We start from the raw sequence: 61041 nt of genomic DNA, 5'->3' as shown, positions 1-61041 counted from the left end.
AGCAAGAGAAGCTCTTGCCTTCCCTTGAGGCAACTGAAAGCTGACCCTAATTTCAGTGGAGGAGCAGATGGAAGATTCATTTTCCGAGAAACAAAGAGAAAAAAGAGCGATGCCTCAATTTGGATGGCTGCAGAATACCTAAAGTAGTATTTGAATGTTTCTCTCCTTTGCCCTTTAAAGCCTTGCTCCATTTTATATCAGAATGAGCTCCGTCCCATTATGGTTCAGATATATTCTTCTGCTTGTACTTTGCAAAAGAGTACCCAATATCGTTTCTGGTATTGAGAAGTGTGTTGTGGTTTTTGTTTTTCTTGGTTCTTGAACATCAAAAAAGATGACGTGTTAACACTCCTAAAATATGTACGTGCCATATGCTTACCAGTGATTTGTACCATGCAGTGCATGCCCATCCGTGCTTTTTCAGAAGTAAGTTCAGTATATTTGCAGAGACTTTGTCCAAGATATGTATATAAAGGAAGGCAAGTGTACAGCATTTCAAACACAAGAAATAGAATGGTTGTAGAATTAAAAAAATAGTTGAGGCTCCCCAATCCTGTATTTCTACTTCTGATGTATTGCAGCAAATGTTCCATAGTATAGTTGATTTTGTTTTAAATTGAAAGGGGCAAATCATCTTAGTCTTGTTTGCAATACGTTAATTAGATTGATGTTGATGAGGAAAGGAAAATTGGAGGGTGCATCATATAATAGCGACATAAAATATGTATTTAATCCCTTGAGTAAATTGTACCAGGATATGGTGAATTGTATCAAATATATGATGTATGGGTCAGAATTCAAACCATCTTCCATTGGTCTTATATTTCCTGCAACACAATTTTGAATCTCACTCTTTGGATACACCAGTTCCTAACTTTTTCCAAAACAAAGTATGCTTTTAATGATTAATTCAAGCACTAGTTAGGAGAATTCTGTAAAAGCCTCATAAGGTGGATTTTGTACTTAATAATCATTCAAAGTACTTGAAATAACTAGTCAAGCACAGTGTTAGAAAAGTTCACTTAATGTACTGTATTATAATCTATTTTTGCATTGTTTGCCACTTCTACAGAATAACGAAGGAGTTCAAAGGGAATGGAAATTTAAATGGAGGCCCATATGGTAAATGTACATAGCAAATATTATCATTTTTGTACTACATAAAGAAGGTTATCACACTGTGCTATACTTTATCCTGGTTTAAAGCTGAACACAGAAATCAAGCTACTGTTTAAAATTCACATATGCACACTGCTTTAATTCTGATAAATATCTATGGAGATTCAGGTCATGGCTGTCCCAAAGGTGCTTTTTCAAAAGGCAACTGGACTTCCTTTGTTCTTCCCTGAAGACGTTTCACTTCTCATCCAAGAAGCATCTTCAGTTCTGACTGAATGGTGGAGAATGGAAGGATTTATATTCTTTACAATCATCTGGTGGTTAGCACTCTTTTGGAGAGTTGTTGAGGCCACTTGGGAAATTTATCTATTCAGGGTCACCTGAATAGGGCAAATGGGTGTGGAACCTTCTTGGAACTGGTATGATTTAATTCTGATACCAGTTTTGCCTACAAATATCAAAGGCAGGATATTGCATTTTTTCCCCTTCCTCCTTTGAAAATATACGGAGGATGGAATACTCAGCATTAAAATTGGACGTACAGTATAGTATACTGAATGGCTGGGTCCGCACAACTTTGTTAGACTAGGGCAGTGATGGTGAACCTTTTAGAGACCAAGTGCCCAAACTGCAGCCCAAAACCCACTTATGTATTGTCGGGTGCTGGGTGGGTGTGGCCCATTGGGTGGGTGTGGCCCATTGGGTGGGCATGGCCCATTGGGTGGGTGTGGCTGCAGTGGTAATGGCAGACTGGGTGGGACTAAAAAGTTCAATCAATCAATTCCAACATTGCGAGATCTTTTTTTTTCCCGCTAGAAGTTGAAATTGATTGATTGAACCTTTTTTTTTTTGGCACACGGTGATGGAGGCCCAAAGCGAAAAGGTTTTATAAAACCCAGCTGAAGGCCTAGGACTGGGGCAACAGTGAGCGTGCCCACAGAGGGCTCCGCGTGCCACCTGTGGCACGCGTGCCATAGGTTCGCCACCACGGAATTAGGATATAATAGTTGAGGGGAATTTATGATTCAGCCTCTTGTAGAAATCCAGACACAGTCTTAACTTCCTATGAACTACACTACCACTTTAAACAATATGTGATTTTTTAAAAAACTTGTTGGGCATTGATTGTTATGTGAACACAGCAAATGTATTTTTAATTCAGTTTTAAAGTACTGCATTGAGCCATTGTATATACCAGACTTCATTCTGATAGTTCACTGATCAAGCTAATTCATCTACCCAAAACTGCTTAAAGTGTTATGAAATGTTTAAAAAAATAAAAAAAATTACAAACTAGCAGAATGCCAAATCAACTGTCCCTGAAAGGCCCTTCTTTCAATAAATTTTCTGTAATGCTGTTTTTATATTTTCAAGCACTATTTCTGTTCAGAAAAGCAGATTATACGAAAGCTGTGCCAGAGGCGGGAGCATCAGCTAAGTGAAATGAGTTATTACTTCATTTCCCTTGAAGCAAATTCAGACAATATGTCCAGAGGCCGAAGTGAACTAGCCATATGAGTGAAAACATAAACTTCAGAACATTCTTGCTCAGAAGTTAAGCCTCAGTTGGAAAACATTTAAAGCTCTAACAAGCTTGCCTTAGAATAAACCTTGGTCAGTTCTTATTTATCTTTATTATCTTCAAAAGTATCTTACGGAAGGATGCATAGCTCACCTCCTACTTTATCTTCACAATTATCCTGTAAATTAGATTAGATTGAGAAATAGTAACTATAAGCTTTGTAATGAAGAGTAATTTAAATTTCTGGTTCACAAAACATACTAAATCACTCAGGCTGGTAACCAGGAAAATTCATACAACTACATCTTTGTCTTATTTCATGCAAGTCTTTAATTATGCTCAGTGATTTCCACATAACTGTACATACATGAACCTATAGAGATTTCCTATTAATACTCGCCTGAATTTGGAAGTGACAATCGATCTTTCAGATCCTGTGAAGCAAAATTGGCAGCTGCCCGAAATTGTGTTACAGGTACAGTATGGAAAACTATCAACCACAATTAAGGAGCTATTCCAAGATGGAGATAAAGAGGTAGCACATTCATTCCCATTAATCAAGCTAAGTAGCTTTGCATTTCATGTGAATAACCATTCCACCTCCTTAACTGAAGCCTAATTACTGTAATTAATGTATTATATTGTCTCTCTGTTTATCACGTTCTGGATTTTATCTCTTGGAAAAGATTTGGCTCCAATGCTGCTCTGAGATGAAAACACTGACATGTAACACAGGGTGTATAAATGTTTGAGAGATATGGAGTGGGACATGCTCTCCTGAGCTTGCACAGGCTGCAGCAGACCATCCAGAGATATTGCCCAACAGGGATAGTAGCATCTTGGGAGAGGACATTTGTAGAAGATGTTGGAGCAGAAAAGTACACCATTTCCCATTGAAACCGCTGACAAGCAGACCCAATTCCTGTATTTGCAGGCTAATTTAGGGGTGACAGAGGAGTGAACAGCAGAATCTGGCAGTAGAATCTCAGAGCAATGAACTGCCTCTGGATTTTGGCTATGGGTTTTCTATACGCACACTAGCACCTTCTGACCATTCTTAAGAAGACAGCACTACTACGGTAGGTGTTTCTGCTAACTGGTGGATATGAGCAAGGTAAGATACTGCTGTATCCTAATTCCTACCCTGTTGTTGTAAAATATTCTATTCTTCACTTTTTTTCCAGTTTAGTGTTTAAAGTACTGGGTTAGAAACCAGGAGACTATGAGTTCCAGTCCCAATTTAGGCATGAAAGCCAGCTAGGTGACTTTGGGACAATCACTCTCAGTTCATACTTGGTTGATCAAAAAAAAAAAAAAAAAAAGTGGAACCTGCACTGGTAGGAAAAAAAACCCCTAATATTGTCTGACAACAGGAAGAAACTAAAAATTGACAGCTTTTCTCCCAGTTGTAGTATAGTGGTGAAAAGTATAGTATACTATAGATGACATAATAACAAGGATAATTCAAAGGATTTAGAAAGATGACCGTATTTGTCCATGCTGAGTTAATGTATTTTATTGACTCGCACATCATACAGAACCAGTGGGGTTTGCACAACTTACACAGCTCCTACCTCCCAAATATATAATAAAAATAAATAATAAATTGCGGTTGGTATATAATGGTTAAGGTGCTGGACTAGAAAGCAGGAGAGTGTGAATTATAGTCCACTCTTAGCCATGGAAGGCAGCCGGAGAATTTGGGCCAATTATATCTTTCAGCCCAACCACCTTTACCCACAACACCGATTGTTGTGTGAAAATTAGAAGCTAGGCACATTGGGTAGGCATGCTGCTTTGAGCTGATCAAAAATAGAGATTGGATAAAAAAAAGCATAACAATAATTAGGTAATGTAACACAACCAAAGTTCATTTTCTACCTAATATTACTCCTTTATATTCAGATTGAAGGTTGGATTTCTTAGCCAAGCAGATGTCTTCACCAACTCCACCCCCGTTCCCCGTGTCCCACATAAAAGTTACTCAAGACTCCAGTCCAGCATGGCATGGTAGGAAATTAAGCAATCCCAAACCATACTGCTTCTTAATAGCTCACTGATCCTGTTATAGCAACTTCTCTTACTCTCCAGCTTCAATGCTCCATTCTTTCTTCCTAGTATTTTCTTGATCTTTCCCTGTTGTTTTGCCATCACTGAATGCTGAATTCAGTTTGATCTCCAAATGAGCTGTTAACTGGCCAGTAGTGCAGTACAATAATAACTCAGCTATTTCGTGAGCCCTTAGCACAGCAATTCATAGCACGTAAACCCACTAAGAACCCAACACACAAGTACTTGTAGTTTTCTAGGACATCTCCCCACTGACTGAAAATTACAGGTTTTCAGATCTCAATATTTGTACACAAGAGTAAACATTAGTACATTCTGCACACAGCTGCGTATATTATTTGAGACATCAGATATTCCACCTGTTTTTCAATTCAGCCTGTATTTAGTCATCTCAAGAATTTCTTGAACTTTCCATATTTATAACCTAATTCTCATTCCACTTGGCTTTCTGCTTCTAGGAATACTGTCAACTAGCACTAGATCGAGAAGCTGTTCGAATACCATTTTAACTTTTATGAGAAGTTAAAGCATAATATAATTGTGTATGATAATAATCTAAATAAATATCATGTTAATATATAACCTAATATAAACCTTATAGCACATATGATTAATATAATTACCTTCCTAGCACAGGCTATGAAAATCACAGAGTAAGAATATTATTGCCAAAGAGAACAAGTACTGATAGTGCAGATAGTAGCAAGTTGTACTCAATAGCAGCCTTGCTTGCTTTTATTAGATGTATACCCCGACCTAATATCTGATGATTTTTGAGCTGGATTCTACTATAAAATCACGCATCAGTAGAATTTTAAACATTAGTCATTTTTACTCTTCTGGCCAAATTAAATTCAAGTTTGAGAGAATACCAAAGTAAACAAGCAAGTATTTAGCCTTTTTAAAAAAAAAAATCCGAGGGGTCATCTTTCCAAAGGTCTGGTGCTGCTGTGGAAAAGACCCATTAATGCCTGTACAGCCTCTTGCAAGGTACAGCCATAGTTCCGGTTGCTTCACCCAATACTGGCTATTTTGTAATCTCTCAGATATTGGTATCCAGAACCAGTTAGGGTTTTTATAAGCAGGTAATCAGTATTTAGGACTGTTATTGTAAGGACAATCTGCCCATCTTAAAGATTTGGTTTGAATCTATTCGCGATTTAATCTGCTGACCTGCTTTTCTACATCTATAGATATTAAATAAGATGGGATTAGATCCTTTGGATCTGCAGTTTAATACTGCAGGGACAGTATTGTCCAGAACTACTTTTGGGGAATAGCTGCACAGAAAAGGAATGGAAGCAATACAACACCACATGGCCACTTAATAAAATGCCACGGTCAATTGTATCAAAAGTTGCTGAGAAGTTTGAAAATGCTTAAGTCTCTTCATTCTAATTCCAATATTCTGAAATAGATTTTCGGGATATTTTCAGGCAGATGGAAAATGAAATGCAGTGGTTGTCTTTCAAAATAAGTAACAGAATATGGAATCCATAAAATAATGATTAGACACTCCCCAAATTGCATCAAAGAACTACAGTTGGTGAGCTAATAGGAAAGCAAAGGTTGTTAACTAAGAGATTCATTGCTTAACTGATCACGAAATGTGATGTTAGAAGCAGATTAAATATATATATATATATATATATATATATATATATATATATATATATATATATATATATGCTGTATATTCAGAAATGTTTCACAATCTGCAAAGGTCAAAGACCTGTATGTTCAAGTGCAGCAATAAAAATCTTTGTGGAACAAACTGATCAAAGAACTGTGATGCTCAATCTCCCGTGATGCAAGCTGATGCAGAACATGGAGGCTGATGGAAAGTCAGTATTAAAATAGCAGAACAGGGGAAGGTCAAAACATTGAAGAAATCTAGGAAGGACATTGTAACAAAATGTAAATTGCATACATTTTGCTGTTTGTTCATTTTGCCTTCAGAAGTTGTGGATCCATCACTGGAGATTTTTAAGAGATTGGACAACCATTTATCTGAAACAGTATAGGATCTCCTGCTTAAGCAGGGGATTAGATAAGACATTCCACCCTTCCAACTGTTATTCTATTATCTTGGTAGCTTGAACAAAAATACATGCTTCAATTGACTAATTGCAAGCCAACTGACAAAGTAGTTCAAAAGTTCAACTTCTGCAATTTACAGTTATTACTTATTCTACTAACTTCATCACTCACTACTACATTTCCTTCTACTGGACAATCCAAAGCCCGCTTATGAAGCATCCATCTATTTGGTGTGCTTTTCCTGTCTATGTGAGATGATGCAATAATTGCCTTTTATAGTAGCTTTCCCTCAGTAGTCTTACGCAACTTAGCTACCTCTTTGACGTTATGTGTCATTCTGTCCTCGAGCTGGTTCTTAGTTTTACACAATTTCCACTGGGCTGAATAGAAATTCCGCTTGACAAAAACACTTCCAAGTCGCGGTCGAATTTCCCAGCCATGCTTTGCGCAAGAGTCTAACTTCTAGATTCTTTTAGCCCCTTTTCATGCATTTAAGAGCTTTCCCAGTCCAAGCTAGGAGGAATTGGGCACGGCAGCCTCTTCCTTCCTGCCCAGAAGGACATTATACGCTCTGAACCCCATCTCCCTTACGCCCACCCCCACGGGCCGCCCATCTAGGGCTTCTCCTCTTCCTCCGCCCCGATCACACCTGGGAGGGTGGAGCGAGGAGAGCCGTCGCCCTTCCATTGGCTTGTTTCCTGTGGGGTGAGTGGGGTGGATCTCCCCGCCAGGCTAAGCGGGGAGCATCGTTGCTTCGCCAGACGGGAAATGGCAGGCTAGACGGTCTTCTTTGGACCGTCGCGCTACTACGCTTCCCTGCATGCTTCTGGCCCGCCGAACGCTGGGGGAAGGGGATGGAATCGCTCGGTGCACTCTGGGAGTTGTAGGAGCGGCAAACAGAGCCCTGCTCACTTCCCATCGGCCCTTGCGCCCTGCTGCCTGGGGCGGAGGCGGAGGAGGGAGGAGGGGGAGGAGGCGGAGGCGCAGAGAGGTGGCGTTGCGGCATCCAGCGGCAGACGTCGGCCGGGGTTACTCGGAGCCGCGGATTTACTCAGCCTGAGGCCCTTCCCGCCGCTGTCGATGTGAGCAAGGCGGCCCTCAGGGAAGGACAGGGAGGGCGGGCGGGGCCGTGTGTGGGTGGGGCCGGCTCGGTGGGGATCCTGCCTTCTTCCCGCTCGGCTCCAGAGGAACGGCGCGACTGAAAGCGCTGCTTCTCGGAGAGTAAGGTGTTGCGTCAACGGTACCGCCGGCCTCTACCCAGCCTGGCCCGACCTGGGCTGCCGCCGCCTCCTCCTCCTCCCTCCGCTCCCAGCGCCTCTCCTTGAGCCGTTGCTGTCAGGCCGGCGCGCACGCGCGCCATCTCAGCCGCCTGCCGGCACGCGCCGAAACCACAAGCAGCGAAGCCGGCGCGCCCGCAACTTTAGCCCGGAGCCTCCTCTCTCCTCCTCCTCGAGTAACATCGAGACGCGAAAGCCTGCGCCCGAGCGAAGTTACCCACGCAAAGGCAACTGCGGAGATATGAAGATCAAAGATGCCAAAAAACCATGTAAGATCCTTTCTCTCTTTTGGAGACGCCTTGCCTTTTTGCCTTTTGCTTTTAAAAAGCAATGGGTATCTCTGTACTGTAGTAAATGTTGGATGTTTTCAGGTAGCTTCTATATAGGGTTTTTTTGCTTCTATTTGTATTAGAAATGTCTGGAGTGTGTGTTTGTGTGTGTGTGTAGCATAGGCATAGGCATTTACTAGTAGTTAAGCAAAAGTGCACCAAGTGCATATCGGCATTCTTGAAAGTAAGCCCCACTGATTCTGTTTAATTTAGTACTGAGAAAAAATGTTTTTATAGTCAAAGCATAAGTAAGCTGTGCCCTCCGATCCTCCAATTTGGAGAAAAATCAGTATTTTCTTTTGACTAGTTGCATGGATGTAGGAAACTAAATTCCTGAGGGAGAGGAATTGATTATATATGTTACAAATGTTTACAATAGCAAGGGCATTTAGGCTTATATACTGCCCCACAGTATACAGCACTCAGTGCCAGAATTGCAGCTATGATCAAGGGGAAATACAATTTCCTAAATAAAACTTTGCTTTTTCAGAACATCTATAAAAATGACATATCTCTTGCTGTTTGTCTTGGCATGGAAATATTTATACAAGACTACTTAAGCTGAACTAAAACAAAGTATTGCATTTGGTAACTTAATAAGAATATGCCCTATCTCTAAACATTTTTTTAAAATTTGAAAATATACTAGTATTTTTTTATTTCTATAGATGGAAACTATCAAAAAAAGAGAAGTAAATAATTTAATACTTTAACATTTGTAGATTATATATGTGTAATTGTATTCCTCAGTTTGGGATGCAGTGCAGTATATTCTTGTCATATTTGCATGGATAAAATACTTTCTGATTTGTTGGAACTATGTGTACAAGATGATTGAAAAACCTGCTGTACATGCATAATCTGTTTTAACAAGACAGCTTTTGTATTAAAATATACCTCAGCATATTGTGAAATAGTACTCTTTGGTTACACAGTGCCATCTCTATCTGAGGTCTGGGAACAAAATGTTGATGGCCACCTTCAAGGTTACTGCTTTCCCTTCCTAATGATTAAAATGCAGGACTGTGAAAGAAATAATGTGTATCTGAAATTGTGTTAATGAAAATTCTGCTTCCATAAAAACAAAAAGATACTGTGGAAGATTTAAGACCTTCAAATGAAAATGTACCTAAAGAAAGTTTTCTGAAACTAAAAGAGCTAACTTGCTTCTATAATCACATTTAGAATCATTCAAACTCATGTTTCCCAACAAATTCATAAAATCTAACTTCAAATATGTGGTTGTTCGTTATTTTAATGCTGAAAATTATTACTGCTCTGTTGGCAGAAAAAATGTTCTAAGTTTTCATAGCTCATTTAACTTTATTGCAGAATAATAAAAAGTTATAAACGGGTGACTTATGTTCCAGTATTTGCTTCAAACACGAATTGTAACATCTTGATTATAATTTATGGAGCATGTAAAAAGGTTTAAAGCAGGAATACCACTCCTCCCCTGAAAATTAATACACTAAACTAAACATAAATGAATTAGAGAAGGGTGAATTTGTTGTAACAATATGCAACTAAAAGATGCTTTACATCTCTCTTTGTCTCTATTTCCACTTCCCCAAGAGAGGTACATCTTACAATTTGAGAATCCCTGTTTTACTGCCTCTTCAAATGAATCATCCTATTGTAAAGTACTATTTTAAAACAATATCAAATCTGTACCCAAACATTTTCATCTAATGTATTCAAGTGCTTTAAACTGTTCTGAAAGTATTGTGGCTGACAGCTCACTGATGCTTGAGTAATTTAAATAGCTGCTTTTGAAAACACAAATGAAGCATTCATAAGTGCTTTTGTTCTTAGTATGTTCAAGTATGCATACTTGAACATGCTATTGGAGATAATAGAATTTAAACAAAGCTGTCGCATATTATATATTATGTAACAAAATCCTTATTATATATGGAATCAGTGGAAACACATAGAAGTGAACTTGCCCTCTGCTCTTATGAGAGCTTTTAATAACACCAAACAATTTTCATTAATTGTTTAACAAAATAAAGAGGCCTCGCAAATAAAATAATATTTGGTATTTCTAACAATAAAGCTTTCTTTCTCTCCCTCTTTCTCTCTCCACAGCTTTTCCATGGTTTGGAATGGATATTGGTGGAACGCTAGTGAAACTTGCATATTTTGAACCTATAGATATTACTGCAGAAGAAGAGCAGGAAGAGGTTGAAAGTCTGAAGAGTATTCGCAAATATTTAACATCAAATGTGGCCTATGGGTCCACTGGTATTCGAGATGTCCACCTTGAACTTAAAGACTTGACACTGTTTGGACGAAAGGGAAATTTGCACTTTATCAGATTCCCAACGCATGACTTGCCTACTTTTATTCAAATGGGAAGAAATAAAAACTTTTCCACACTACATACGGTGCTTTGTGCCACTGGTGGTGGTGCTTATAAATTTGAAGAAGATTTTCGCACAGTAGGTAGTTTAGTTGCATGTTTTCATTCTGATTGACAGAATATATATATACTGATTGTGGCGATAAATTCAACCTGTGTGGCAATTAGCATTTAGGCTTATATACCGTCCCATATAGCTTTACAGTGCACTCTGGGCGGTTTCAATGTCATCATTATTTGCATATCATTCCCAACAATCTGGGTCCTCATTTTACCTCTGAAGGATAGAAAGTTGAGTGAACCTTGAGCCCTGTCAGGGTCGAATTCCAGACTATGGGCAGAGTTTCCCTGCAATATTGCCCTTTAACCACTGTGCCACCAGGGCAATTGTCTCTTTTTCATAAGACAAGAATCTGATAAGGGCAAAGAGATCTCTGGTTTTGTACTTTGGAATTTGACTGCTGAAGAATCACTGCATTGTACTAATTGTATGTAGGAAGGAATAACTTCCTAAATAACTACTTGTTTTCTTTGCAATCCTGCACAAAAGAGCTGGCAAGATTTCTCCTGATTGTTCTTTTAAGTCTTACAGCAAATATATATATATATTAAGATATGGTGACATAGATGGGATTTGTAGTATGCGGGTATATTGGGCCTTGCCTTGTTCACAACCCTTTTGACATTTTCTTTGTTTAGCAGCCAGCAATTCCAATTATTGCGTGCAAAGAAGGAAGGCAATCAGATAAATTTAGATATTTGCTGGACATGTGAACTGAGTGGCACATATATCTTACCAATTGTCATGAGCTACATATTATGTCTACAATAACCTCTGCTCCAGTATGTTGTAATATAACACTTTCATCAGTTTCAGCTATCTAAAGTCTTTTTATTTTAACAAAAGAAAAAATATTCTAACATTTTTATAAAAGGGTTAGGTGTGGTCAGGATAGTATTACTGACACAGTGGAAATGAAACTATGGGGCTCTCTAATATATCAATATATCAAATCTATCAATCAGGCTGTCCAAATTTTTTTTTAAAATGTTTTCATCCTATCTTTATTTTTATAAATACCTCAAGGCAATGAAAATAAACAATACTCCTTCCTCCTACCTATTTTCTCCACAACAAAGTTGGCCCAAAGCTCCTCAGTTGTCCTTCATGCCTAAGGTGGGACTAGAATTTATAGTCGCCTAGTTTTTAGGCCAGCACCTTAAACACTAGCCCAAACTGGCTCCTGAATTATAACTTCCAGTATAGCTATAGCTCCATCAAATTTTACAACAATGCTAGAAAGATGGTCTAGAATGAAAGATCAGATGCCTGTAGCCTCTTAACGTTTTGTTCAGGAACATGTTATGCTAATCAATATTTCTCTTCTTTTTGGAGATTGGAGATCTTCAGCTGCACAAATTGGATGAACTTGATTGTCTCGTCAAAGGCTTGTTGTATATAGATTCTGTCAGTTTTAATGGCCAGGCAGAATGCTACTATTTTGAAAATGCATCAGAACCTGAAAGATGCCAAAAGATGCCTTTTAACTTAGATGATCCATACCCTTTGCTGGTTGTAAACATTGGCTCAGGAGTCAGTATTTTAGCAGTTCATTCCAAAGACAACTACAAGAGAGTGACCGGAACAAGGTACACATATAAATGCATGCCAAGTTTATAATATTGTGCTTGCTCAGCCATCTTTCAGATAATATGTCAGTTCAGAACTATGTCTTTTTCAAAATATCTTTTGATTTTACAGCATGGGTTTTTATGTTTATGTATTTATGAAATATGTTGAATGGCCATCTCAGGTTTATTTTTGAGAACGTTATGGCCTGATAATTATTAGATCAATGATTTTGAAATCATAATTGGTTAAAAAAAACAAAGGAAAGAAAGCCATCAAGATTAAGAAAGTCCCAATTGCTGATGATTAGTCCTTTGGTCATAGTAATTTATTTGTGGTGTGAGTTGACTGCCTTTAGTCAAACATAGACAAGCATCTTAAAAGACTTGCAGTGAATTGGTTTCCAGATAGACATCTTAACTGGAACAGTTACATTCAGAATAATGTTCATAAAGTACCTTGTGAAGGGGCAGACTGTAATAGAAATTGAAGTATTTATTATATGGTGATTCATTAAATACACTTTCTGTTTTATATCTTTACAAATACTTTCCTCGATTCTCAGTTGATCATATTATATCTCTTTCCTAATTTTAAATAGGTAAGACATCATCATCATTGCATTAGTTAAGAGGTATAATTTTACAAATATTTCATGTTCAGTCTAGGTGGCGGGACCTTTCTTGGTTTGTGCAGTTTACTGACCGGATGTGAAAGTTTTGAAGAAGCTCTAGAAATGGCATCCAAAGGCAACAGCACGCAAGCTGACAAGCTGGTCCGGGATATTTATGGGGGAGACTATGAACGGTTTGGCTTACCAGGATGGGCAGTGGCATCTAGGTAGGCATGGCAAAGTAACACAGATCATGAATTCCTGACGTGATGTATTAATAATATAGCCATTATATTACATTATATTATTAATTTATAAATAGCTGAGAAATATAGAACACTAATACATTTTTGAAATGGAAAGTATGTTGGTGGCATGGAAAGACTTAGCTTTAATAATACTCTCCACCCATTAGATTATATATTATCTTTTAATATTTTCCCTTAATAAAAATTTATAGAGCAAATTTGGATAAGACATTTAGGTGAAATTTACTTCCCCATAATTTTTGAGAAAAATATTAATGCTGGGAAAGGGGGAAGGAAAGAGAAGAAAAGGACAATCAGTAGCAAGGTTCTTTAGTAGCAAGCAGAAGTGGTCAGCGTATTCTCCAAAGCACCTAAAGGCAACCCAAGAAACAACGTATGGAAAATTATTAAGGAGTGATCCAACCTAGAACTATGGAGAAGTTTTCTGACAGTTAGCATAATCAATCAGTGGAAAAGCTGGCCTCCAGAAGTTGTGGGTTCTCCATCACTAGAGGCTTTTAAAAAGAGGTGGGACTGCTATTTTTCCAGAATTGTATAGAATTGTACAGGACAGTGATGGCAAACCTTTTAGAGACCAAGTGCCCAAACTGCAACCCAAAACCCACTTATGTATCATCGGATGCTGATTGGGCGTGGCCCATTGGGTGGGTGTGGCCCATTGAGTAGGCGTGGCCCATTGGATGGGCATGGCTGCAGTGGGACTAAAAAGTTCAATCAATCAATTCCAACTTTGCAAGATCTTTTTTTTTTCCCGCGAGAAGTTAAAATTGATTGATTGATTGAACCTTTTTTTTTTCACATGACGGTGAAGGCCTAAAGCGAAAAGGTTTTATAAAACCCAGCTGAAGGCCTAGGACTGGGCAATGGCACGCATGCCCACAGAGAGGGCTCTGCATGCCATCTGTGGCACGCGTGCCGTAGGTTCACCACCACAGGTATAGGATCTGCTTGAGCAAGGGATTGGACTAGAAGCCTCCCATGTCCCTTCCAACTCTGTTATTCTGTTAAGGTGGATAGTGATTACAGTGATGAAAAATGCACCATTGGAAGACTTGTAACAGGTTAGGAGCTGATCATCAGGGAGAAAATTTGTCTATTGGTAAGGTGAAAAAGAACTTGATGGCACATATCAAATCATACCCCATAGTTATCTGATTAAAATTCTAATTAACTGCCTAGAACCAATTGTTCTATTAAAGTCTTGTAAACTGTCTTCTATCATCAAACCCGCAAATAGTCCTTGCCCACTGAAATTAATTCAAATATGCACTTCAGCTGAAGATTCCATAGAATAATGTCTGGTAAACAATAAAATATATATGTCTTGGTATCTTGTAATACCTTTGTAATCATAGCCATAATAATATGATTGAAGAGGTTTTCAGCTGTGTTTGCTTAGAAAACAACAGAAGATTGATTTATAGTTTTGGTGCTTAACAAACTTAAGACTTTGTTACTCAGAATAATTCTTGTTCTTTTCCATTGACAGTTAAGATTGGTTTCCATTCCTAATGTCTACTTTATAAATCTATTTTTTCCTTGACAAAAAAAGTACAAAATTAGCATATTTATGCTGTATTAGGTTTTTCTTTAGATAACAGTGATAGGTAGATGACTGCTTGGCAGTAAATAGAAGAATCATACAGTTGAAAGACATGTTGCCAGATCATCAATTAATTGCTTCAGTGTCCACGGATGCAATTAATCTGGTCCTGAAGAATTAAACTCAAAGAACTATTTCCTCTTCATGTTTCTACTACTTAAGCTTCAGTACTGCCTGATGAACATGCCTTTCACAATTTCCGAAACACACAAATTTTTGGTTTCAGAAGATTCAATAGCTCTTCCTTTATTTGATATATGGTAACATTTTTCTTCTTCACAGAGTATTTAACAGAGTAGTTAAGTTTAAAATATATATTTGACTGCACTCAGTTGTTCTTTCTCTAAAAATCAAGAATGCCTGCTTACATTCACTGTCATTCATTTTCCTGCTATTTCCAGAGGGGAAAAACAAAACTAGGTAGAACATTAAATTGATTCATCAATAAAGGTGATTTGAAAATCTTGGCACAAAATAAAGTCTGCTATTTTTATCTAAATACTATGAAGCATTTAATGACTCTGGGATGTGTCCAGCCTTTCCCATCCTACCATCTTTTGATAGGCTAGACTTAGATATTGTCATTCTGACAATATTCTTGATCTCCCAAACGACAAATCATTTCTACAGGTACATAGTTGTAACTCAGTGGTTCTCAACCTTTTTAATGCCGCGACCCCCAACCGGTCATAAGTCGAGGACTACTCAACCGGTCGTAAGTCAAGGACTACTCAACTGTTGCAGCACCCGTTTGCAGAATGGGACTTTTGGCGGGCTCAGCAGGACAGAGACAGCCTGGACAATTCCTATTGGCTTTTGAAAGCCAATAGAATTAGACTCTATTCAAGAGAGTCTATTCTATTGGCTTTCAAAAGCCAATAGAATAAAAGGGAGGAGTACAGCTAAGGAAAAGGGGGGGGGGAAATGATGGACTGCGTTGTTTGGCGACCCCCGTGAAATGGTCGTTCGACCCCAAATGGGGTCCCGAACCACTGTTGTAACTGGAAGAATATAGATCAGTATTAGTTCTAATTGGGGAATTTTGCAAGTTTATTTTTATAAGTACAAAGGTGTTTTCTGTTGCCTAATTAATTGAATATGTGCCAACTCTTAGTGACTTCATAGATATTTTTTTCCTTGAAAATCTGGCCCTAACCAGTTTTTTCAGGTTTTCACAAAAGCTTCCATCCATCAAAAGAGATAATGATCTCTGTCAGTGCACCATCTAGCTTAACTGTATTGAGCCTCAAGTTCCAAGATTGTTGAGCAGTTATTGTTTATTACTTATAGCATGACATGAGCCCTTTCAAGCTTTGTAAGCAGCTTTTATAAAGAAGTATATCTTATCACAGGCAGGGAGAGATATTATTGTATATCTTTTGATGAACATCAACATTGCAAATTTTTTCTAGCTTTGGGAATATGATCTACAAAGAGAAACGGGAGTCTGTCAGCAAAGAAGACCTGGCTAGAGCAACCTTGGTTACTATCACCAACAACATCGGATCTATAGCACGAATGTGTGCTGTAAATGAGGTAAACTGTGTTAAGGGAAGGATGCGGAAACTTTGTGATGTCCTAAATGTAAATTGGAACAATTCTTTTGCTAAGGACAAGCAAGTTCTTTCTCATTAGAATTTCCTTTTTTTTTTTTCATTGAATTTAAATACTCCAGAGCCATCCTAAAGTTGATTAGGACTTAAATTTATCGTAACCTACATGCCTGCCTGCCTGCCTGTCTGTCATACAATTTAGAGACTGTCCAACTTCAAATGACTCTGGTGGCTTAATCAATTTTTTTTTAATTCTTAATGTCCAGAAGGCAAACATTCTGTAACAGAAAAATGTCCTACAAAGAGCAACCACAACTCTTTCCATAGCTTTGAAGAAAGCCAAATTTTCAATGACTTCCTGAATGTTACCCAGATGGGAGCCGCACAAACCTCTGGGTGGATGCTCTTCCCTTGAGCAGGTCCAGCATCAAGGGAAGGGATGCTTCTTGGGTCCTGATAGATGACACTTTTATTCAAGAACCAGGAATGTCTCCATTCTGCCTGATCTCACCAGTGGAAAGAAATAATTAAGATAGGCATTAAGTCAGCCAGTCCCTATGCCATTAAGGATTTTATAGGTGATAATACCTTCAGAAGCTGATTGATAGCCTGTGCATCTTGTAGAGCATGCCATCATTGCCTGTTCCACCTCACTCTGGACTGTTGTAGCTTTCAAATGGTTTTCAAGGGCAGCCCCTTGTACAGCTTATTGCAATAGTCCATTCAACTATATATTAATTATGATGTTTGGTCTAGTGCTTGGGGAGAAAGGTACCTTTGTTTTAAACTATGTTTTATGTATTCTTGTGAGCCACCTAGAGTCATTGTATGTGATAGATAGCCATATAAGTCCCGTAATGTAAATCAATAATTTTTATCCAGTGTACATTTCTTCAGGAAGTGTAGTGAACACACTTCTTTGTTTGTTGCTTTCTGAAGTGCTGCTTTCTGAATTTCTGCATCTGTTCTTTATGCATAGAAAACTTTAACATAACCAATTGTGTCCCAATAGGAGAAAGAATTAGTTGCTAGTTGGGAATATTTCTTGCTGTCTTTGGCTTCTTTACAGTGCTGCCTTGTTGCATATGGATCAAGCAGCATTGTACAGGGCTATGAAGACATTAAGTACTGCTTCACTGTAAACAGTGGTTGAATTGTATTACACTTAATACATAAGAATTTGAAAAATGATGCATAGTGTTTTTATATATGCAGAATTAAGATTATAGGGATATGTAAAAAGCATCTGATGCCATTGCCCAAAGTTTACTTTGATTTTCCATTTTTGGTATAGTTAACATTTAATAAAATGCAACTAACATTTATAAAACAATTTCAAATTAAAAATGACTCAATGCATTACTCAGGGGCCTGAGCAAATTAAAATGTTTGCTGCATGAAGAAAGCAAGAAATCTGGATATCAAATAAACTTGCCTGGAAATACGATCAGATCTCTTTTTCTGGACAAATTCCAGAACAATTTAAGTAGGAAGCAGAATTTCTGTCATATTGATACTGATTCAAATTGGATCCAAACTGTATTTTTACCAAGAGCAGCATTCCCTAAGCTGAGTTCTAGTCAGAGAGTATATTAAAATGCCAAAAGATTTACATAGTTCAGCTTCCCTGCAACCCATTATATAACTGCAGATCTATTGTGGAGATTTGGGAGCACTTCTAGAAGAATGTAGGATCTGGTCTGGGACTATAGAGAGATGGAGAATAGGCAGAAATCTCAATTTCTCTCGACTGAATCAGAAGACTTCTGAGAAGGAAAATACTGCTTTTATTCAAATAAGAAAATGTCTGTGTCCAACTCATTGACAGGTCTGCATAGTGCTTTAAATAGGTGTTTATGTGTATAAATTGATAAATTAGTACAATTAAATAAAATATAGGCTGTCCTGGAACAACACCTGACAAAGGGCAATACATAATTCTAGTATGTAAAGTAAAATAATTCTACTGAACGTAACTTACATAAATACTGGGACTGTGCTTCTATGCACATTTATCTAGGGATAATTACAGAGAGAACGGCTGTTGAAAAATGTAGTTTTAATTTTTTTTCCCCACTTCACAGAGAAAACTTGAATCGCTTTTGATTATAATCAAGAATAGAAATATCTATTGCTTTTTTCCCCTTTAGAAAATAAACCGTGTTGTCTTTGTTGGTAACTTTCTACGTGTGAATACTTTATCAATGAAGCTTTTGGCATATGCACTGGATTACTGGTCCAAAGGCCAGCTGAAAGCTTTGTTCCTTGAACATGAGGTATGTATGTGTCAGTCATATCCTTTACATATCTTTCCCTACCTATCAATGTTCAGCGTTCTATAGTTATTTTTATTCTTGATTTGATATAAATATAAGTGTAAATGATGTGTTTGTACTTCAATTATCAGAGACAAATTTAAATGCTGGATTTTATGCATTACTATTATTGGGGGAAAGACTCTTCTGAATTGAACAGTAGGGTTCATTCTAAAGCTTTAATAAGCTTCTCTATTAGCAATATGTTTGGGAACCTGTTTTTGTTTATTTGATAGATTTATTTCCCATCTTTTCTTCAGGAGCTCACGTCTTACACCCTCCAATTCCCCCCCCCCACACACACACACACATACAACAACAACCATTTAAGAGAAATTGAGCCAAGTGACGATTCAAAGTTAACCAGTGAGCCTAGGATCTGGATCTCCCAAGTGCCAATCCAAAACCCTCACCACTGTACTATATTAGCTTTTGGGGGCCGTGCCCTTCAAAATCTTGTCATAGTTAAACCATTTATTTATTTATCACTCTTTTATGCTCGCCCTTCTCTCAAAAAGCAACTCTGGGCAATGTGCAACAATCAAATAACGCAACAAATACATAAAAACAGATGCCAAAAAACATAAAACATCATTATTAAAAATGAAAATATTATTAGCATTTTAAAATATGCAGACCCAGATTAAAAATATTCACCACCACCACCACAGAATCATCTAAGAATGTCTCTAATTCCCTGGAGGCCCTGGTGACACTACCAGGTTTTGAAGGACGTCCAGAATGATAACCTTAATAGTATTCAAAGTGATTGGCTTATATTCAGATGTTTCAGTTGCTTGAAAAAAAAATATAGGTTGAAAAGAAAAGGCTCCGGGACTGTCTTCTAGTGCCTTCTTTCAAAACGAAAACAGAGTGGATGCAACCTTATAAGCCCTGTAAAACACAATATCACATAGTGAAATAGTGCGCACAGATTAGATTGGCACATAGTCTTATGTGCAATTTCTTAAATTGATGGAGAAGCTAGCAGTAAACTGAGCTCAGTCACCATATGATAATCTCTAAACTATATCCAAACAGGCTGGAAAGAATTCAGAGTTGACAGGAAGGAGGTTTCCAGACAGAATTCCTTGCGTAGCCCATCAAGGTAGTCATGGGCAATTTTTTATTTTTCTTCCCTTAAGAAATTATCTCTTGGTGCTCTCATACAGTTCTTTAAATCAGGCAGGTTAATTAAGATATTTTTAAGACTTAATATTTGTAATCTTGACAGAAAAAATAGTGTTCAGAGAATAGAGAAGTCACAACTGTCCCAAATTACTTATACAAGGGAAAGGAAAAAAGATTTTGACCCATACTTCTGCATATTATTTCAGAATTACCAAATGTAATATGTCACCAAAAACTGAATTGTGCAAAATCTTCTTTTAAATGCAGGGGTACTTTGGAGCAGTTGGTGCCCTCCTTGGATTGCCAAATTTCAGCTGAAGCTCAAAGTACCACAATACTGAATTGTTCTCTACCTTTCTGGCATTATTACATAATTGTTTTTATATCAACTGGAAGAGCGGAAGGGCTGCAGTCTTTCTATAAATGTCTTTAACAGAAGGATAAAACTATCTCATTGTTGACATCTGGGTGCTCCTATAAGAAGCACTTGGTAGTGGAGTTGAATCTCTAATCCATTTCATCAACATTCTCCAACTTGATACCCCTTCTAATTTCTCAGCTAGTATAGCGGTTAAGTATGTTGGTTGCGATACATAAATAAAGGATATCAAGCTGGGGAATGCCGTAATAGACATTTAATACTCAGCATATGTCTTAAACTCAAAGACATAATCTTAACTGTCTAGACCCTTCAATACTAATCCTGTTTTGCTTCAAAACTATTCTTAAGCAATTGGATTGCATGTAATTGGACAAGGTTTGACATAGCCTTGTGCTCAGAGTTCATTTAGATTTCCAGTCAACTCCAAAACTTCATGATTGTAGCCATGAATGAAGAAAGGATCTTTGATGCAAGGTATTGTGTTTCAATGCAAGTAAGTTACAGCATGTTGAAATACTTATTCAGGCATCAGTGTTAAGTTTCCAAACATTAAACGTAAAAACATCAGCAACGGTTTTGTACAATTGATTTAATGAATTAAACAATCAAGCACGTGTGTGTAACTACCAAGGGTATAAACCAGACGTTACTTTCAGCAGTTTCAAAAAGTGACAGTAAAAAAATATCCATATATCTCAGAATTACTTCTGTAAACAGTGCCAGCAGATACGACTGAAATCAAAGCAGCAGTGGTGTGGCAAAGGCTGGAAAGACAGATCTAATAAGACGTCTTTGGTGTGACTTCCCAACTCCAAGAAAGTGAGTTGATCTCATTGAACCTTTATTGACTAAGAATATTAAGTTGGGACTAGGTTGTGTCCTTAAACCATTATGGCAGCTATAGAGGTTGAACTGCAGAGTCAACAGTTCCAGTCTTTTCATTGTACCCAAGTAAACTGTTCCAGTGGTGCAACAGTGTGGCCTTGAGATAAACTCCTATACTTACTTTATGCCATTTGAGATCCAGTTGTGAAGTTTACAATAGTGGCGTATTTAATAGACTGCTGCAACAAAGCTTACTGTAAGACCTCAGCAAAAAAGAATAATCTCAGAAAAGAAACTTTCTATGCACAAGGATGTAATTATTGTATCCTGGAGGAATATGCAGTTACCCAATCCATGAATTAAATTTTCTAGAAGGGAATCTACCCCTGTCTGGAATTCACCTGAGTTTTAGGTACTGCTTATTTTACTTGTTAAGATGATATACTATTTTGACACATGAATATTTCATACAGCAATATCTATATGAAAATAACTCCAGCATTCTTGGAATTTTGGTTGGTTTAGGTGTTTTTTTAAAAAAATCATTTGTCTATAATTATATTTCAATGCTTAGGATTAGTAATTGGCTTGTAGTATGTAGCAATCACTTAAAAATATTTTCTGCTTTTAGAATTTTGAAATGAATTATCTCTTTATAGCACAGGGCAACATCCAGAGATTGTATGTATCTCACTGGTTTGAGGAAATCAGAAAATACAACTTCAGTAAAACAAAACAAAAAAAATCTCATCATAGAAACATTATACTTGATTATTTTAACCCCAGCCCATTTCACAAAGTATAACGATTAATTCCAAATTCATACCAGGAAATTAAAAAAATATTGTTTTTTTCATTTTGAGTTTTGAAACAACAGAAGTGAACAGTTATTGTCTGCCTTTCCTGTTGTGAAGAGATATTTTTGGCACTACTAAAACTACTATATATCATAGTTCAACAGATTTAGATCATGGTAACATCGTAGTTTGGAATAAGCCCCATAAATGAATGCATTGGCAATTTTTATGTTAGACAATTTCTATTTTTATTTTTGCATTATATAATTGCATTTATAAGAACAGCACTTTTACAAAAACGCCATTGCAATGCTACAAAATTCTGTCATTGTTTATGTGAATTCATGCTGTTAGCAAGCTCATCTAGCACTGTTGTAAGAAGCTTTTTTGGTTTGGGAGTAGCAGAGATTTTTCCCGAAAAGGTAAAGGAGCACTCAGCTTTTTGGGGAGAGGAGAAAATGTTTGGTAAGCCAGGAGGGGGACTTCTTTTTTCCTTTCCTTCAGAGGTTCCGAGTGTGGCGCCTCTTTAGTCCCAACAGTTAACACGAGTGCCTTAAGGTTCCTTTTGGCGGTTTCAGTGACATACTGAGCTTTTTCTGATTCTGAATATTGGCAGCTTTCAAACAAAATTCGCCCATGATATTGCATTTTTTCTCCCCCCCCCCCCCAATTTTATTTTCAGTTTTAGTCCTAAAGTCCTTTCTGGTAATTACAATGTTCTACCTCTGGGCTTAGGGGATGTATGGATAGATTGATAAACACAATCTCTCAAAATAAGAGCACGCTGGCTGCTAAGGAGACAGTTTTTATTTCTTAAGACAGATCATGTGCTGTTGGAGCTAATAAAATTTTCAGGAGTGATTCCATTAAGGCAGTGGTTCTCAACCTTTCTAATGCCGCGACCCCATAATACAGTTCCCCATGTTGTGGTGACCCCCAACCACTTATACATCACCGGGTGCCAGGGGCGTGGCCAAAGAAAAGGGGGAAAAAATGGCGGACAGCCTTGTCTGGCGACCCCCGTGAAATGGTCGTTCGACCCCAAATGGGGTCCCGACCCACAGGTTGAGAACCACTGCATTAAGGTATAGTTGGATAAGGTGTCTCATATGACCGTCCCTTATTAACTACTGAATTTGAGCATTAATGGACCAGTCTTTTCCTCCCCTACATTCCTTGATTTAGTTCTCATTTTTATATTGCTTTTTTAAGCATTCCATGAAAAACACAAGATGGTATAAAAACCAGATCACTCCTTTTATCCATTTCAGAATATAACAAGAGTGGTCCTGTTGATTTGTTATAAGGCTGCAGTGTGGATTGATTGCACAGTCTTTTTGAATCTCACTGATAAAATGGATTGAGAGTAGCGTGTTGGCTCTTTTCACTCTACTGCTCCTTATATCTTCAATAGTCAGATTGTATTGTGACCGATTGCAAATTCTGTTTACTGTTTTGCCAACCCCAAGCATTATAAAATCTTACAATTTGATAGAATGCATATAAAACCAAACTGCATTTGATCAGTGTTCCTTACGTATTTTGGATTTGGTTTGTTGGCTGCAATGGAAATGTTTCAGGTTTAGCACGATGTAGTTTAAGATGATCATCTCCAAAATACGCATCAAAACATTGTTAGCTGTGGGGTGGTTTTTGCTTTTTTTGTTTTGTTTTGTTTTGTTTTGCAATATGCTTTCATGGAATAGATGTGAACCAGCAACATGCTGAATTTTAATGTATATGTACTTCTATGACACCGTTGATTTTTAAAGTTAGGTCTTTGGATTAAAAAAAATGATTTTACTTAGAGCCAGTTGAATAATCAGTCTCCTAACTATTAATGAATTGTTTTGTAAATAGTATAGTTATAATTTAAGTGCTGAATTCAGTATGTTTTACTAGGTAATTGCATAATTTAGAATTTTTAGCTTTCTAAAAAGTCAGCCTCCTTTTAGGATCCAGGATTTTTGTTCTTAAATGGAAATTAAATAATGCTGTATGGATGGTAGAATTTTAAAAAGTAGATAGGGATTATGACTATAAAGTAATGTGTCATTAAAAGTGATACCTTTCACTACCATTCTAATGAGCTATAATAAATCTAGCTTTACTTTAAGTATAGAATTTTGATAAAACACAATGAACATTCTTACTTCTTTGAGCGATACTTCCCCCTCTGCCTCTCCCATCCCTATCCTTGTTGTCCGCATGTTAAACAGTAGCATCAACGTATTTATACCTGTTGTAAATTAAAAGTAACTTAAGCTTTGCAAACCTTCTGTTTTGGGAAACAAAGACCCTTCCTTGATTCAGAAGCGACCTCCTTTTAAGTATGTTTTATTGCATTGCAACACAATATAAGTGTTCTTACTCCAAATAATATTCTTTATTATCAAAGGGGAAATTAGTAGGAAGCCTGCAAGCAAGCATACTAAGGTAAACACCTTAGCAATTTTTTTCCTTAAAAATTAACATTTTGGGACATGTTAGAGATGCAAGAAGTATCCTTGGTCAGTTGTTGGTCACGTGACTCAGACGTGCATTAATCAATCTATTTCTAAAGGTTTTGCCAAATATTTGAACACAAGCCTTACTTCTACAAATGATGATGATTCACATCTCTTACTAGCTTTACTGTGTATTTTGTACATAGGGGACAAATGGAGAGGAATCCAGAAAGCTGCCTTTTATTAATTCAGAATGTTCTCCATCTTATTCAGTATTACCAACATGGACTGGCAGCGTTCTTCCTCATTGGGTCAGTTAGGGGTCCTTATCAGTTTTACAGCCCCTCTATTCTTCACCTGCAACCTCTGGGTTACTTGAAACTAAACTATGAAAGGAGTGCCTCAATTACTTAACCACAACTAGAACTTCTCATGAAACATAAGGCTGAGAACACCATAACTTTGTGCGCCCACGCTACGGGAAGGTTAAGATCAGTTTGGCTTTACAGTATTTTTATCCTTGGTATGATGTAGGCCAGTTTGATATAGGACAAGAACTAGTGCTGCCTTATCTAAATAGGAAAGCAACAGCATAGAACTCCATCCTCAGTCACACCCTTTGAATTGTACTGGACTGCTTCATGAAAAAGCAGAATTCACAGCTTTGGGTTGCACAACATGTGCCCAAGGACCTGCTTCTAAAGTAACACCTGGAACTTGTTCTAATAAGAGTTTGGGAGAGAGGCAAAGCTGTGGAAAGGAATTCTGGTTACCTTCCAGATGGGTTGGACTGCAGCTTCCCTTATTTCAAAGGTTTGAACGCTGGGTTCCCAACAAAGAGTATTTAAAAATACTCTAGCAAGCCCCAGTTCAAACAATTTGGCCAGAGGAAAGGGCGCTGTGTGTGTGTGTGTGTATAAGCACATGAGTCCTGTTCCTTGTTTGCTTTGTGCTAAATCACATTCAACTGTTAAAATGAAAAACTTGCAACAGTCCTGGAATTGTAGCTACCTTTATGTACTGAACAGTTAAGGGTTCTTAATAATGAAATAACGATTACTTTAAATGTATTAGCCAATAAATGGGAGAAAAAGTACTGTAAATGGCAATCTCTTCTATTCCCTCCCTCCTTCTCACTTTTTTCTGCTTCCTTTCTACTTTCTCAGACTAGAAAAATGAGGGAGATGTGTAGCAGGATATAGGCAGCACGGTAGGAAGGATTAGGCCCAGGAGCTTCCTGAAGGGGGTGCAAAAACATATCCATACCTCCTTATGGCTTTGGCCTCTCCTTTTGGACAGGAGAAGTTTCCTGGCAGAAGGGCAGTTCCCTACCTGGCTACCCTGAATTCTCCCTTGTGTTTCTGCCCAAATGTCTCTAAGGTAAATGCCAGGAGGCAGCTATACTCTGGCCGATAATGCCACTGCTGCTGCTGCTCTTTCTTAATAATTCACCTGCTGATTCATCCTAGTCTTTGGCCTGTTAGAAGGAGGGAGGGAAGGAAGGAAGGGAGAACAATATCATTCCCACAAATGATCTACTTGGGCCTAGTCACCATCACCACCAGGCCACTGAGCAAAAGAGGGGATGATGTGGCTGCTTCTCTGATGGTGAAATATTTTTTGCGTACCATATTTTGTGCCCTCTTTTTGTTAAGGTGTCCTGAAGGGAGGTAGAAGTAGACTACAAATGACATAAGCAGGCTTTATGAAATGCTTGTTTAAAGTCAAATGTAGGTAAGACCCTTAGTGGCCCTATATGAGGGGCATGGAGAGAAACAATCACAAATTAGTCTAAGATAAAACTATTTCTCTTGATCTTACTTCAGGCTCTGCATTTTGTAGTCAAGAGTTTGTCATAAAACACTGTAATTAGCATATGTGTGATAAAATAACAGAATTTTATTTCCAGAGTTTCAAAGTTTCCTAAGTTTATCAGTCATTGTAGTTCAGGTGTATTTGTGCAAAGACCATGATTTAACCAACTTATCCCATATTACCGTATATGCCGGCGTATAAGACGACTTCTGGAAGCGTAAACTCGGCGCCAAAGACGGGGGTCGTCTTATACGCCGGAAATACTGGTAGTTTCCGGCGTAGAAGACAACGTTCTAGGAATGCGGCTTGGCGATAAAGACGGGGGTCGTCTTATATGCCGGGTCGCCTAATACGCCGGCATATACAGTAATTGAATCCATTGCTAATGTTCCCTACCATTTTTATTGTGAAAAGAATTTTTTAAAATTTCTATTGTATTTTGGTTAAACCTTTCATTCCATAAAACTAACTAAAAATTGCAGACAGAGTTTTTCTGGAATCAGAAGGAATTTAACTATTCATTTTAGCAGTGAAAAGAAACGCATTTTAAGCAATAGTTAACATGCTGCAGTTAGTGATAATTACTGAGGTTTTTTTTTTTAAAAAAAAAAGGTTTCATAGATGGCCTGGTTTCAATATTGAGAACACTTTAATATCCATGTTATTTAGAAATAGAGAAGATACCCTTCATATTTCCCAGCAAAGTTGGCATTTTAACTTTTTTTTAAAAAAAAAGAAAAAAAATCTTAAGTGACTAAAATTGTATCTAGAAACTCCCATGACAAGCTCTTATTTCCAAAATGTGTATATAATATACTGTGAGAACCATTTGTCATATATTGCCTTATTCTGTTGCAGTAAACTCACTGTCTAGGCTTTTTAGGATTTTGACAATGGTGTGAAAATGTACGTTTTGCAAATTTAAATCATAGTTACTAAATTATTTAACATATATTTTGTAAATTGTTTTAATTTATTTTGAATGTCAAAGCTTTTCTGTACTGTTTTCGTGCAACCAAATAATGGAAACCTATGCTGCATTCATTCCCGTCAGAATTGTATAAAAATTCCTGACAGCTTGCATGAGTAAATGTGAAATCTAATTTTGTTGTTCAATAATGGGCTTTTTTGTGTGTGTGTTTTCCTAGCTTTAGTGTTCTGTAGACAGAATTTTATTTTTTTTCTAAATAAAAGTCGAATGGATGGTTCCCTCTACCATATTTGATTTAATTTTTTGAAGGTATTAATAAAGGGGTGAGAAATCTAGCTTATGCTTAAGAAGAAAATAAACTTGACTTTGGTGGATAAAGTCAGCAACAAAGAAGTGCTGTATCCCTGCTGAGAGAAAGAATAATTAAGCTATCACTAACAAACGATTGTTTGGTCTAATCTTTGTCGCATTTTTTCTTATTTTGGTCATATTTTATCAGTGACTCTTGGAAAGAGTTTACACAAGCAGGTAATGAAATCTGATAGAAGTATTGCAACATTGGTTTGTTTTTTGCTCCTTCAGATTTTGGAATATGACTTTTAGTTGCTTGAAGTTTCAAGTCCCTGCGTACCCAGCCAGCTCTTCACGCTATCTCAGTGATGGCGAACCTTTTAGAGACCGAGTGCCCAAACTGCAACCCAAAACCCACTTATTTATTGCCAGGTGCCAGGTGGGCGTGGCCCACTGGGTGGGCGTGGCTGTGGTGGTCATGGCAGATTGGGTGGGTGTGGCCAAGGTGGGCATGATCACCTCGATGTTGCTCATGGGGAGGCACATCTGTGGGGGCCGGGCAGGGTTGGGGGAGATCCAGGGGGTCTCTGGCAGGGGGGGCAGTGGGCAGGAAGCTTGTCCTGTGGGGTGAGGCGAGGCAAGGAGAGGCAGGGTGGGGGTGCCATTGTCACAGGGCAAGGTGAGGCAGGGGCCGGGGCGGTTGCTGCCTGACACCATCGGCCTCTGCACACAGGCCAGCGAGCGCATGGGTGCTGGGATGCATCCGGCTATGTGGGACCTCGGCAAGTTAGCGGGCAGCTGGTTGAAGAGGGACGGTTGCCATCTCTGGGGCATGACGTGTGTGCCCACAGAGAGGGCTCTGAGTGCCGCCTCTGGCATGCATGCCATAGGTTTGCCACTACTGCCTTATCTAGTTCCATAACAAAGAGTTAGGTTTGGTAACAAGGTTTTCATTTCTGCGATATTTTTTTTTAATGTGTAGAAACATATCATGGCCAACAGGACATATTTATGTTCCTGCAAGCGGGAAATTGGGTCAGTAATAAATAGTCATAGTCATTAACCTGCTTTTATCCTTAAAAGTAACACTAGGAATGGGCTTCGGGGCTCACCCTGAAATTTAGCATTCCATTACCACAGAATTCTAAAAAATATATTTGATTCATTCAAATATAAATTCCAATAACAATAGACCGGAATCTAATAACTAGTAAGTATAGGTCAGTGGTTCCCAAACTTTTCTATACCCTGCACCCCTTTGATATATTCTTGTACCCCTTATAAAAGTTCAAAATAACGGCAACAAATTATGCATATACACTACTATAAGTTTGAAACTTCTAAACCAAGTTTTCGCACCCCCCGGAATATCGTCTCACACCCCCGGTTGGGAACCCCTGGTAGAGGCAATCATTGAATTGAAGATCAATGTTCATTAAATTTCAGGAAAAAACATACAAAAAAGCAAAGAGAAAATTAAAAAGTGGGGAGGCTAAGGGAAAAAGCAAAATTGGGATGGGAAAACAGGAAAAAGATATTTAAAAAGTAACTCCTGACTTCTTTCCTACAGACAAAAGTAGTACTGTCATCATAAAGAAGTCTAAACATCAGTACCCAAGATTAAGGGGGTCATTCATTTCAGTTTCAACCCCAAAAGCCGAGTAGAAATGAAACTAGATAAAAGTCTTTAATCAAAGCAGTCTTCGTCATCTCCACCAACTACATTAATTTCACCTTTCTTTTATTGTGGTGTATGAGTCCTTCCATCTCTGCTCATCTGTTTATCCATCAAACCTAAAAGAAAAGCCTCTGACTTCAGTTATACATTCAGTTTAAGAATTCTCTGAGTTAAAATTAATAATAATAGTAATAATAATAATACCAGGAGATGCCAGTCAAAGAAAAAGAACTGGAAAAAATTATGAAATATTGCGACCTGGCCATCGAAATTGCACAATAATGGATGAAATGTGTAACAGTGATACCCATTGTCATCGGGGCACTGGGAACTATGTCCAAAAACTTTGCAAAATACATCAAGAAATTGCAGCTTCCTGCAATAACTCCAGCAATGTTACAAAAACTGTGCTACTTAGAACATCTTATATTTTAAGGAGTACCTGGTTGACACCTAGGATGCTGGTAGTGACCTGTATCAACCATCAGCACCAGCCAATTTGAATGTTCAGTTGATTGAAGTTCACGTCTAATGAATAAAAGATAATGAGGAGGAGGAGGAGGAGGAGGAAGGGACCTTGGAGGTCATCTAGTCCAACCCCCTGCTCAGGCAGGAAACCCTATACCATTTCAAACAAATGGCTGTCCAGTCTTTTCTTAAAAACTTCCAGTGTTGGAGCACTCACTCACCTTCAGATTGTGTACCTTTCCAACATTTGACACACCCATATACATCTTTGACAATTTATCAGGTATTAGATGCCAAAAGTACCACCTTACAAAAATTCTTCCAAATTAAACATCAACTTTTATCTGCATTTTTACTTACTCAACATTCTTACACTGACCTCTCCCTAGAAGACACGATTTTCTCATAGAGTCAAAATCATTTTTAAGTATAAAATAGTTTGCTTCACTGGGTAGAAAGCTAACTTAATTGTCTTTTGGGAGAATCTCTTCTGCTTCTGACTTTGTACTGGATAGAAACATTGCTGTGGGAACACATGAAGCTAAGGTGTAGTGTGTACATTTCCTTAAGAGAACTTGGTCACCCGCATCTGTAACATCAGTAGACTTTAAGTATGCCCCCTTTGAAGGATCATCCTTAATTCCTGACTTCTCCATATAGGGTTGGAAAATTCTTTTACTTGAAATTGCATTGTGCTAAAAGGTAAAGAGACACACAGAGCCTAAACATTCCTTTGCAAACATGGGCAACATTCAGATAGCAGCTTCTTGTGGTTAGGCAGGAACCAACAAGATGAATTTCAACAGGGACAAATGCAAAGTCCAACATTTGGATAGGAAAAATCAAAGCCATGTATATAGGAGGTGGGTGGGCAGGATGACATACTGGTCAACAGTACTCAAAAAGAATTAATTGGTGGATCATAGACATGAGCAGCAAGAAAAGAAATGCAATGGAAAAATACTATTACCATAATCACAGTATTAACATAATGAAAAACATGGTGACATTTTTAGCAAACAGTTTTAAAGTTCCTGCCTGGCTATCTTCATTTCGTGTGTAATAGGGAAATACTTCAAATTATTTTTAAAAATGGACAATTCAATTTTGATGTTGCATTCAATTAAAAAATAGATGTAAATAGATAGAAGATAGAGGTAGGATAGAGATGAGAGTAAGAGTTGACATGATAATTTTGTTTGTTATGAAGAAAATTTTTATGGCTACCCAACTCATGGTGACTGGGCAGCTTATCGAAGTAAAATCCCAAATACAAAACCCAATAAACCCCCCCTCCCCCCATTTATAAGTCAAGCCACTTGATGAGCTTCCTATCACCCTGGGGTTCCCAGGCCTACTGACAAAACCATATCCATGGCCTTCCCAAAAAATATCAAAGTGGGAGCTAGTCTTACCTTTCTGGGGATGAGGCAGCCACTACAGAGAAGACCCTTCTTTGTCCCACTAGATCAGGGGTTTTCAAACTTGGCCCTTTTATGACTTGTGGATTTCAACTCCCAGAATTCCTCAACCATTAACTAATTAATTAATTCCTCTGTATTAACAGGGATAGAATCAAGATCATGTGAAGTATTAATATCACTTTACAAGGCCATACTTGGAATATGCATTCAGTTTTGGTCACCACGATGTAAAAAAGTACAGAGAAGAGCAGCAAAGATGATTAGGGGACTGAGGCTAAAACATATAAGGAAAGGCTGCTAGAATTGGGTGTGTCTAGTTTAATGAAGAGAAGGACGAGGGGGGACATAACAGTGTTCCAATATCTCAGGGGCTGCCACAAAGAAGAAGGAGTCAAGCTATTCTCCAAAGCACCTGAAGGCAGGACAAGAAGCAACGGATGGAAACTAACCAAGGAGAGAAGCAACCTAGAACTAAGGAGAAACTTCCTGACAGTTAGAACAATTAACCAGTGGAACAACCTGCCTCCAGAAGTGGTGAATGCTCCAACACTGGAAGTTTTTAAGAAGAGACTGGACAGCCATTTGTTTGAAATGATATAGGGTTTCCTGCCTGAGCAGGGTGTTGGACCAGATGACCTCCAAGGTCCCTTCCAACTTTATTATTATTATTATTAAGTCATAAAAGGGCCAAATTTGAAGACCCCTGCACTAGATGGACCTCGAAAGAGAACCTGTAACATCCCCTGCCTTCCCACTCTGGTGGGTGTGTTTGGTAGATGTAAATGGGAAAATATGGTCTTTGAAATCACCTGCCTCCAGGCCACTTAGGATTTTAAAAATGACAACCAGCACCTTGAAGTGGACCTGGAAGCAAGTCAGCAACCAATGCAGCTCTTGGAAGAGATGTAACACATGCAAATCTAGATTTGCACAAAACCACATGGGCTGTATATTTTGAACCAAATAGAAGTTTCCAGATATTTTTCAAGGGCACCCCCAGATACTTCGCATATATATATATAATAACTCCTTAGGACAAGTGCAAGACAGGTTGACTTGCTTATTTCCTTGCATGGGAAATAATGTGTCAGTGCTAAGAACCAGGCCCAGAGCATAGCCAAATGAGTAAGAGAAGTAACTTTATTGATGGAACATGTCAGATAAAGGCAGTATTTGGGGGTCCTCTCAGCTGTTCCTGTTCCATCTTGGTGCAAGTTTTCTTAGGTGGAGATGCTGCAAGATTCAGTCGAAGGGTCTTTTATGTCTAAAACAACAAATGTGTCATAAAACAATTATGTAGATTTATGTACAAATAGATACAGAACACAGAAGCATTGTCTTTCTTTTGGATTTCCAGACGGAATGCCGGCCCAGTTGAGATGTTTTGACCTTCTTTGTATCTCAGACATTTCATGTTTTAAAAGTATTATTGTGTCCACTTGTTTGCAAGACAAAACTTTTTATTCGTGCAATGCTTGACTATTGCATGCTTCAGTATGCGTGTATACCTGTGCTATGTAAAGCGATAGAGATGTAGAGGATAAGGTGTTAAATGAGACAAACTGGCAAAGATTCTTCTACCTTTCCCACAACAGAAATTGTGGGACCCAGGGAAATGTAAAGAAGGTAGGTTCAGAAGAAAAAGAAAAGACATTTCTCAATGCAAAGCACTTAAACTATGAGACTCACTGCCTCCTGAAGGAGTGATGGCCCAGCTTTGGGAAGATGCTATTGTATTCATATCTGCCTGCAGCCTTCCCTTAAGTAGCTGGTGGCCCCAAGTGGGAAGTGGGAGGTGTCCTTATAATGGACCTATACCATAGAAATAAAAAATGATTTAATTGTCTAAGCTCCATGAAAGAAGTGCAGAATAAATTAGCTTCCAGCTGGAGTATTTCTATACAGGTAGTCCTCAACTTACAACGGTTCGTTTAGTGACTGCTCAAAGTTGCAGCAGCACTGAAAAATGAAATTTATGACTAGTGCTTGCATTTATGATCATCACAGCATCCCCATGGTCATGTGTTCGAAATTCAAATGGCCTGATGGTTGCAGCATCACCAGATCATGTGATCTGTGATCGCCATTTACAACCTTCCCAGTTAGTTTCTGACAAGCAAAGTCAGTGGAAGAAGCCACTTAACGACCATATACTTCACTGAAGAACTGCAGTAATTCACTTAACCACCATGGTAAAAAAGATTGTATAATCTAATGTGACTCAAAACCCGCCTTACTTAGCAACAGAAATTATGGACCCAATTGTGGTTGTAGATTAAGGATTACATGTACGGTAAACACTGGGTTCTATTGTTCAAGGGAACATATATTTCTACAAACATTGATAATATGTATTTGATTAATCCCAGGAGTTATTGTAAGGCAAAATTAAACCCTGGTTAACCAGATGGAAAAGACAAGCAGACCAAATTAGGTGTGAGGACTGGAAATTCCCCATTGCATGGTTAGATGCGTAGTAATTAAGGGGATGATCCAAAGATTTCATGAAAAAGACAGTTTTAAAGACAGATAGAAGGACAAAACATACACAAAAGCTTTCTGGACAGCTTAAGGGACAGCTGGAAACTTGTTGAGGAACACACATTTGTGAAATTTAACTATGTCAATACCTGGGCCTGCCATTGAAACTGTTCAGAAACTTAAGCTAGCACGGAATGTAAGGATTTAACTATAGTTGGACAAACATTATTACTCATCTTCATTTGTTTCAATCCATTTTTAGTCCCAATTCAACATACTTTTACCTATAAATTACTATGCGATCTGAAAAATAGAAAAAACTCCTCTGCTAGGTGTATTGCCTGATGTTTGAAATATGATTGAAATATGTTCATCAATGCCCAGCTGTCATGATCATCCTGTGACTGAATCAGTCTAGGAGATTTTTTTTTTGAGGGCCATTTGCTGGATTGTCAGCACACACAAACACACAAAACACGAAATCATTTGAAGACAGTAAGTTCTCTGTCCATGAATGACAATGTATTTACAGTAGAAGTAACGCCTTGGAGATTTAATGGGAATTTATATCCTAATAAGCATACACAGACTTAAAGCCCAAAAAATTAGTATTAAACTCTTGAAAACATTTCTAAATAGAAACCCCATTATAAAAACTGTGACTGCAATTATTGTGCATGTTTGAAAAAGTAAGGAAGATGAGAAAAAAATGACAATATTTTAATTTTATCCATAAATAAAATTAAACTGATCACATTTAGTACATATTACAGTGATTGAAATTAATACAAATGTAAACACGGTAAAAATTATTTCATATAACAATTCTAAAATACATTAGGCAATGTCAAAAATACATCTCAGTATTTAAGTGTTTTAAACACTAGATGAAAGTGCTTTTTAAAAAGATAATATTGCCATTTAATATTAACCCAGAGCATCAAATTTACTTAAATGAAAATAATTCCTAGCACATTTGAGTTCTTTCTATAACAACGTACCTTTGATTGAGAATTAATATTAACTCAGTTTGAGTTGTTCTATTACATTATTTCTCAAACCCAGCAAGCCATTTATTCTAACTCTTGAAATATACTGACATTGCATTACCATCCTATAAGTAAGCACTGTTATCTATGAACTTCAACCTGGGTATTTCGTTACCAAAGGATGCATTTCAGTTGCAGTGTTGCTTATTCAACAAAACAGCTAATTTAGCACAATGACGCTTACAGTAAATGAATGCACCGGAATGTATTTGATTTTGTATTTCAGGAACAGGCCATCTTTAGAGCGGTGATGGCGAACCTTTTAGAAACCAAGTGCCCAAACTGCAACCCAAAACCCACTTATGCATCGTCGGGTGCCGGGTGGGTGTGGCCCATTGGCTGGGTGTGGACAGTTGGAAAGGTGTGGCCCATTAGGTGGGCGTGGCTGCAGTGGTAACGGCAGACTGGGTGGTACTAAAAAGTTCAATCAATCAATTCCAACTTTGCAAGATCTTTTTTTTTCCCGGGAGTTGAAATTGACTGATTGATTGAACCTTTTTTTTTGCACATGCTGCAGAGGCCTAAAGCAAAAAGGTTTTATAAAACCCAGCTGAAGGCCTAGGACTGGGGTGATGGCGCGCGTGCCCACAGAGAGGGCTCTGAGTGCCGCCTCTGGCACCCGTGCCATAGGTTCGCCACCACTGTTTTGGAGGCTAGTGGATTTATTGGCAATTTCAAAAGCATTGCAGGTAATTTCATAGAATGCATGAGTGGCTGTTATGGTGATATGTTCAATCACAAGACACCTGTTTCCCACTATACACTCCAACTTTAAGATAGCAATAACAATAGCACTTGGACTTATATACCACTTCATAGTGCTTTACAACCCTCTCTAAGTGGGTTTACAGAGTCAGCATATGGCCCCCAACAACCTGCGTCCTCTTTTTACCCACCTAGGAAAGATGGAAAGCTGAGTCAACCTTGAGCTGGTCGGGATCGAACTTCTGGCAGTCAACGAAGTTAGTTGGCAATACTGCATTCTGCGCCACTATGGCTCTTAGTAAATTTATGGCAGGTTGATTTTTATGTAATAGGTTTACCTTTTCTTCGGGACACACTGGCACATGTTTAACTAAGCACCTAATTACTATAATTTTCATTTACAAAGAATTCCTATATAGCTTATTTGGAGTGTGGAATACATTAGAATCTGCACCATGTCTGCTTTTACTGTATTTCAATTTCAGTGATGATATATAGAATCTGGCAAACACTGAGAATTGACATCCTTTGGCACTCCACTGCCTTTCCTATAATTTTTTTTATTAATTTACAGCATTATTTTGTGTACCACAGGAGGAGCCTTTAAGTTCTGTAGAACATGTAGACATAAATACAAATCAATCCCCATTGCTTCTCATTTTCTGACCATTGTCTCCAGTAATAAAAGTTCCTGAGACTAGAGACTAGTTTTTCCTTCTTAGGAACTACTACTTCAAAAAAAAAAAAAATACTTCTGAATGATAAGGGTTGCACCATTTTAAAGAAAGCACTTACATTAAATGTTTACATAGTATAGCTTTCTGCCAATTAAAAAGAAACTATTGTATGTCCTATCCCTCTCAAAAAATCTATACACTTTCTAGAAATGTGAGTGAACACAAAAATATTTAAATTCTTACTTTATATGTATAGTTTTCCTAGGCTTCAGAATTCATAAAGTGGTACCATTATAAAGAAATAATGTTATTATCAATGAGATCTATAATCAAAGATAATAGCTGAATATTACGACACTGAAATTTGATTTTATCAAACAAGTATGACTCAGTCATGCAATTTTGATAGGCACCAGTTTAGAAAAAGTGTTAGGAATTGTTTTATCTTTTTGCTGTTAAATCTGGAGCAAATTACTTCATTCAGGTCAGTTTATACATTTTGTTACAATTGATGCACTACTTAGCATTGCACTTTAGATCAATGATAAATTCTTCCATTTACTTGTGTTATTTTTAGTGCATATAATCCTAAACTTTCAGTGAAAAATAAACAGATCATTATTCTGTTATATACTTCTGGAAAGAGTGGGAAAAACAAATAGATTTGAATTTAGCAATGCCACACTATTCTTGCCTGTAGTTTTGAATTATAATCACATTACAGATGATCAAAAATATACTCATAGTGGCTTCCCTTTCTGATAAAGAATTTAATTTTTTCCATTTTCCCGCTAGAATTCTATTTAAAAATAATTGGAAGATGTTACAATGCTACACGCACACACGGGCATATATATAAACATTCAGTTTTCTTTGCATTATGTTCACATTTCCATTATTCTGTTCTAGCGTTCAAAAATGTTCCTTCAACCACTCGCAGAAATCCTTGCCTCTCTTAAACAATGCAAATCCTATTTGAAGAGCCAGATTATGTGAGGTAAAAAAATGTACTGCTCATTTCTTTACTCAGACCAGAGCAAGTCTAACCCATTCCAGATGTTAGGGCAGTGTTAAGTTCATAAAACAGCATTTAAAAGAACTAGAAGAAGTTGTGGTGACAACCCTCATGAGGTTGTCCCTGGAAAGCAAGTAGGATACTAGTAAGTATCTGTCTTTATTAGTGTATATTAATTCTATGAGAACTTGGGATATTGTTCATCTCATGGTTTAAATATTAAACAATTATAATTGTGTATTATGTAGAGATCCCAAATTCTCCTCCTTTACTGAGAGGCCAGATGATCTTCCTTACGGTCCTTGCTCATTAGCTCTACCTCAGTGGTTCCAGACTCCCAAGCTGCAAGCTCATGGTCAATCAACCCAAGGTGGTGCAAATTGAGGAGAGAATCGGCAATAATCCGTGCAGTCCGCTTCTGGTAGCCCCCAGATGTCACCATCAGGATAGGGATTCTGTGCTTTCGAGCAGCTCTGAACACAATTTCGTCTCTTTTGATAATGCCCTGGAAAGTTGCAATAGCAAAAGTTGAAATAGCAAATGCTGGATTTCCTAAAATCAATAAACTGTACAGGTCATAGTTTTACAATATTGCATGTGTTTTACACCAAACTCTTTTGTGAATTAAACATTACAGTGACCAGCTGTGACCATTTTTGAGCCATTTACCGTTAAAAAAACCTAAGGGCTGATCAACCAAGGACATAGTTGAGAATGAATTCTTGAATTGCTGCATTCAGTGCATCAAAATATGTCCTTTCAGCAGCTACATGAGGTGCATGATTGAGACAATAAGGATGCATCACATCAGATCTGACATGAAATGTTCAGCATTTTTTTTTAATTCTCTCTGTATCAAGCAGATAGGATCTCACTTCTTTGTAAAAAAATATATTTGACAGATAACAAATGCTAGCAGTGAGAATTTTCCCCCCCAGAACCGTTCCAGGCAAAGCAGTAAGAAAATCACCAGAATTCTGAGAATAACATCCAAATTAAAGCATGCAGCAACACAAATCTTGTGCCTTTCTGTAACTTCTTAAACCAATTGCATTTTCCCACAAGACTGTGTATTAACCACAAAGGATAAGTGTGGATCCTGGGGAAAAGATATAGCTGCTTTAAAGAGTTGCAGACAATATACCTGCTTATGTTCCCATACTCTCATAATATTTCTGGAATAAAATTTGAGCAGTCGCAGTCAATAACTGATGGGGCATGTAGTAAATAACGCAACATAAAAACATTCAGGAGTTGAGAGCAGAAGCAAAGAAAAGGAACTATAAAAATGAGATTAAATCAGGAGATGAAGTAGGGCTGTGCCGGGATATCAGAATAAATAATGAGCTGATCACCATAGCTCAGATATTGACAAGGTACCGTATCCTACTGTATTTTTGGAAACAAATATGTTGTGATCTACAAACCTCAGGCGAAATAGCTAAGCCCCCCAGAGGATCACCATCCAAAATATCAGTTCCAGCATTATAGATAATGATGTCTGGTCTCATTTCATTCAGTGCGCCTTCCACGTGAGTTTTTACTTTTTGAAGGTATTCAGTGTCTTCTGTACCCCAGTCCAATTCAACTCTCCGTTTTATGGCTCCTAATAATTACAAGGATTATATACAATTAAAAGGGGTGGGAAAAATGAGAAACAAGGATAGAAAAATCAGCTTTTGATATTTAGGATACACATCTATTTAGATACATCTAGGAGGAAACTGTTTTAAAATAATACAAATAATCTCTCTTTGAAGAATAGAATAGAATAGAATAGAATAGAATAGAATAGAATAGAATAGAATAGAATAGAATAGAATAGAATAGAGCTGGAAGGGACCTTGGAGGTCTTCTAGTCCAGCCCCCAGCTCAAGCAGGAGAATCTACACCATCTCAGACAGGTGATTGTCTAGTCCAGTGGTGGCGAACCTATGGCACGGGTGCCAGAGGTGGCACTCAGAGTCCTCTCTGTGGGCACGCGTGCTGTCGCCCCAGTCCTAGGCCTTCAGCTGGGTTTTATAAAACCTTTTCGCTTTAGGCTTCTGCCGCCGTGTGCAAAAAAAAAAAAAGATTCAATCAATCAATTTCATTTCTCACAGGAAAAAAAAAGATCTCATAAAGTTGGAATTGATTGATTGAACTTTTTAGTCACACCCAGTCTGCTGTTACCATCGCAGCCACATCCACCCAATGGGCCACACCCATCCAATGGGCCCACCCACCCGGCACCCGACAATGCATAAGTGGGTTTTGGGTTGCAGTTTGGGCACTCGGTCTCTAAAAGATTCGCCATCACTGGTCTAGTCTCTTCATAAAAATTCCAGTGATGGAGTGCCCACAATTTCTGGGGGTAAGCTGTTCCACTGGTTGATTGTCCTCACTGTCAGGAAGTTTCTCCTTAATTCCAGGTTGCTTCTCTCTTTGATCAGTTTCCAACCATTGTTTCTCGTCCTTCCCTCTGGTGTTCTGGTGAACACCTGAGCCCGTCTGCCTTGTGGCAGCCCGTCAGATACTGGAACACTACTATCATGTTTCCCCTATTTCTTTTTTTCTTACAAGTAAACATTAATAGTTTATTCTTTGAATGGGATTTGGGGTTTTATTCAGATATATTGTGGTATAGGTTTCTAAACATTTACCGTGTAATCCTACAGAATTTACTTAGAAGTAATCCTCACCAATTGCAGTAAACTTTACTAGGCTTGCAGTCTTAAATTATAATGCTGGTTTTCATTCTTCAGGGAGCAATATTAAATTCTGAGTGTAATAATTTCATGATTACAAATTAGATTGTACTAATTAGATCATATTAATTTCAAAAACACTGTCTACTTACGTTTAGCAAGTCCATCTCCTGGATAAATATACCTGTTGTAAACATCCATAATATATACTCTTCTGTCTTCCAAGAAGTCTCTTTCATGTCCATTTCCCTAAAAGTAAAAATAATAAAAACCCATTAATTAGGCCAAATCATTTCCTCTTTGATTCTTTTTTTTAATATATGGGTTAAAACAACTTCACAGCAGTTTATCGTGATAAAACAGAATGTGATTGTGTAGGAATGTTACTGATATCAAGATCAATTACAGTAAGCAGCAATTATAAGATTCCTCTGAACTCTGAATTCTTAACTCTAATAATTTTGAATTTGTAAGGCAATATTAGTTCAGCTTCTATGTGCAGGCCTGTAGTCACATATAGCACTTTTTCCAAATATGAATCTGGCAAAGCATAGGGAACTACTGCTCTTCCATCTTGGATTTCTTCTTCTCATCCTTTTGTAAGATCATTTTTACTCAATGTCTACAGTTTTTAAGTTCCATGAAGATGACAATTATAGGTGATCTTCACTTAGTGATAACTCACTCAGCCACTTTTCAAATTTGTGACCTTGGAGTTCCAGCAATTCAAGCATCCTGGGGGCACACAACCACCATCTGCAACCTTTACCGGTTTCTGACAAGCAAAATCAATGGGGAAGCTTGCAGAAGTCCTTGCTTCACAACAATTTGCTTAATGATGGCAGCTGGGAGTGCCAGAATAGCCATCACTAAAAGACCTATCACATGACATTGTATTTTATCATAGCATTGCTTAGCAACTCCAATTCTGGTCCCAATTGCCTAGTTCAGGGTTCTTCAACCCCCGGTCCATGAACCGGTACCAGGCCGTGGCATGCCAGCAACCGGGCTACACAAACAAGCAAAGCCCCATCCGTGAGGTGCAGGTAGCACACAAAACCACGCACTCTCTAGTCCAGACATGTCAAACACAAGGCCCGGGGGCTGGATGCGGCCCGTGAAGTGGTTTCATGTGGCCCACGAAGCCATCCTGGAAACTGAGGGAATGGCCCCCGCTGCCTTGGCCCTGGCCCAGGCCGGCCGGGAGCCAATGTACAATTTTGTGGTGGCCATCTATGCTGAAACGCATTCAGTTTAGCTCCACAAGGCCGTCTAGAAACAGCGAGGAACCAGCCCCTGCCACATTGGCCCCGCCCCCTGGGTGCATGCTGGGGAGGTGTCATCCTTTGTGAGGAATGGACCATGCCTTGGTGCTTGCCCTGGTCCTACCACCTTCTGCCAGAGACCCTCAGATCTGTCCCACTCCTGCCCAGGCCCCCACAGGCACCTTTGACGCGAATGATGTAGAGCTGGCCATGCCTACCCAGTAGGCCACACCCACTACATCCACTGCCACCCAGTAGGCCACACCCACTCACCTGATGTGCATCCAAGTCTATAATTGTTGCCCTTGAAACTCCTTCTACTCTTTCAAATAAAAACTGAGAAATAGAGCAAAATAAATTAAAATAGGAAAGAAATTTCAAAATGAAAACATACATTTTGCACAAGCTAAGAACCTTTTAAAGAATTATGTCATATAAGGCATATATCATGAGTTATTTATTTTAGCACCATAATGCAGAATATCCATTTGAAAACACTCCCAACATTTCAAAGAGTTTACACTGAAATTTACTTCTTTTCATCCATAAAACACCCACACAGGGAAAAAGCAACATCCGAATCATCTAGTCAAGAATCTAGTTCACACATCCTGCTAAGCTAACATTGATAAGCTTAGTTTGTTGCATTAATCTTTCAATGATGGTTTGTAAGCTGCAGCTCCTTTCTTTTGATATACTGTGTTAAGTTCCAAATACTCTAAATACATGAACAATGTTTTGTGTAAACTCTATAAATATAAGTGTTTCTTCTCATCTCTTTACCCAATTCCTAATTCTTTGTAAAAAGCTAAAGAGAAACATCCTAAAGGAAACCCTGTCTGTTCTTTGGAAGGACAGATGCTGAAGCTGAAGCTGAAGCTGAACTACTTTGGCCACCAAATGAGAAGAGAGAACTCACTGAAAAAGACTCTGATGCTGGGAAAGATTGAAGGCAAAAGGAGAAGGGGACGGTGGAGGAGGAGGAGATGGTTAGACAGAGTCACTGACAGAATGAACATGATTTCGGGCAAACTCTGGGAAACAGTGGAGGCCAAAGGAGGCCTGGTGTGCTGTGGTCTATGGGGTCGCGAAGAGTTGGACATGACTTAACAACTGAACAACAAAAGAGAAACAGGCATGACCTTAACCGAGCAGGTTTGGTCATAGGTACTGCCTCAATCGTCCTTGCTGAGCTGTGTGGGCTTTTTTGTTGGATTCTGTACAGGATTTGGGAGGGGAACTTTTGTGTTACTAGCTCTGGCTCCTTCACTTACCAATAAAACCATTCAGTCTTAATCATAAGTACACTCAAAAACTTAACCCATGTTGCAAAATTTGGTTTCCACCACATTTGTTGATCAAGTTATGCTGGCTTAGTTCATACATAATTCTAAATCAAAAACAGGTTTTATACTACAATTACTGAGTTCACGGTTATGCTAAACCAAAACGAGCCAGGATCTGTGAACACACTCAAATAAATACGTGATAGTTGTATCAGATAATATTGCAGGAAGAAATGAAGTATATAAAAGTTAATTTAATCCTTCAGGAAACGTACATCCTTAAAGGAGGATTATTTCCTGATCTCCATGAAAGGAGGAAAAATTCTGTAATTATTTTCATTATTTGAATTACTAAGAACAAAATTAAGACAGACATAATTTTGCAGTTTCTATCAAGAATCAAATTTTTTGCTTACCTTTATAGTCAATGTGATATCAGCATATGCACAGAAGCCTCCACCCCTATCACTTGAACAGTGATGGAAGCCACCACCTGGAAAAAGAGTAGCAAATTTGAAATGTATGTATGTATGTATGTATGTATGTATGTATGTATGTATGTGTATACATGCATATAAACAGTGAGTTTTTTGTCATAGAACGCACCGGAATGGAGTTCTGGCACCTTTTTTCGATGGATTTTCCAAGTTTTAAAAGTAACTTTTCAAAATTTGATATTTGGTCTACATGGACTTGAATCTCCTTGCCGAGCATAGCAGGTTGGTGGCAAAATCATTAAAACGGTGCATGCGGGCTGCTGGTGTGTTGAGTCTGATGCATGCGTACTTCCTCCGCGCTGGTTGTGATGGCGCTGCTTGGCTTGTGGCACTGCTCAGCTTATGATTGGTCGTGTGGTCGTGCGCTGCGGTCGTGTGCCGCGGGCGGCGACCGTTATGTTTCGTTACACAACTGATATGTGGGTGTGTGTACAGTGACTGACTATGTGCGAATGATAAATAATTTCTTTATTTTAAAAAATCATTGGTGAATGGAAAATCTTTTTTTAATTTTTAGTGTAAAATTTGCCTTTAATGCAATAAATTAATGTTAAATTAATGTTAAGAACTGAATATATAATTTTTTTAAATAAAAGATTAGCAAGATGTGAATTCCAGCATCTTTTTTCTTCCAAAAAAAGTACTGCATATAAATACACACAAACACACTCCAGATGGCTGTAAGCAAGTTAAGTGGCAATGAGATTGTAGTCTAGAATTAGTTTGTAAATAAAGGAAGTAAATCTACTCCTACTTACCAACATTAACTGCCCATCCTCGCTCAATGGCCAGTTTCCCTGCCTTAAGATAAAGAGGAAAAAATAGGAATTGGCTTGTGAAAAGTAGACCCCCAAAGAATTCTGCAAACATTTAAGCACCATTGTGAAATTAAACCCTTGCTATTTACTCAATCAGAACACAAGGGGCTTTGAACTTCAAAGTGAAATTTCTATTAATCTGCTTTCTTTGGAAGAAACCGAGAGCTTTTTAAGGGATTCAATGGGTGCCTTAAGTTTTTACAAGATTTAAGGTGCTATTTCATTTAATAAAACCATCCCAAACACCTCCAAATATTAAAAAGAAGACAATATTTTTTGGACATCCCCACGAGACGAAGCTCTGAGGGCCGTAACAGGTATTCTTTTCATGCTTCTTTGATGCCTTAATATTAACTCTAATCCTATATGCTCACACCTTTGACTCAATTTTGACTATTGGCAACTGCCTAGAAAGGCTCTGCAGTTTTCTTGGCAAGATTTCTGGAAGTGGTTTGCTCTTGCCTTCTCCTGCTTCCTGGGATTGAGAGAGAAAGACTGGGCCAACCTCAACCAGTTGGCTTCAAGCTTAAAGGAGGACTAGAACTCATGGTCTCTATCAGTTGCTATCTTACACTTGCTTGTGCCTCGCTACCATGCGGTTACAGTCTGCCATGAACACTGGGGAGGGTAGTTGGGAGGGGGAATGCTTGGGGGAAAACGAAAGTAGCTGCTATATCTCCTCTAGATGCTCCCTCAAGGTCACCCAGTTGGGAAAAGAAAGCAGCTGCATACCAACCTACAACTGAACTCACAAAACATCTTGCTTGAACCTGATTGGTCATGGGGGGGGGGAGTCAACGAGGCAGTTAAAGGAGGGAAGAGTTGAACTTTGGGATTTTGGCACGTGATTCTCAGTTCTGGTTATGCACTACTGCAGTACACTTGACTTCTAATAAAACTATATCTTTTTCAGAAAATGGAGCCAAGGATCACTTCTATTTAGAAGTTTAAGTGCTGACAGGTCTGACAGTCTCCCAGTTTTTAAGATGATACCTTATCACTATACCAAAATTATTTTATTAAATTTATATAGTCTCCCATTTCACCAAAGGCGACTCTGGATGGTACATAGCAAACAGATAAAAACACATATACAAAACAACAAACATACATAAATATCACTTTAAAAAGTAAATATTATAAAAAAACAGATACAAACCCTAGGTCAGTGGTTCTCAACCTTTTTAATGCTGCGACCCCCAACCGGTCGTAAGTCGAGGACTACTCAACCGGTCGTAAGTCGAGGACTACTCAACTGGTGCAGCACCATTTGCAGAATGGGACTTTTGGCGGGCTCAGCAGGGCAGAGACAGCCTGGACAATTCCTATTGGCTTTTGAAAGCCAATAGAATTAGACTCTATTCAAGAGAGTCTATTCTATTGGCTTTCAAAAGCCAATAGAATAAAAGGGAGTAGCACAGCTAAGGAAAAGGGGGGGGAAATGGCGGACTGCATTGTTTGGCGACCCCGTGAAATCGTCGTTCGACCCCAAATGGGGTCCCGACCCACAGGTTGAGAACCACTGCCCTAGGTGAAGAGAGGATAAGAATAGCCAGCTCAGCAATGGAACCATCTAAGTATGAGTCCAGTTCCCTGAGAGTTCCAGGCTTGATAACATAAACAGGTCTTGAGGGCCTTCCCAAATGTCAAAAGGGATGGAGCTAATCTAATTTTGGAGAGGAAGACTGTTCCATAAGGCAAGTGTCACAGCACAGAAGGCATGTCTACGGGGACGCACCAAAGGCAGGTCCTTAGCTGCTGGTACCCACAGCTTGCCTTTTTAACCTGAACTACTTAATCTGATGGTTTTTCCAGTTGCAATGTATGGCTGTGAAAGTTGGACCATAAGAAAGGCTGAGCGCAAAAGAATTGAGGCCTTTGAACTATGGTGCTGGAAAAGACTCCTGCGAGTCCCCTGGACTGCAAGGCGATCAAACCGGTCAGTCCTAGAGGAGATCAACCCTGACTGCTCTTTAGAAGGCCAGATCCTGAAGCTGAAACTCAAGTATTTTGTCCACCTAATGTGAAGGAAGGACTCACTGGAGAAGAGCCTAATGTTGGGAAAGATAGAGGGCAATAGAAGAAGGGGACGACAGAGAATGAGGTGGCTGGATGGAGGTGAGGTGGCTGATCTGATATAAATTGGTTCTCTAATCCAAGTGTAATCCTATGCTCATTTAGTTTCCTTGTGAATTATGGCTATCTCCATGCTCTTATCTTGGAATGATTACCAAATGATATTTCTATTTTATTTAGAACTACATAACAACTTGGACTCTCGCAATATCAAACCTGCAGAAACTATGAGAGAAACACTACCAAATCTAGCATTTGCTATAAAAAAAAAGATAAGGCAGTAGATCAAATTTGGAGAACCACTAGCAATCAGATATTTAAAATGGCTGCATTTACATGATGCAATTAATCAAAAACAATTCATATCAAATTCAGCTATTGTTGACTTCTGGTTCGATGGGTCTTGCAAGCTTAGGAAAGTTGGATTAAGTTGAGAAAGCAATGATGAAGTTACTGATGGGTCACTCTGCCATGTGAATGCAGTATCAGCTAAGATGGGACAAGATCTGAGTTTTATAAAAGAGCTTATTTCATCAAGTCGATCAATTCCTTCTTAGTGCTTAGACCAGGGGTAGGCAACCTTGGCTCTTTTATGACTCATGGACTTCAACTCCCAGAATTCCTGAGCCAGCCATGCTGAGGGGAAAGGGAGAGGTTTCCAAGCTGAGCCATGCTGGCTCAGGAATTCTGGGAGCTGAAATCCACGAGTAATAAAAGAGCCAATGTTGCCTATCCCTGGCTTAGATCAATGTGCAAATTTATTCAGCTTTAGAAACCAAGCAAGACATGCTTACCATTATTGTTCCTCCTGTTTGGGTTCTCAGAGGCCTGAGCACTTTCCTCTGAACAAGGAAATTTGGCATAAAAAGGACTGGAGGGATTTCTGTAATTGTAGCCACTACAAAGGACCACTAGAAGAAGAGAAGGAGGAAAAATATACATTCAAATCTTGACTGAAGATAAATTTTTGTCAATACATTTATGCACGTCTAAGTCCCACTTATTCAATTCAATGGGATTTATCCCCAATCAGCATTCCTAGAATGGTAGCCTGCATACATGATCCCTTTACAACATAATTTAAACGTACTGACTCTGAAGTAAGTCCAATCAAGTCAAACTGGGCTAACACAATAAGAATGGGTAGTAATTCAAATGTAACATTATTACTATAGCTATATGCAAAGAAAAAGCATTTATTTTATTTCAACGAAGGAGATCACCACAAAAAGCATCCATGAACTCTTACAGACATGTTAAACACTGATGAGCAAACAAGAAGAGCAGATTAAGGTTGGATTCTAGAGCTACCTGAGAAGATGACTTATGTTCCTGATTTTTCTCAGCCATCCTTCCTTTTATAAGGGAAGTCCTTGACTTACGACCGGTCACTAAGTTACATCCTACCTGAAAAACCCCCCCACCTTTTCAGCAAAATCACACCCACAGTGTGATTTTACACTTACACTTATGACCATCACATTTGCTTAATGAATGCTGTGTTCACTTAACAGAAAAGTAATATCCCATGATCATATGATCAACCTCTTTTATGACTGTAACAACAAACAACCATAATGGAGGGCTCCATTACGGTTGTAACTGGAGGGTTACCTGTAGTAGTTTCTGCTTTAAAATCCTTCTCAGATTTGAGATAATTTGCCCTTTTTTCCTGCATCCCCTCTTGTTCCAAAGAGCCGCCTTATCATCTAGAGCAAGGGTCCCCAACCCCTGATCTGTGGACCGGTAACAGGCTGTGGCATCCCAGCAACCGGTCCAAACAAATAAGCAAAGCCCCATCTGTGAGATGCAGACAGCACACAAAACCACACACCCTCTGGTCCACAGAAAAGCCTCTCTCCATGGAACCGGCCCCTGGTGCCCAAAAGATTGGGGACCTCTAATATAGAGACACAACGAGCAGGTAAGCATCCAAAAAACCACACAAGAAGAGAATAAGGGGGGGAACCATAGGACCAGCTGCCTTCTGCTTATTCAATCATCTGCCCACGACTATATTATGTAATATTTTTCCATGTAGACTATTGAGCTTAGAACACTGTTTGCTTTAATATCCACAGTGTCCTTATGCCTAGCTACGATCAGATAATTTAAGCACTGAGTTTAATAATATTTTTTTCAAAAAAGATGAAGTAAAACTTTAACAGCAAGAGCGTTCTGCAAAGGCAAAAGTACTGAGCAGCAATGAATAATGACAATGATTTCAACTATTGGATGGAGCTAATTTAGCAAATCGCACAACTGAAAGGACAAGGCAACAAATAACTAAGCTGCATTTAAAAGATATGACACCTTCCAGTGTAGGGCAAAAGCACAATGTGATCTAGAATACCTTTTTAAAACTTTCTGATATATATGCTTCTATAAGCAATGCAAAAAAAGTTAACCAACACTCAAACATCTTGCATAACTTGTAGCCAAAATTAATCTGCAAATTGTGCCATATATTGCTGCCTGCAGTGTGATTTGGAGCACTTCATAGGTTTCTTGCCAATTCTGCTCTGTAAAAATGTTTTGAAATTGCATGCTAATCTACAATTTATCAAGAGATTTAAGAGGGGTAGTACATGCATGTTACTTGCTATATTTCTGTTTCTAGCCCCTAAGACAGGGGTAGGCAACCTTGGCTCTTTTATGACTCGTGGACTTCAATTCCCAGAATTCCTGAGCCAGCCATGCTGAGGGGAAAGGGAGAGGTTTCCAAGCTGAGCCATGCTGGCTCAGGAATTCTGGGAGTTGAAGTCCATGAGTCATAAAAGAGCCAAAGTTGCCTACCCCCGGCCTAAGAAGATCAGAATCTTAGAGTTAGGAGAGGGAGAGGGAGAGGGAGGGAGGGAGAGAGAGAGAGAGAGAGAGAGAGAGAGAGAGAGAGAGAGAGAGAGAGAGAGAGAGAGATGCAATATATGTCAGGGAGGAGAGATTTTCAAAAGGTTTCATTGAAGAAGAAGCTACCGTACCTTTAATCGATTCAAGTAATGTCTTGTGTGAACAACTAAAAGGTCCTCCTCGGTGGCCTCTCGAGCCTGTACAATCAAGTCATCTGTAATTAGCTTTGCTTCTGAATTTAAAAAAAAAATGGGGGAGGGATAATAAATGATACACAAGTAAGATTCACTTTTCAGCACTTTAAAAGCCAAGCTGTTATATATTTTTTTTTTCATTTTAGGTAAGAAAACTTGTGCGGGATCAGATGAAAAGCCTGTCTAACCTTGGATGCTACCGGTATTTTAGATTTCCATGTGCTATTCAAAAAGCTGATTTTATCCTTTAAAGCTCATTATTATTCTATTCCCAGAGACTTTTAAGGACCATTTCTCCCACATGGAATGTGTGTGATATGCATTCTTCTCGTGGAGGGAATACCTCAGATCCTCCCCATTAGTTTTGGGGAGAGAGGGACCAAAGGTAGACGTTCACATTGGTTGCCTCTGTCCTCTTGAACACTCCCCTTCCAAAGATCCCTATAGCTCCCACCTATAATTATTCAGGAAGGATGATTCTTAGGGTCTTACGTGGCTTGCAAGCTATCCTTGGAGGATTGGGCTATTTGGATTATTTAATTAGCTAATGTCTTTTTAATTCATGATGATTTTATGATGCTATGCTTTTATACCTTCATGGCTGTGAATCACCAAGAGTCATTTTGAACTTGGCAGTACAAATCAATAGATCAATCTACAATTTAAGTCCTTGTGGGGTGTGTTTTTCCCTACAGCCCTTTCCCACTGAGTCTATGGGAGAAAATGAGGTCATCTACTAGCACGGGTTGACCTTCATGCCAGAAAAACTGAAGATCCTACAAATTCAATGACTCCAGTGTCCTGCCAGCTCCTTTTTGGCTATTCTAATATTGAAATTCTCCTGGCAGGACATTTTTCTGCAGCTTCCCAGAAAATGCTTATGAGGTTGGAGATCCTTCTCCAAGGGCAGCTCTGAGATTCTGCCAAGAGAAGAAGATCTCTAATGACTCCTATGGTGGTTCCTAAATATCATAATTCAAATGCATACCACAGATTTCCCCAGACAAATATCTCAACAAACATCGAAATATTTTTATCCCAGATGATGCCTACAGCTGACTAGGGAAGAAAGAAGCAGTAGTCTAACTTACCTGGGAGGTCATGGAACAATAGAAAGAAATTTAGGGGAGTATGAAGTTCACTTTTAGGATTTACTGGAATAATTTCAGTCTCAGCCCTTCATACAATTTCTGTTCACTGCTATATTGGCAACTAAGTTGACTAGCAAGCTAATTTATGGACCAGGTTTCCTTCTCTTATTTCAGCGGTTCTCAACCTGTGGGTCGCGACCCCATTTGGGGTCGAACGACCATTTTACAGGGGTCGCCAAACAACGCGATCCGCCATTTTTCCCCTCAGGGGCGCTGCCGCGCATGCGCGCTGCACATGGGGCGCCGCCGCGCATGCGTGCTGCACACCGGGGTGGCCCGCTGGCACACATGCACACTGCACATGAGGCGGCACCGCACATGCGCGCCGCACATGGGGGCGCCGCCGCACATGGGGCGCCACCGCGCATACGCGTCACGTCCTTATGACCGGGGTCGCCATATAAAAAGGTTGAGAACCACTGTCTTATTTAAAGACTGTGTTCATACAAAATATAGTTGCTGTGTTCACATGATACTCTAATCCCAAATAAATAAACCACGTTATGATTTAATGTGATTGGGTTACTTAAAGCAACATCTGGATTCCCGTAACACTCTATGTCACAATCTCCCAATTCCATTTAGTCAATCTAGCCTAGTGTGTTGTGAATACCTAGCCAGATTCTTGGTGGTGAGTATCAAGGTTCCAGAATCCAGTCTTTTGATCAGCCCAGCGTTTATAAACTGGACTGGCTGAAAAGTAACTTGCTGCACATCATGGTTATAATGAATATATCATTCCTTCACAGTAAATCAGAGGAATGCCACTCAAACGCAGCCTCAGAAAGTTCTTATTGTTCTTCCTGCTCTACTTTCCCTTATGAATGCCACAGAAGCAAACAAAAATATGTGCACAGCCTGCAAATATATATTCCCTACCTTTTTTTTTGCACCACTTTCTGAGCTCATAATTATATAACTATTGTACAATTGAAGTAGCCTGACATTCTAAATAATAAACAGAGGCAAACCTAACTATTTTTGGAGTATTTAAACACAATGGCCATCTGTTGGAAATGTTAGAGGAGTTGATTTCTATACCAGGGAGAGGATGAAACTTTCATGTGCTTACAGGTAGTCCTTGACTTATGGTCAGAGCTGAGCCCAAAATTTCTGTTGCTAAGCAAGACAATTGAGTGAGTTTTGCCCCATTTTTACAACCTTTCTTTCCACCGCTGTTAAGTGAATCACTGCAGTTGTTAAGTTAGTAACACAGTTGTAAGGTGAATCTGGCTTCCCCATTGACTTTGCTTGTCACAAGGTGCCAAAAAGGGATCACATGACCCCTGGGTCAACTTCAACTGTCAAAAACACGAACCGGTACCAGTTATCCAATTTTTGATCCTGTGACCACGAGGATGCTGCAATTGTCTTAAGTGTGAAAAACAGACATAAATTACCTTTCTCAAATAACTTTGGTCACTAAATGCAGTGCTTTATTTGGCATAGAACGCACCAGAACGGTGTTCCGGCACCTTTTTTTGACGGATTTGCCTTAAATACAACAACAACAACAATAATAATAATAATGATAAAGTTGGAAGGGACCTTGAAGGTCATCTAATCCAACCCCCTGCTCAGGCAGGAAACCCTATACCATTTCGGACAAATGGCTGCCCAGTTTCTTCTAAAAAACTTCCAGTGTTGGAGCATTCACCGCTTCTGGAGGCAGGTTGTTCCACTGGTTAATTGTTCTAACTGTCAGGAAGTTTCTCCTTAGTTCTAGGTTGCTTCTCTCTTTGGTTAGTTTCCATCTGTTGCTTCTTGTCCTTCCTTCAGGCACTTTGGAAAATAGCTTGACTCCCTCTTCTTTCTGGCAGCCCCTGAGATATTGGAACACTGCTATCATGTTCCCCCTCGTCCTTCTTTTCATTAAACTAGACATACCCAATTCCAGCAACCGTTCCTTACATGCTTTAGCCTCCAGTCCCCTAATCATCTTTGTTGCTCTTCTCTGTACTCTTTCTAGAGTCTCAACATCTTTTTTACATCGTGGTGACCAAAACTGGATGCAGTATTCCAAGTGTGGCCTTACCAAGGCATTGTAAAGTGGTATTAATACTTCACGTGATCTTGATTCTATCCCTCTGTTAATGCAGTCTAGCACTGTGTTGGCTTTTTTGGCAGCTGCAGCACACTGCTGGCTCATATCTAAGTGATCGTCCACCAGGACTCTGAGATCCCTGTCACAGTTACTACTATTGAACAAGGTACCCCCTATACCAGGGGTAGGCAACCTTGGCTTTTTTATGACTCATGGACTTCAACTCCCAGAATTCCTGAGCCAGCATGGCTGGCTCAGGAATTCTGGAAGTTGAAGTCCACGAGTCATAAAAGAGGCAAGGTTGCCTATCCCTGCCTATACTATACCTTTGGTTTTTCTTGCCTAAATGTAGAACCTTTAATAAATTAAATTCATGTTAAGAACTGAATATATAAATTTTTAAATAAAAAGTTAACAAGATGTGAGTTCCGGCACCTTTTTTCTTACAGAAAAAGCACTGACTAAATGCATGGTTGTAAATCAAGGACGATCTGTATATCATACAATCTAGATAAGAAGATAGCCTATTTTCTTATTTGAAAATATCCGATATAAAAATTATTTTTCTGTTTGCTTTTTTGCAAGCTGACTTCTCTAACAGAGGACTAGTTTAATTTTCAACAACATTTATATCACTATTTTGTTTTTATTACCTTTCAAGAAATGTATTACTTTCCCCCATTTTCCAGCATCAAATGGATGTAGTTTCTCCAGGCCAAGAAAGGAAATGTTGTAGTCTGGTGAATATACAATAGGCCAGCATGTAGATGGAGTATCTTGATATAGTTCTGTACTATGAGGCCTTGAAGAAATAAGTATAACATTAGACATTCAAAATACTGATAGATGAGAATAAACCACATTTTACACATATACTTCTGAATTACATAACCGTTTTGATAAATTTATTAAGAATGTCATTTATATTCATCACATTAATTTCCTTTAGAAGTCAGCGGTGTTATTCAAATTGCAGGAAAGAAATAATGAGCCAAAATAATTAAATGCATTAAATTAATTTTATTACGGTCAGGAACCAAAAGGATAATATTTTAAGAAAATCTGATTTTAAAAATCCAAAATATACAGAATTGTTTTACAGCATTTCTACAATTATTAAATTACCAATTATTAAAATCCAAACAATAAATTACTGAATTTTAATTCACTAGTGTATAAAAGTTAGGATAGCAATAGCATTTAGACTTATATACCACTTCAATTAAGTGACTGCTCTAAAATGGCAAACATAAATACAGGTAGTTCTCGATTTATAGCCATTTGTTTAATGACCATTTGAAGTTACAACAGCACTAAATGACTTATAACGGATCCGTGCACTTGCAACTGTCACAACATAGCCACGGTCATGTGATCAAAATTGCCCTTGGGATATATTTACAATGGTTGCAGTATCCTGGTGTCATGTGTTTGCCATTTACAACCTTCACAGGTGGCTTCCAAAAAGCAAAGTCAATTGGGGAACTCATTTAACAACTGCATGATTCACTAGCAACTGTGGCAAAAAAGCCATAAAATCAGGCATGGTTCATTTAACAACTGTCTTGCTTAGCAATGGAATTTTTGGGCTCAATTGTGGTTGTAAGTCAAGGATATATAATTTCTTCTATATTAATATAAGAAAATTGTTTGCATCAAATAGTATCTTTTATTTCAATTGCTATGGGGTAAACATTTCACACACAATGAACAGTTGCAGGAACTGGGGATGTCTAGTTTAACAAAGAGATGGATTAGGGCTGAGGGGGGTCAACCTATTCTCCAAAGCACTTGGGGGCAGGACAAGAAGCAATGAATGGGATCAGGTCAAGGAAAGATCCAATCTAAAATTAAGGAGAAAATTCCTGACAGTGAGAAAAATTAACTAGTGAAATGGCTTGTCTTTAGAAGTCGTGGATCCATCACTGGAGATTTTAAAGAAGAGACCGGACAACCATTTGTCAGAAATATTATAGGGTCACCTGCTTGAGCAGGGGAATAGAAGACATCCAAGGGCCCTTCTAACTCTCTTATTCTATATTCTGCAATATTATGCTCGTCGGAACAGTTCACTTTCCCATTTTTCCTCTCTACCGCGGGTTTCCGTGTGTGCACACGTAGGTACGCACACAGGTGCACGCCTAACCCATGAAAGTTGTGAGACGGTAAGACTGTCTCGCCATTTTTATAAACATTCTTGAGCCAAGACATCCCAACAACTACCTCCAAGGCGTCTGGATTCTCAAGACTAGCATATTGTATAAACTGCCGCCCGGGTGGTAGGTAAATGGGTTTCGATCAAGCCCAGGACTCCAGTTGCAACCCGACCTCAGGGGCAACATGTCGTCCGCACCCAGCCATTGTGAGAGCACACAAATCCGTCCCAGCAACCGCTCCGAGGAACGACGCGGGAAGGACACAGGACTCCGCCGCTCAGGGCAGTTCTCTTTCCTCCCACCTCCCACAACATCGCAGCTTTAAAGGCGCTCCTGCTTTGGCATTGCCCCCCTTCCCCGGTTTGGTCCCCCCGGGCGGCGCAGCTCTGCCGCAGCCACCGTTTCCCCCGGGAGAAACAACCCTTCGCCGGGGAAGTCCTGCGTCACCACCACCCCTCTTGCAACTCACATGCTGCCCTAAGCGAAGCTCCGTCCGAGCCCCCGAAGTGTCAAAGTCCTGCCCGGGTGCTACTGAGCATGCCCGGTTGTCCTTGAGCACGCTCAGACTCTTCCAACGAGGCCACTTGCCCTTATCTGAATCTTGCTTGCCCTGCCCTCGGCGTTCTTAAACACAGGCGGGATGTGACGTTCCGTCGTGGCGTAGTTGGCAGGTTGTGTGAACCCAGAGTTATTGTTCACTGAGTCAGCCAAATTCGACTTATGTTGGATAACTCGCACTGTGAAAATTGGCTTATTTACGTAGGAACACTCTAATTATGTGCTATCAAGTCTTTTTTGACTTCTAGCGACCGCACAGAATTTTTCCGGATTACACTCTCTAGCTTTAAATAAATCAAAAATTTTCAAGCATCCTCGAGGGCAAGTTCCCGTTACCCACAGACTGTTCTGCCCTTTCCTCTCATTTTAGTACAACCTGGACTCTCTGAATTATAACAGGATTCAATTTTTGCTAGTTTCTGTTTAAATCGGCATCCATATCCGAAATGGTACAGGCCAGGTCTCCTGCTTGAGCAAGGGGTTGAACTACTAGAAGACCATTAAGGTCTCTTCCAACTCTAGTGTTATTGTTCAGGTTCATCAGGGTGCAATTAGTACACAGGTGGGAGCAAAAATGGAATTGCACTTATCATACTGACCAATGGTGAGCCTATACTTAACTCATTTCTAATCACTGCTGTTTTGAAAACTATTAGAAAGGTACAAAAAATGCAAAAAAAACAAACCAACCAAAGTATTAATGGGTTGGAGTAGCATTCATATAAACGAAGATTTATATACTGTAAAAAGCAACTGAATTTCTAGGTTGGAACATGAGAACATAAGAGGAAACACGATTAAAAAAATATTTGAAATAATGTAAAACATAGAGAATATTTAAGGTTTCTTCTCCGTCTTGCCCAATATTAGAACTCAACAAAGTCATCCATCAGATGTAAAGCAACCCCCATTCCCCACCTCCAGAAAAAGGGAACATCTTTCCACAACATATAGTTAAATTGTGGAATTAGCTGCTGGCAGTTATGATAATGGTGGTCAGTTAGGATTAAACTTGTCAGTTTTATGAATGATCAGGCTATCAATGACTCCCAGTATTGATGGTTATTGATAGTTATATTTTGATATATTGATAACTTTCAGTATTGATCACTATTTACTCTCTTGTGAATCACAGCTGCCTTCAATAATACTGCTGGGAAAGAAATTATTCCCCTATAGGTTTGTAAGCTTGAAAATACATCTAACACAGTGGTTCTCAACCTTTTTATATGGCGACCCTGGTCATAAGGACGCGGTGCCCCATGCGCGGCGCCCATGCACGGCGCACGTGCGCAGCGCCCCCATGCGCGGCGCACATGCGCAGCGCACGTGCGCAGTGGCGCCCCCTGAGGGAAAAAAGTGGCGGATCGCGTTGTTTGGCGACCCCCGTAAAATGGTCGTTCGACCCCAAATGGGGTCGCGACCCAAAGGTTGAGAACCGCTGATCTAACAGGTCACACCATCAGATTGCTGGATAGAATGGTATGATAAGTTGATCTACCACAGTTATATTTTCTTTAAAAGCACAAAATTAACAAAGACAATAAAGTTTATGAAAACAGCATTAAATGCAGCATTTGTCATGTGACCACAATTTATGACTTTTTTGTCAGAAATTGGCAAAAAACACTGATGGGAATACATTGATTCACTTAATGGTTGCCATGTTCATTTAACACCTGTGGTGTTTGCTTAATGAGCACTGCAAAAAAAAAAAAAAGTCATAAAAATCCAGTCCTATTACATGGGTATTTCAGTGTACAATTGTCATCACTTACAATGGAAATTTCATATTCCATTACAGTCAGAAGTGGAGAACTATTCTCCTTTATTGGGAGGACTACCTGCATTAGACTCTGCCTTTCATCCTTCCAAGGTCAGTAAAATGAGGACTTAAGATTGTTAGGGGCAATATGCTGACTCCGTAAACCCGTAAACTGCTTAGAGAGCTGTAAAGTGCTTTTGCTATCAGCATTGATAGCAGGACTGTCTTTGAAGGGAACTTGCTGGAATAGGCAGGCCATTGTCTTCTAGAAAACAAGTTAGTGTGGTGCTCACTTAGGCTTGCTTTAGGCATGAAAACTGGGCGACTTTGGCCCAGTCACTCTCTCAAGCACAACCTACTTCACAAGGCTGTTGTAGGGAAAAGAGGAAGGAGCATTATGTGTAGTATTAGACACATGTACACTGTCCAGACTCAAACTTGGTGAGATGGGCTGCTATATAAAGTAGATAAATGTTTGCCACCCTAAATTATACATTAAAAAGGCAGAATAAAAATATATAGTAATATAGGATGATGTTTTGTTTGGCTTTTTCAACTTTCAGGTCTAGCCTAAAGCTATGGGATTACTTAGTACTCTCCCAACCAAATACTGACCAGGTCTGGACCTTGCTCCCCACTTAGCATTTCAGAATCATCTGTTCTTGCAAAAAATCTTATATTTAAAGACTCACACAGATGGTGACATGCTCTTCTTTGTTAGGCATATTTTTCTGAAGTTTGATAAAATTTGGAAGAAGAAAAAGTTATTCTAAAAAAAAAGATTTGTTTTGGAAACTCCATCAGAAATAATTGTAGTTTTTTTTTTTTTAGTTGGCATCTAATTCCCCTTCCCACCCCCCCAATGGCCCTTTAAGAGAACCCCAAAGTGCGATTTCAGAAATAATCTGGCTACAGTCGCGGTATCAACAGCCAAAATTAGTCAAGAAAAGTCTGAAAAGAGTTGAGCAGGAACAGCACATTCGCAGGCATTAATATATTTCCATGTAGTTCTAAAGCAGCATCTCCTTTCTCCATTCGCCTTCATTTTTTCTCACACTCCCCAGATAATGTTTTTCTTAAATCCCTCCAACAAATGGTGGTGAAACAAAAATACGCATGCCTTTCACCATGCATCGCGATTTTAAAGCTCTCAGCAATCCTGCTGTTAATATCATTTGCAGAAGCAAAGACGGATTCCACGCACGAACTTTCTTATAGAGTTTTCGAAAATCGAAATTCGGTAATAATTCGAAATCACAATCATCTTCTTTTCCACGCTGGAGAAAGCCCAGTAGAGACCAGGAAGTGTAGAAAAATGGGAATGGCGGGAGATAAACTCTCCAGGCAGCCCCATCGCATGAAAGATCCTATTCATCTCGCAGGTCTGATCATTTACCCCACGCGCGGACACAGCTGCTTGGGAAGCGCTGGTCGCGACGCTTTCCCCTTCCTGTTTGCAGAAGCAGCGATCTTCACTTCCCTGCTTTGCCTATTGGTTCACGGCGTGGCTGCTTCCACCCTTCCCTAAAAGAACCCATTCAATGATCGGTGGCTCTGACGTAGCAAGCGGGGGTTGGCTCTTCCGAGTGTCTGAAAGAGATCCTTCCAAGTCCGGATCGAAGCTCCGCCCACGAAGTTACTCCTGACTATCAACTGTTCATGTGAACACTCGCTTGTGCAGAAGGTTCCATCTTGGCTTTCTTTCTGGGTCCTGCCCTTCTATGCCACCTTTGTTTATTATCTCTCCAAAGACAGGTTCTAAGTCTTCTGGGGAAAATCTGGCACTTTGGGGGCAATTATAGAGCATCTGGGCACTGTGGAGTTTGCATTAATTAGGCTCAAGCAGAAATGCCACATACCCCTCGCCAACGGTTGCAGCCTCGAGCTCCGGTTTGGTCAGAGACGGAAACTCGAGACTTCCTTGCCCTCTGGGGTGAACTGCTGATTTTGAGGTGGATTGAAAACCGGCCACCAAACAGTGACATCTATGAGGATCTCTCAGCCCAGATGATAGCCAGGGGTCACGAGCGCAACGCTTCGCAGTGTAGGAACCGAGCCCGGGATCTGAAGCGAAGTTATCGGAGAGCCAAAGATGCCCAGATCTGTGCTGGAGCAGAACCCGTGTCTTGCCGTTATTTCCGAGAGTTGGATCAGATGTTTGGAGGTGAAATGGATAATGTCACCAACCGGAGCTTGGTCAGCATGGATGGATCCATGCGGGTGGTGATAAAAAGAGAAGATGCAAAAGACATGGAGGCCCAGGCCTCTGAGGAAGAGAGCAATCAAATGACACCCCCAAACACTCTCTCAAGTATGGATGCAGACACAGACACGGAAACCGAACCGAACGTGGGGATCACACGAGAGTTAGTGACAGTGATAGATCCCAATGTGATTGAAACCACAATAGTTGAGGAAGATCCTGAAGAGAAGGCGGTGCCCTTGTGTGAGCAACCCATTCCAGGCTGCAGTGAAGATGGGCACCGCACTGCTATTGGTGAGCAAAAGCCATTCTTCTTCAATGGCATTTTGTTTTTCAGTTGATGCTCTTCAGCCATCTTATACACTTGGGTTTAAGTTAGTTACAGGTGGGGAGACAAGCACAGTCTGAGATTTAAGTTCAAAGAAGGAGCCAGGCTAAAAGTAAGTGTTGTGCATTCCCACCTCAGTTTTCCAAGAGAGTCAAATGTACTTGTGGTTTCTGTGATGTGCTATGTTTTATTTTAAAAAGTGGAAGAAAGACGGATGAGAGCCATTTGACCAAAAAAGGTAAGAGGTATTTGGTAAGGAGGTAAGTTAGATTTTCATTCTAGCAACCAATCAGCTGTTTTCCCTGTAGTCTCAGTTCCACTTTGTCAAAATGATTGTCTGTGTGATAACAGTAGATCATTGGGAGCCAGTTTGATGTAGTGGATAAAATGCTGGCTTAGAAACCAGAAGACTGTGAATTCTAGTCCCATTTTAGACATGAAAGCCAACTGGGTGACTTTTGGCTTGTCTTTCCCTTTCAGCCCAACCCACCTCCCAGGATTGTTGTAGTGGGAAACAAAAAAAGGAGAAAGTGGGGAAAAGAAAAGGAGGAAGAAGTTTTCCAACTTACTCAAACCGAATCAGATTATAGACTGTCCTCGATCCCTGCTCCTGGAAAATAAAAGAATCAAGCAATCTCAGGCTACCTCACCTTTGCTGCCCTGTTGCTGGAGCAGCTAACCGGATGGAGTCATGGGGCAGTAGATAGTATTGTCCAGATGCCTAACTTATTTCCCCCTTACAGGTAGAGGCAGGCGAGAAAAGTCCTTTGGTCATCCCCTGACAACAGCAGAAAGGATGGCATCTATGCGGGAGAGGAAGAGGCGATCTCATGAGGAGATGATGCATGAGATCATGACAGACTACAGGAGAACCTGGGAGACCATGGAGGCTCTTCACGAGAGGAGTGAAAACAACGCTGGGGACTTCCGTGAAGCAGTGCTGAGGGAAATGCTTCTGGACAGAGAGGCTCGGACACGGGAGGCCCATCTAGACCGTGAATCCCGGACAAGGGAGGCCCAGTTGGATAGAGAGGCCAGGGCTAGGGACAACCAGCTGGAAAGAGAGATTAGGATTAAGGAGCTCAGTATGATTGAAGCCGAGCTTCAGCGCACCAGGGACATCCTCCATCCGATGGTTGATGCTGTGGCATCTGTGGCAGAGGCCTTGCGTATGGCTAGCAGGATATTGCCGCCGTCACAGCCCGCACAGCAAGCAAGGGGTGGAGTCTTTTTGGAATCAAAGGAAATCAAGTAATTTCTGTCTCTGTTTCAGCTATAAAACTGTTATCTTGAACGGGAAAGAAGGATAGCCAGGACATGAAGGGAGGGAAAAAAAAATACCATAGTGCTTTCTAAAGTGCAAAAATCAGGGGATTTTTTTAAATGGTATTTTTATCTTGCCCAGTAAGAGGTTGAGCCAAGTTTATCCGCTCTCTCAGTTTGCCCATCCTGTGGAACAGAGAGATAATGTACATCTAGATGGTTTGGTTTGGGAAAAGAAAAGAAAAAAAAACTTTAGAAAAAATATTACAGTAGCTTATTGATAGGAGCCTTCCTTTTTCTTACAACCCAACCCAGCTGACTGCTTATTGGGGGCTCCTTATAGAGAGACTTTATCCGAACGCAGGCTTTGGACAGCAAAATGCTTGCATATTTTTCACAAGAGTGTATTGTTTGTACAGGTAGTCCTCGACTTACAGCAGTTCATTTAGTGACTGTTCGAAGTTACCACAGCACTGGAAAAAAAATGATTTATGACTGTTTTTCACACAACTGTCGCAGCATCTCCATGGTCATGTGATCAAAATTCAAACACCTGGCGACTCATACTTTGCAGTGTCCCAGGATCATGTGATCACCTTTTGTGACCTTCTGACAAGCAAAGTCAATGGGCAAGCAAGATTTACTTAACAACCTGTGTTATTAACATAACAAGTGCAGTGATTCACTTAACTGTTGCAAGAAAGGTGGTAAAATAGGGCAGAATTCACTTAACAATTGTCTTGCTTAGCAGTGGAAATTTTGAGCTCAGTTGTGGTCTTAAGTTGAGGATACCTAGAGGTGTTTGTATATGCTAGGTATGCATCACTCACAGTGTTTCCTTTCCAAATCCTCACGGGCAGGCTTCATTTTTCAACCAGTTAGTGGAGACAATCAAAGAAAAGTTGCTGCCTTCACATGCACTGGTAACCTTCCCCGAAGCAACTAAGTGGCTGCTTCGCAAACCAAGTACTGGACTGGAAGAAGCCTTCATCTGATTTAGCTTCTCCTTCCAAGTCTCCCTTATATATGTAAGCAGTGAACGTGGCTCTCTTAGAGTCCTCATGGGATGAGTTCACAGTGAA

At 39.3% G+C, this 61041-nt stretch overlaps 3 protein-coding genes across 12 annotated transcripts; 2 read left to right on the top strand and 1 right to left on the bottom strand.

The window, feature by feature from the left end:
• Window positions 1-6474: 6474 nt before the first annotated feature.
• LOC120315950 (pantothenate kinase 3) lies at window positions 6475-50617 on the top strand. 8 transcript variants are annotated; one of them, XR_005558827.1, is made up of 9 exons: window positions 6475-8297; window positions 10449-10801; window positions 12119-12372; window positions 13016-13192; window positions 16250-16373; window positions 18541-18666; window positions 41632-42579; window positions 42659-42778; window positions 48638-50617. XR_005558827.1 is itself a non-coding variant. In XM_039361021.1 (7 exons), the coding sequence occupies exons 1-7, from the start codon at window positions 8270-8272 to the stop codon at window positions 41881-41883; spliced, it is 1314 nt and encodes a 437-aa protein (XP_039216955.1). In that variant the 5' UTR covers window positions 6475-8269; the 3' UTR covers window positions 41884-42963. The 8 variants fall into 8 exon arrangements, 3 of the variants coding, with proteins under 3 accessions (XP_039216955.1, XP_039216956.1, XP_039216957.1); XR_005558828.1 differs by having other exon boundaries at window positions 41632-42778; window positions 48638-48693; window positions 49187-50617; XR_005558830.1 differs by lacking the exon at window positions 48638-50617 and adding an exon at window positions 45190-45233.
• Window positions 31496-55062, bottom strand: HDAC11 (histone deacetylase 11). Of its 3 annotated transcripts, none has more exons than XM_039361029.1 (11): window positions 53910-54176; window positions 52340-52488; window positions 48429-48529; window positions 46245-46361; window positions 43315-43357; window positions 42476-42552; window positions 41047-41109; window positions 39661-39757; window positions 38249-38427; window positions 37141-37326; window positions 31496-32158 (listed from the first exon to the last, which is right to left on the bottom strand). In XM_039361029.1, exons 1-11 carry the CDS (start codon window positions 54026-54028, stop codon window positions 32153-32155), a joined length of 1137 nt encoding a protein of 378 aa, XP_039216963.1. In that variant the 5' UTR covers window positions 54029-54176; the 3' UTR covers window positions 31496-32152. The 3 variants fall into 3 exon arrangements, with proteins under 3 accessions (XP_039216963.1, XP_039216964.1, XP_039216962.1); XM_039361030.1 differs by lacking the exons at window positions 31496-32158; window positions 53910-54176 and adding exons at window positions 32165-32706; window positions 54312-55062; XM_039361028.1 differs by lacking the exon at window positions 31496-32158 and adding an exon at window positions 32165-32706 and having other exon boundaries at window positions 53910-54178.
• A 2636-nt stretch (window positions 55063-57698) lies between these two features.
• On the top strand, window positions 57699-60189 carry LOC120315956. The gene is made up of 2 exons (XM_039361033.1): window positions 57699-58662; window positions 59440-60189. Exons 1-2 carry the CDS (start codon window positions 58014-58016, stop codon window positions 59949-59951), a joined length of 1161 nt encoding a protein of 386 aa, XP_039216967.1. The 5' UTR covers window positions 57699-58013; the 3' UTR covers window positions 59952-60189.
• Window positions 60190-61041: the final 852 nt, after the last annotated feature.

The sequence above is a fragment of the Crotalus tigris genome, unplaced genomic scaffold (genome assembly GCF_016545835.1).
Source record: "Crotalus tigris isolate CLP2741 ecotype Arizona unplaced genomic scaffold, ASM1654583v1 scf7180000019189.1338056, whole genome shotgun sequence".
NCBI lineage: Eukaryota > Metazoa > Chordata > Lepidosauria > Squamata > Viperidae > Crotalus > Crotalus tigris.
Note: the sequence above shows the minus strand (reverse complement) of the source record. Positions and strands in the feature narration are given on the sequence as shown.

Coding starts and splice junctions, on each gene's coding strand:
- LOC120315950 (XM_039361021.1), top strand. CDS start 8,270: ATGAAGATCAAAGATGCCAAAAAACCAT. Junction 10,802..12,118: donor TTGAAGAAGATTTTCGCACA/GTAGGTAGTTTA, acceptor TTCTTTTTGGAG/ATTGGAGATCTTCAGCTGCA. Junction 16,374..18,540: donor GAATGTGTGCTGTAAATGAG/GTAAACTGTGTT, acceptor TTTCCCCTTTAG/AAAATAAACCGTGTTGTCTT.
- HDAC11 (XM_039361028.1), bottom strand. CDS start 54,028: ATGTTGCCCCTGAGGTCGGGTTGCAACTGGAGTCCTGGGCTTGATCGA. Junction 42,553..43,314: donor AGGATGGGCAGTTAATGTTG/GTAAGTAGGAGT, acceptor CTCTTTTTCCAG/GTGGTGGCTTCCATCACTGT. Junction 38,428..39,660: donor AGGAGATGGACTTGCTAAAC/GTAAGTAGACAG, acceptor TGTAATTATTAG/GAGCCATAAAACGGAGAGTT.
- LOC120315956 (XM_039361033.1), top strand. CDS start 58,014: ATGCCACATACCCCTCGCCAACGGTTGCAGCCTCGAGCTCCGGTTTGG. Junction 58,663..59,439: donor TGGGCACCGCACTGCTATTG/GTGAGCAAAAGC, acceptor TCCCCCTTACAG/GTAGAGGCAGGCGAGAAAAG.